The sequence below is a fragment of the Pinus tabuliformis genome, chromosome 7, assembly GCF_031772625.1.
Source record: "Pinus tabuliformis cultivar Carrire ecotype Pingquan chromosome 7, CPIR1, whole genome shotgun sequence".
NCBI classification, from domain to species: domain Eukaryota; kingdom Viridiplantae; phylum Streptophyta; class Pinopsida; order Pinales; family Pinaceae; genus Pinus; species Pinus tabuliformis.
In genome coordinates, this window is record NC_142293.1 from 1,940,098,143 (window position 1) to 1,940,170,231 (window position 72,089).

General features: G+C 36.4%; 1 pseudogene; it reads right to left on the minus strand.

Annotated features, from left to right (window-relative positions):
- Window positions 1-1,161, minus strand: part of LOC149256244 (beta-fructofuranosidase, insoluble isoenzyme 1-like) — a 1,997-nt pseudogene extending 836 nt beyond the window's left edge.
- Window positions 1,162-72,089: the final 70,928 nt, after the last annotated feature.

Genomic DNA, 72,089 nt, shown 5'->3' on the forward strand with positions numbered 1-72,089 from the left:
CTGACTTTACCTAAAGAGCGGACCAACCCTGTGTAATATCATTGGAGATGTTGTCTGATTCATTCACCCATCCCCACAGAATTCGCCGCTACTTATATTGATCAAAAAAGGACTTGGAGGCATAGAATTTTCCATAGTCATATCTCAACCCATTTTTATCGTCGTTGCTGGTGTTGTCGGGCACGTATCGATCCTGACCAGAAAAGTAAGTTCCCACTGTATAATAATCGATCATGTTATCGCCCAGACTCGCCTTCAAAACATGTTTGAGAGAGGGCCCAATTGCGGAAGTGTTTAGCCCTTTGGTCCCAGAAAGAGGAACAGGGTAAAAATCAGGACACTCCCACATTCCTGTCAAGTTCGACGAATGTAAAGGATGCTCGGCCTTCACCCAATTGACAAAATCCTCGCTTTCGTATAACAGAGCCACCCCGCTGCGATTACTCTTATTTCCAACTACAATCCTCCATTTGTCGTCCGTGTCCAGCCATCCAGTGGTGGGATCCCTAAAGAAAGTCCCATTAATTCCATCGCTTGGAATCAGAATAGGATTCTGAGGTATCTTCACCCATTCCCTCAAAAGAGGATCGGAGATATTCTTAGGAATGGCCACGTTTTGCACCTGTTGGGATGAATTGGCCCATCCAGTATAAAGAATTACAGGCTTGTCTCTGGGCAGTAACGTCGCCGAACCAGACCAGCAACCCTTTATATCATACCATTCACTCGAAACAATGGCAAGATCTAGTGAATGCCAGTTAATGAGATTCTTAGAAACAACATGCCCCCAAACAATATTTCCCCACACCACTCCTTGAGGATTATACTGGTAGAAGAGATGGTAAAACCCTTTGTAGAACATGGGCGCTGCAAAACGAACCCAGTTCGATTTCATCACAGAGAATTTTAAATCTGAGAACAATTGAATGAATGAATTGAAGAGGAAGGAAAAGGTCACCATTTGGGTCTGTTGGAGGTTAGCAACATAGTCATGCAGGCAAACACAAACATAAAAAAGCAGAGTTAGTAGATTGGCGGTAATGTCAAATACAGAGTTGTTATGAAAAATCTGGAATAATATGGACTGTACACACCATTCATCCAATTCTTTCGAGGCTGAAAATGGTAGGCCATGCGATATTGGATTTGAACGTTTATTCTAGTTGTGTTGACAGTACGTTCCAGATGAGAAACCCACATAACAACGCAGATGAAACAAATCCCTGCCAGAGCTATGAGATAGATCGGAACGCCTCTAACCCATGACCCCATTCTGTGACCAGAACCGAATACACTAAATGCTATACGTTCACATGCTCTTTTATTTTATAGCACCTTCCATTAGATTTGCAATCGAGTGAAGGATGATCGTTACTAATTAGTGCTTGCCAAAAGCGAGGGAAGAAGAACAGCAACAACAACTGGTAGGGAAAAAGCAATAAAAATATCTTCAAGAGTGACATAAAAGAATGGGAAAAAGCAATAAGGCAACTCAATTGATATTTGGAAAAAATAGTCACATTTCAAATCAACAGTTGAAAGTGTCTCACCTGGTCGAACGGAGGAGGGTAAAAGTGTTGACAATGGTTGATGCATAGGAAAGGCCTATCGGCCTAATTATAGTGTATTTAGCCATTAGCTCCCCTTTTGAGTTCACTCGATAAGGTCATCTGTTATAGAATCTGTAGCCACATCATTCAATTGAAATGTATGATTTTGGCCCTTATCCATTCTATACTCATTTTTCACTCAATAGACCCATTAAAAACTTTGCAAAGAAAACCTTTTAATGTCTCCACGGTCACTTCTTTCTCATACTAAGAGTTAGTACTCAATGTGTTCCCTCAAACCTATACGTATGAGTGTGTTCCCTCAAAACTAAATAAAAATATATAGAAATTTGAAAATTACGCATTAATTCAATAACTTACTAAATCCCATGAGAATGATCTCAACCATCTTGGAATGGGGTAAATGAGACCCAAATGGATGAGAATACACACAAGCCTTGTGATATTAGAGTTATCATCCATCCGAGAGTTGTGATAACTTTCATTCCCGTGTTGTTTTTATGACCATTATCTCTATAAGAAATGTCATTTTCAAATTTTTTCATCTCCCATTTCATGATATCTAAGGTATAAGAAAAAAAATTCCTCATTTTCCTTGTGCAAAGTAGAGCAATGGAGATGTAGTAGTTTTAAGTGGCATGTGGAAAAAGGAATAAGAACTGGTTTATGGAAAAAGGAATTTACATGGTGATTATAGCTCATGGAGAAAGGAATTTACATGGTGATTATGGATAATGCTAGAAGAAGAGTTAGGTGAACCTTTATTATATTACCATTCATTAAAACTATAATGGAGATCTCTCTTATTTCACTACCTTGGATACCAAGTTCTTGCATCTTTTTGTTATCTTTCAATTTCTCATGTTGTTTCTAACTCTTATGGTTGTAGTTAGTTTGGTTCATTATTTCATAATTTAGTTATCACTGCCAATTGTTTTTGATAAAGGTTATTTGTTATATGTGTGCAAGTCTATGAAATCACTAGAAAAATAGGAAGACAAAATCAAATGAGAGAAATTGGCAGTCCTCAGGTGAGGAGACCCTAAGGTTGCACACAATGCTGGCTTAATTCATTGAATTCACAAATCAATCAATACAATTTTATACAGTGATGTTTAGTTAAGGAGATGAAACAACCTACTAGAAAATAGGAACTACAATTACAAACACAACCTTAACTATTACGGTTTCTCCATTATTTTCTAAGTTCGACCCTTAATGGAGAAAGGGTTGATTTCCACACCTAACATCTCCCTAAACAATTCAAATTTTATCTTCCCAAAGGGCTTTGTGAAAATTTCAGCAAAAGTTTCACAAGTATTACAATATTCAATAAAAATTTCATAGGTTGTATCTTCTCTCTAATAAAATGAAACTGGGCATCAACGTGCTTTGTCCTTGCACGAAAGATTGGATTATTTGCTAACTTGATTGAGCTCTGGTTATCACACTTGATCACTGTAGCCTCCTTTTGTTCTTCTTCAACACATTGAAGAAGTCGCCTCAACCAAACAACTTCACAAGTTGTTGCACACAAAGCTTTAGACTCTACCTCTATAGATGACAAAGATATAGTAGGTTGCTTCTTACTGCTCCATGAAAAATCCCGGATCCAATACTAAATCCATAACCTGTTGTAGATCTTCTATCACCCATATTACCAGTCCAATCTAAATCTGAGTAACATGTCAACTCAACATCAAATGGATCAACATATTTAAGACCAAAATCAATTGTTCCTTTAAGATAACTGAGCACTCCTTTTGCTACTCTCCAATGGATTTCTAGAGGTCTCGCCATAAATTGACTTAACACACTAACAGAGTATGTTAAATCAGGTCTAATTATAGTAAGATAATTCAAGCTTCCCACCAGTTTTCTATACAATTTAGCATCTTCCTCCTTTGAGCCATCAGTAAAATGCAGTCTCACATTCTGCTGCATAAATCAGGTCTAATTATAGTAAGATAATTCAAGCTTCCCACCAGTTTTATATACAATTTGGCATCTACCTCCTTTGAGCCATCATTAAAATGTAGTTTCACATTCTGCTGCATTGGAACAGACAGAACTTTGCACTGATCCATATTAAACCTTTTGAGCACTTCTTTGACATACTTACCTTGAGTAACAAAAGTCTGGCCTGCATCTCTCCACACTTCAAGACCTAGATAGTAATGTAACTCACCAAGATCTTTCATTTCAAATACTTGTGACATCTACACCTTAATTTCATCAATTAGTTTGACTGAATTTCCTATAATAATTAATTCATCAACATATAAAGAAATTAGTACTACATGCCCCTTTGCATCAAATTTGGTATATAGATTTGGATCGCTTTGACTCGTCATAAAACCCTGTTGGAAAAAGAAAGAATCTATATTTTCATACCATGACCTAGGTGCCTGCTTTATCCCATACAAAGCTTTGTTTAATATGCAAACTAAATGTTCCTTCCCTTTTTTCACAAACCCTTCAGGTTGTGTCAAATACACCTTCTCCTTTAAATCACCATTTCAAAAAAATAGATTTTACATCTAACTGGTACAAATTCCAATGGTACTTTTTAGCTAATGCAATTGATAACCTAATATTATTTAGTTTAGCTACAGGTGCAAATTTTTCTGCATAATCAATACCCTCCTTTTGTGAGTACCCCTTTGCCACCAATATAGCTTTATATTTATCAATGTTTCCATCTGCTTTAAACTTGGGTTTGTATAACCATTTTAATCCTATGGGCTCTTTTCCTCTAGGAAATTCAGTGAATTCCTAGGCTTTATTTTTAATTATAGATTCATAATCTTGCTCTATATATTTTCACCACTCTTCATGTTCATTAACTTCATTAAAGCTCATAGGTTCTATGAAATTCACAACACTAGTCATGAGAGCATAGTCCTTGTACCTTTAAGGTAGTTGAATCTGCCGAGTAGATCTCCTTCGTGCCTCACTATTTTTACCTATGTTCTCTGAAAGTGCTTCTTCATTTCTGATTGGGCTCTTACTACTCATGATGTCCACATCGCTGGATTCTTCCCAACCTTTTGCTGCTCACTGTCTTATGCTTTTACTTCTGCTTAATTGTCTTCAACTTCAGGAATAATGTGCCATTTTTCATAGTTGTTATCCTTGTTTCCGTCATTTGTCTGTTCATGGAAAATTACATATCTACTCAAAAATACTCTAAGTAGATGGATTGAACATTTTATATACTTTAAATTATGAACACTATCCTGCAAAAATACATTTGATACCTTTATCATCAAGTTTCTTTCTATTCTCCTTTGGAATATGTGCAAAGGCCTTACACCCAAATATCCTCAAATGATGAACTATTGGTTTAAAACCATACAATACTTCGAATGGAGTCTTGAAATCAAGATACCTTGTTGGACTTATATTCTTTAAATAAACAACAGTACTAATGGATTATGCTCAAAAAGAATTTGAGAGGTTCTTACCTTTGATCATACTCCATGCACACTCCACCAATGTCATGTTTTTCCTTTCTGCAACACTGTTCTATTGTGGAGTGTAGGGTACTGTGAATTGCTGCACTATTCCATGATGATTGCAGTACTTGACGACACTCACCAATTTTCATTCTCCCACTTGATCTGAATGAAGGATCTTTATAAATTTCCATGTTTGTTCCTCTGCCATGTTTTTGAATTCTTTGAAATACTAAAAAACATCACTCTTTTTCCTTAGGAGGTATACCCAAGTGTACCTTATGAAATCATCAGTAAACAATATAAAATAATAGGCTCCTCTTAGGGATCTAGTCTGCATGGGTCCACAAACATCAGAATGCACAAGTTCTAATACATATCTTTTTCTCCTATCAGAATTAGATGGGAATTCATCTCTGTGAATTTTATCTAATGCACAGCCTTCACAATCAGCATATTTATTCTTTAACATAGGGAGTCCTCCAACCATACTTTGTTTCTCAAACAAAAATAAATCATGATAGTTGATGTGACCATACCTCTAATGCCAAATAATTTTCCTTAACATAGTTGTAAAATTCAGTTCTTGATGACTTTTGCTGGTAACATCAAGCTTATACATGCCTCCAACTTTGATTCTTGAAGAAACAAGTTTGTAGTGATCCAACAAATCTTTCACTATGCAACGTGTTTTCAAGAATTGAACCTTCAGGTTCTTATCTGTAATTGTAGACACAAAGATCAAGTTCTTCTTAATCTCAGGCACATACATAACATTACAAATGTGCTTGACATTTCCATTTGGCAATGTTACAAGAATATCCCCACATCCCTTAATTTGATATGGGCGATCATATCCAAAATAAATATTAGCACCATTGCATACCTCCTTAAAATTCTCATACTAGCTCCAGTTGCATGTCATATGATTGAAGCTCCAGAGTACACAAACCATGTATTAGCATCGTCCATTTCAGCATACAACGCAACATTAGACACAAATAGCTTGAGATTTTTTAGATCAGAATTTAAGGCTTCTCTTGCAAAATGTCATGACTGTCTTCTATGTTTATGTCTAGATTCATCATTTTTCTTCTTATAGTAGTCTATCGCAAGATGCCCACTTCTACCACAGTAAAATCATTTTATTCCAGATGACATACCTTGATTTATTTTCAGAAATGGCCTTTTCTGAGATGAGATTCCACCTTTGTTTTATCCTCCTTGTTTCCCTTTGAATAATTTCTTCTTCACCACAAGTGCCAAATCTGGATTCCGAGGTTTCAAGTTTCTGTGCCTCTCTTCTTCGTGCAACAAGACCCCTGTCAATTCCTCAAAGTTTGGCGTTTTCTCCCTTACTACAAGACATGTAATGAAAATCTAGTAGTCCTCTGACATTCCATTTAAAGTTATTGTGACAAGATTAATAGTGGGTATTGATTCTCCTATATCACCCATCTTATCTTTCAAATCTCTAATTCTAGAAATAAAGGTACTAACAGATTCATTATCTTCCATCTTAATATACATCAGCATACTCTTCAAAAACAGGACTCGATTTGTGTTCTTAGCTTCATACAACTCCTTTAATGCATTTCAAGTCACATTAGAGGTCTGACAATCACAAATGTAAGGAATTAAATTGTCTTTCACAGACATTCTTAATAATACGTTTGCTTTGTTTTCCCACTTCTCCCAGTCTTGAATTGATGTATATGTCGAGCCTGCAACCGGTTTTGCTTCTTCTCCCTTCGTGATGGTCCAACCACCATAACCTTTCAACAATGTTTGCAACTTGAATTTCTAATTGACGTAGTTCTTTCCATCCAATTTATTCGATTCGTTCAAGTATGTATCTGACAATGGATTCACTATCTCCTTCCAATGCTTTTCAAGAGAACTTCCAAAATCTTCAAATAAATTTAAATGGAAGCTAAAAAAGATTACACCGAGCTAAATTATCCAAAAATAAAAAATCATAGTGAGAAATCTACTAATAGAGTGGTCGCTTCCCTAGAAGGGTGTCTTGGTCCACCGGTCATAACTTTGTGTCATGGCTTGCTCTTCAAGCCACAATAACTCTACTAAATAAGGGCTAGCTTCTACTTTTTGAGGTCCTTTACCAAACCTTCAGATACAATGGTCAGATCAAAATTTTTGTCACCAAGAAACACTGAGCCAAATTCTCTTCTGATAGAGGGCACAATATCGTCTACTCGAAAGGTAACTTCCTTCCCAATACAAAGTTTCCGTAAAACTCTTTGCTTTCCTAGGCAAACGGTTCACCAATGCCCCCTAGAGACGAAACCGTAATTGTCTTTTCAGGTGGAAACTTTGTCTTTGCATTGCCTATGATGACTAGGTTGTTACCTGAAGGTACAACTTTAACTATTCCTCTCAACCATCCTGTGGTTGTTGCAGTTGATGCCATTTCCAAAAATTAATCAGACCAGATGAGGCCTGCCGATAGATTCAAGCCCGCAAGTCAGAGAGAGAATACAACATAAGACAATCGAAGGCATTGAAGCCGTATCTCTTTAGATCACGTGGTAATCAAAATAGCAGTGAGATATCTGGAGTCGCCACTGTAAAATTGATAGAAGGCTCCATTTCCTGCGCTTGAACTCATCTAGAAGGTCCTCGTCTTTGAAGGGATCATCCTCTTCTTCTTCCAGCCTCTCAAGCATTCCAGTGTGAGCCTTCCCAATTATGCCGAACTTGAGTTGTTCGGACCTCAATTGATCAGATCATCGTTTGATGCCTGCTCCATCGCCCTCAACCTTGATTTCCAGAGTAGGGGGATGAGGATCAATTAACCGACACCGCGTCTTAGCACGCATCACACATCAGCAGGTTACTGTTAATTTGAGGCAAAGCCCTGCCTGAACATTTGAGCACATCTCCGCTGTTATTCCTGCTCACTCGTTCGCTGCCAACAAATTCCCTGTTGTTGTTCTTTGCCACCAACGATTCCTCCTCTTTGTCTATGTATCACAGTCTGTCTTCATAGACCAGAGATCCTATCTGGACCAGACTCTCTGTCGATCTCATCTAACACTTGAGGTCTCATCTACGCCACATCCATTTCGCTTCTACTTATATGAACAAACAAAAAATTAAAAAAATACACATTTTACTCTCTCAAAACAAATGTATATACTCTATTCTGTTGGAACTACTACACACCTACATGCAGACTCTTAGTTAGAGCATGGGATTGCATGCAAGATTCCTTTTGCATGTTGGAACTACTACACACCTACATGCGGACTTTTAGTTAGAGCATGGGATTGCATGCAAGATTCCTTTTGCATGATTTACTCCTTGATTTGCTCCTTCTTTAACTCCGCAACTGACTAGTTATCTCTGGAACTTGTTGTAGGTGTTGAGTCTTCTCATTGATCACCACTATAGTGCATTACCTTCGGATCTTCACCCAGTGATGCTATATCATGAGCATTGTAACATATTTTCAAATGAATAATTCTTTTCTTCTTTCAATTTTCTTTTAGTGTTTTTGCTCTGCAAAGCTGTGTGTTCAACCTTTACTAGCTAGATTCATCTGTGCAGGTTTTCTAACACATTTACATGGTATCAGAGCCCACAGGTTGCTAGATAAAAGGCGCACCAGTACTTTATTTTGCAAGTATTACAGCTTGGAGATCGAAGATTGACATAAAAATGGAGTTTCCCAAAGCATCGATCCTAACACCGTACAACTATCATGAACGGAAGGACCAAATGGCTCGATACCTTCATCATAAAGGGTTGTATAGGATTACCATGGCTACAGAAATGGAACCCACTTTAGCCATAGAGAAATCCAAGTACCTCAACCATATGGATGAGGCCCACGGATCCATATGCATGTGCATCTCTCCAGAGTTGCAGTTTCATCTATCTGCCTGCAATACTCCCAATGAGATTTGGAAAAAGGTTGAAGATCTCTACAGGAAACAGGATGAGATGAAAGGACATCTGCTCGAAGTGGAGCTGCTATCATTGGATCCACGGAACTATGACAGAATTCAAGACTTCTTCACCAAATATAACGATCTATTGCTGCAACTCAAGGGTTGTGGAATTGACAAATCCAAGGAGGAGAGTCGCCAAGTTCTCTCTATTATGTCAAAGCTTGGACCGGAATACTCCGTCTTTGTGTCTACATTTCATTCAGTAAGGCTCACAACAGGTAAATCCTACACTATGCCTTCTCTCAAAGAATTTATGGAGTCCCTTATTTTTGAGCAAGATAAACTCATTGGCATGGGGAAAATCAAACCTCCAAAAGCACATGCACTCGCTGTGCATGATGGCAGCCACAATAAAAATCACAGATCTGATTCAAATCAAAAAAATCAGCAGCAAAAAGACAAATGAAAAGCACATTCCCATCCAAAGAAGGAAGGTTACACCAAGCCCTTCAATGACTCCTCCGGTTCGAGAAATGAGAAAGGGAAGAAAGGAAACAAATGCACCTACTGTCAAAGAGGATTCCATCCAGAATCCTCTTGCATGAAGAAACAAATTGACCAAATGGCAGAAATCCTTCAGAAGCACAACCTTGGGGACCACATCCCTCAGGGCGCCAAGAAGAAAACTGAGGATTTGCCACACAGGAAAGGTAACAATTTTCATGCTTTAGTTGCAATTAATTCTTCTCCTGATGCATGGATTATAGATTCTGGTGCATCACATCATATGGCTACTGCAAAGGAAGTCTATTCCTCTTTGGATGCATGCAAAGGACCTCCCATCCTCATGGGAGATGACTCACCTATTGAGGTCACCGGAAAAGGTAGAGTGGAACTTTTACACGGAAGCTTTGAATATGTGCTTCATGTTCCAAAACTTTCGGTAAACCTGCTTTCAGTTTATCAGATCACTCATTCTGGCACCAGAAAGAGAGTGGAATTCACTCCAGATGTAGTGAACATATATGATCTACATAGCAGCGCCAAAATTGCAACTGGTGAGGTAAACAATGGAGCCAGACTGTATACATTTTCTGAATTTATTGAATCTGAATCCTCCTTATTGCTTACACATGTTGATGATAGTAGTATGCTTTGGCACGAGAGGTTTGGTCACTTAAATTACAGGTATATGCAGCAGCTAAGAAAGAATGAGATGGTGGAAGGCTTGCCAAATATCAGTTTCTCCAAAGGAGTTTGTGAAGGGTGTGTTCTTGGCAAACATCCTAGAAAAAAGTTTGACACCGGCAAGACTCACAGAGCATCCTCTCCTCTAGATCTGATTCATAGTGATCTCATGGGGCCTTTTCCTCATCCTTCCATCAACAAAGCAAGGTATGTGCTTACTTTTATTGATGATTTCTCACGGTATACTTGGGTGTATCTTCTCAGGAACAAATCTGAAGTTTTTGAGCACTTTGAAGATTTCAAAGCACTAGTTGAGACACAGTCAGAGAGAAAGATCAAAGCCCTCCGTACAGACAATGGGGGGGAATATCTTAACACAGCACTTCGGAACCTTTGCTTTCAGTCCGGCATACAGTTGCAGTACACAGTTCCATACACTCCGCAGCAGAATGGAGTTGCTGAGAGAAAGAACCGATCTCTCAAAGAGATGGCTTCCTCCATGTTGCATGCCAAGTCACTGCCTCATAAGCTCTGGGCAGAAGCACTTAATTGTGCCAACTACATCCAGAACAGATCTCCTCATAGGTCTGTCAAGGATCATACCCCCTTTGAGGCTTGGAGCGGCACCAAAAGAAGAGGTCACTCACCTCGTGTTTTCGGCTCTCGAGCATGGGCCCGGATCCCCTCTGAAAAGAGGAAAGCTCTTGATCCACAGAGCATTGAGTGCATCTTTTTTGGATACCCTGATGGTGTGAAGGGATATCGACTCCTGATTCCCTCTACGGACAAGCTCATCATTGAGCGAAGTGTCAAATTTGAGGAAAGTCTCTTGCATGCACTTCAAGCGCCGCATGCAGACACTTTTTATCTACCTCATGTCCGAGATGATGACTCAGTGCACTCACATGCAGATACAGATCATGCAGATGCCGAGAAAGAGCATGCAGATGCAAAGACAGAGTCTTCAGATACAAATCTAGTGCATGCAAATGATGATCCACATCCAAGCCCAAATCGGGCTTCCAGCAGTGAATCATATTCCCCTGTCATAAATCAGAGAACAAGGAGCTTACGTGAGATATATGCACAAGACCAACCAGCTGCTAGAAATGGTCTTGTGGGGGATAATTCTGATCTGCAGAGGACTAGCTCAGAGTTTATTGAGACTCCTCTTGTCCTCACTGCCATTGAACCATCGCCCTCCTGGCATTGACATTTGGTTCAGTCTTCTGATCCACAGTCTTATGCTGAGGCTGCTGGGCATCCATCTTGGGAGTCTGCCATGGAGGAGGAGTATAACTCCCTCCTCGAGAACCAGACTTGGGATCTGGTCTCCCTTCCTTCAGGAAGGAAACTTGTCCGATGCAAATGGGTCTACAGGACCAAGAGTGCTGCAGATGGGCAAATCATCAGACAGAAAGCAAGGCTAGTAGCCAAAGGCTTCCAACAAGTGCATGGCATTGATTATGACGAGACCTTTGCTCCAGTAGCAAAGATGGATTCCATACGCCTTACACTTGCCATTGCAGCTGCCTAGTGGTGGGAAGTACATTAGATGGATGTGAAGAATGTCTTTCTTCACAGAGACATATCTGAGGAGATCTACATGGAGCAGCGACATGGTTTCATTCAGGATTCATATTTGGTCTGCAAACTGAAGAAATCTCTCTACGGCCTTAAGCAGGCCCCGAGAGCTTGGTATGCGAAGATGGATTCTTTTCTCTTATCACAAAACTTTGAAAGATGTAAGTCTGATCCGAATGTTTACATGCTTACGACACATGATTCTCTTCTTATCTTAGTTTTTTATATAGATGATCTCCTAATCACTGGTAGCTCGGCTTCATCCATTGCTACAGTCAAGAGGGCCTTGCATGATAGGTTCTTGATGACGGACATGGGTCCATTACACTTCTTTCTTGGTCTTGAGATCAGCTAGAATGCCACATGCATTAAACTCTCTCAGGCTAAGTATGCACGGGATCTCCTCGAGAGATTCGCATGACTGACTGCAAGCCAGCACTGACTCCTTTTTGTCTGGGGTCTGCCTTGAGGATGGAGGTGACACTCCATTAGTTGACAACACTCTCTACCGACAGCTAGTGGGGAGCTTATTGTACCTCACCCACTCCAGACTAGATCTCTCATATGCAATAGGGACAGTTTCCAGATACATGCAGGAGCCACATGAGCTACACTGGAATGCTGCCAAGCGCATCCTCTGATATGTGCAGGGCACCATCACCGTCGGGATTCACTATGCAGCAGGCACTGCATTGAATCTCCTTGGCTTCACAGATTCTGATTGGGCGGGAGACAACATTGATCGCAAGTCCACCTCCAGATATTCACTCAGTCTAGGATCTGGCCCTATCTGTTGGTCGAGCAAGAAGCAGGCTGCTATTGCTCTCTCTTCAGCTGAGGCTGAGTACCGAGGAGTAGTCAACATCACCATTCAGGCTCTGTGGCTACAACACTTCCTCACTAAGTTGGGCATCCAGTTTCACCAACCCATTGTCATCTGGTGTGACAACCAGAGCACTCTCAAATTTTTGCAGGGATCCAGTACAGCGACAGCGGACAAAGCACATAAAGATCCATATGCACTAAATCAGAGACTTAGTACATGATTGGGTCATTGATTTGCAGTTCTATCCTTCAACAGAACAGACTGCAGACATCTTCACCAAGACATTCACTGAGCAGAAGTTTCACTCTTTGCGCGATCTTCTTGGAGTGAAGGACACGATTGCTTAGCAACTGTATTTTTCTTCTTCTTTTCTTTTGATTACATTGTATTTTGAGGGGGGTTTTTTCCCACGAGGTTTTCCCTCTTTCCTCAATTTTCGTACAAGTTGCACTGTATTTTGGGTGGCCTTTGGCCTTAGTTGCCAGGGCCCATTTTCTATTTTTCCCCATAGTGGTGTTCAGGGGGGGTGTTGGAACTACTACACACCTACATGCAGACTCTTAGTTAGAGCATGGGAATGCATGCAAGATTCCTTTTGCATGTTGGAACTACTACACACCTACATGTGGACTCTTAGTTAGAGCATGGGATTGCATGCAAGATTCCTTTTGCATGATTTACTCCTTGATTTTCTCCTTGTTTAACTCCGCAACTGACTAGTTATCTCCGGAACTTGCTGTAGGTGTTGAGTCTTCTCATTGATCACCACTATAGTGCATTACCTTCGGATCTTCACCCAGTGATGCTATATCATGAGCATTGTAACATATTTTCGAATGAATCATTCTTTTCTTCTTTCGATTTTCTTTTAGCGTTTTTGCTCTGCAAAGCTGTGTGTTCAACCTTTACTAGCTAGATTCATCTGTGCAGGTTTTCTAACACATTTACATATTCCCCTCAGCCGAGGATGGGCCAAGCCGAGAAGGGGTCAGGTCATCATGGGATCTGAGACTATGTTAAAATTCCATAAAGGAATCTATATTTCATTAATCAAATAGGAAATTGCATATATATAGGAGTATTGTTTTAAGATAGGAAAACTATCTTGGACACACAATCTGTTGGTTGAGAGAATATCTTAACCACGCATCAAACTAGGGAAACCACTCCTATAGAATAAGAATAGACTCTTTACATAGAAAGTCACAACTGAGACAAGTAGGAATTAATATTCCAACAAATTCTACTAAAACAATGGCTCTTCTTCCCAAAGAATTTATTGATCCGAAACCATTCACGAGTTTTGGTAGATTTCCAAAATGTGAAAGAACTGCTCTCACGTTTTCCACAACATCCAAAAAAAAATCAAACCCAGTCAATGCCCAAACACACCTCCTCACAACACACAAGTTAAAATCCTGCTGTGATAGCAACTAGAAAAATAAGAAGACAAAATCAACTGAGAGAAACTAGTAATCCTCAAGTGAGGAGACCTTGAGGCTTCCCATAATGATGGCTCAATTCATTAAAATCATAAATCAGTCAATACAATGTTATATAGTGGTATTTAATTAAGGAGATGAAACAATGTACTAAAAAATAAGAATTACTTCTTTATTATAAACACAATTTTAACTATACAATTTCTCCATTATTTTCTAAGTCAAGAAAAAGCAAAAAAAAAAAATGGAATAAGGATAGTATTTTGGGAATAGTTAAACATTTTTCTTTGAGTTTTCTAATTTATTATACTTTAACCCTATAATATTTATTCCCAACACTTAATATAAAGTTTTTATTCTTAAACCATTCCCTAAAACCTCATAACCATGCCATATGTTCCAAAATTTGAAATGGATACCATATCCGTGTTTTAAATACTCTATATACATAAGTTATGTGATATATCATGCAAAAACCGTGAGCTCTAAAGAAAAATGAATTCATGTAAGGCTTTACATGTTAACCTAAAAGCTTTACATGAGACCCTATAACCATTCAACTATGTCAAACCTCAAAATAAAGGCCGCATCTTACTAGCATGTTAATAATTCCTTATGCACGACTTGCGTTGTTGTAAGGAGCCTTGGGCATGGCCTCAAAATAAAGGCCGCATCTTACTAGCATGTTAATAATTCCTTATGCATTGCTTGCAGGGTTGTACGGAGCCTATGGCCCTCTCATCCCCATAGGGCAACTATTATGCTTTGAAATCTTGGATGTCAACCTTGAACCATGGCTTTGACGTAAGATCAATAATTTTGTTTTTGGGTTAAATCATGGTTAAGTTCTCATTTTCAACTATGATAAATCTCATTTACTCTTCCAGATAAATAATAAACTATAACATTTTGTAGATTTATCTCATGGTATAAGGTTGACAGAAAAAATAAGAATTATTATTATTATTATATATGTTTATATTTTATTAAAGATAAAGAATAAAAAAGAGTATTTATGTTTTGAATTTTTTTAGAATTTTTAATTTTACAAAATAATAATATAATAAATATACTATATAAAAAAACAATATCAATAATTTTTTAAGAAATTAGTAACTTAGTTTAAATATAACTAATAAGATTTTATAAAAGCTTAATAAAATTATTATATTAAAAATGTAAATTTTAATAATCATTAAAATATCACAAATATTCTTTACCAAGAAATATCTTATATAAAAAGAAATTCAAAATTTTTTGTCATAAGTTTAAGTTTGCGTATCTTTGAATATATAGTCTATAGGGTTAGCGTAATTGGTGTGCCATCAAGTATTCAAAGTACAAATTTCTCGTTACCAAGTTCATTTGGTAATGGTTGTGGGGGTACAATATTTTGTATATCATAAAGTTTGAAGTTCAAATCTCCTTTTTTTTATATATAATTATAATATTTTTAATAAACTCAAATTAAATTAGAAATTTAATTACAATACATAAAACAAAAGAAAAATGTAACACTTTAAGCTTATTATATAATGATTATATATATATAAGTTGATTAGATTAATAAAGGGAAAATTTTTGGATGGAGTGTAGAAAATGTGTAGTCCCAAACATGAATGTCAATATGAGCAAATTTAAGTATAATAGATAAAGCAAAAGAAACATGTAACACCTTAAGCTTGTTATATAATGGTTTTATTAATTTATATATATATATAAGTTTATTAGATCCATAAGGGGAAAACTTTTGGAAAGAGTGTAGAGAATGTGTAGTCCCAAACATGATTGCTAATATGAACAATGAGGTTTATGGTTTTATAGTTGGTGGTGTTTATCATATTAATGGAAACTGTAATATATATAACACACCACAAAGGTATAGTAGAGGTCTTTGTATCAACTCCTTCTATCAATCTTGTGTCTGGGATGGCTGGGAGAATGTTTATTATTGGATTTGGGTTTGATGGAGTAGAGTGGGAGGTATATGAAAGATTGTTTATTATGATATATGCGCTCTTTATGTGGTTCTTGAGACTTCATTCTAGAGGTCAATAGCTACACTTTGTTGCTTATTTGCTTCCTACCTCATTATCTATACCCCTCTTTGTCCATTATTTGTGATTTTCTCTTTATGGTTTCAACTCTATGTAGATAGTAAAGCCATGTTTCATGGTAGCAGTTTACACTTTGGCCACAAAGAATGAGGTGGTTTAGTGAGTTCTTAGGGTGTGTGGAATTTGTTAATGTATTTTGGAAATAGGTTCTCCCATAAATTTGTGGACAGATAGAGATTGTGGAAAATGAAATCCAAAGGGACTGTGGTGCAATCCTTGATTGAGACATTGATGCCAAGCTAGGGTGTTGGGTCTTTGATATAAGAAGGGAGCTCTAGGAAGGGACACCAAATACTAGAAAACAATGGACTCCTATTGGTATATGAAGATTCTTGTGGGAAATATTTTAATGGGATATGAGGAGGTAGAAAAGTAAATATTGTTATTACAACCCCTAGCTCCCTTTAATCTATTAGATAAATTTTTTCACTTTGGTATATGAAGATGCTTGTGAGAAAGATTTTAATGGAATATGATTTGGAAGAAAAATAAATCGTGTTATTACATTCCCTAGCTACTTTTAGACTATTAGATATTTTTTTTTAGCATATCAACAATTTCATTATAAAATCTTTAAAGGCATATATAGTCAACCTCTTTGAATTTGAACCTATAACTTTTAAGGACAAAATACATACTCTTAATCATTAATCATTAAGTCCATCCACATTCTGTGTTAAACTTGCTCCATACTAAAATTAATATTTATTCAATTTTCAATTTATATTATTAAAATCAAAATAAGTTAATTCATTATCTTATCAAATTTTAAATAAATTTATTTAACAAATTAATTATAACAAATGAATGAGTGAAATATTGTGTTTCATAAAATCTACTAAAATAGTCACTTGATGGCAATGTGCTAGTCTTATTTTTTTGCACATTGCCACCACATGGCTTTTGTTTATTGTGCAAGAATGACATGGGCTTATATGTGAAAATAATATTCAATTTACTAAAAGAAAACTTGTTGTATAAGATTTATTTGTAGGATAATGTACTTACTTTTGAATCCATAACTTTTTATAAGAAAAACATGTTTTTAACCATTTAAACATTTCAATAATATCTTACATCCAGGAGAAATATATATATATATAGAGTCAATTTTTTAATCTATAAAATAAGAAAAAGAAATTTAATAAAGTAAGAAATTTTTATAATAACTCTCTCCTAAATTTTAAATAAAATTAATTAATACCTGGAATATACTAGGAAAGACTTGAAAATTTAAACGGCACCTTAAATTAACAAATACATATTCTCTTTTATTGAATTTCATTTAATTTATATGAAATATATATATAAATCATATCTGTTGGGTGTTGTTCATATGGTGGACCATCCCTCCTATCGAAAGATGTTGTCCATCAAATAAGAAATCACTATCCGGGCAAAACCCACCCACTTCCCTGACTGTTACTCCCTTCCTAGCGCGAATTCAACAAAAAATTCTGTCGAAGATCCTCTGTTTAGGTGCATTATAAGTAACGCATTATAAATAAGATCGAGTCACTTCAGTTCGTAGGGTGAGTTGGAGGTTCTAGGAAGAGTTCCATATCGTCGGAGTGGGAGGTCTCTCTGTCTGTCTACACCCCAGTATCCCAACCGATCCCGCCAGGATCCCAGACAACCAAATACCCCAGGCAAGCATTTACTTTTAAAGTGGGTTTTTAATTAAACACTAATTTATATATGGAAAAATTATCTAAAATACAAACTCCTTTAAAATTTACAAGTATGAAGAACACTTACTGAGTTGAACTCAAAAAATATAAAAGGGCAATTCATTCAGAAATTTAATTTGAGCCAAATTCAATATTTACAATACAACTAGCTTCGGAAACATATCAAAATAATCTAAATGTCTTTTTTCTTTTAATATATTTTTCTTATTTTTATTTAAAATTATGTGGAAATTTATATAAATTATAAATTTGAATTATAAAATCTTAATATTTTATTTATTTTTCAAAACCTTTAATTTATTTAAGTAATTAAAAATTATTTTAAATAATAATAAAAAATTATTTTCTTCAAAAATATAACTTTTTTTTTGTAAGTTGCGGTGTTGCTCTTCTTTTTCTATTACTTTAAATCAAAACAAAACAGTACACATTTGGTTGACTTCAACTCGCCCTCTTGGGGAAACCGAGTTTTTCAGCCACCTAAAGTTCTTAATAGCCGACCAAAAATAAAAGTTCCAGATTCTGATAATCCATGCTAAATAAACTAAACAGCCTTGCATATTTCTATTTCTACTTATATGCATATATCGATTTTCCTCATCTAATACTTTAAGCAAACTATAATTATCTATTCTATGCAGCTTCATAAAAAATAATACATATCTATACTCAAACAGCTTCTGCCACTGGTCGCTGGTTTGTCTCCCTGTTGGCACCCTGTTGTCCTTCCCTTATCATTTGCTGAATTTCCTCAAACTTCTTTTCTTGCATCTCCAATGTAATCTGAATAATCCTCAGCTCCCTCCTTAGGTTGGGGACTCCTTGCGCCAATTCTGCCATCTCTGTTGCAGCTTGTTCCAAGGCTTTAGCCAATAATCTCTTCATCACCCAGTAGATATGCAGGGACTGCTTAAATAGGGACATTCTGCCTATAGTATTGCTAGGGTCATGGAGTAAAAATTCCCAATCTTCCATCTCTGAGTCAGACTGAGCATGAAGCGAATCTTCTTCCATTATCTAGATGATCCTCCTGATTCTTGGGTTAGTGTTCTGACTGTAAGCCCTTTCTCCTTGTTGGATTTTCTTATCTAACGATCTACTTGTTCTTTTAACAGGCTTCCCTCTCTGTCCCTGTCTTCCTCCCCTTTCTCCTATGTTTCTGTGCGGTCCTCTGCCTCTCCTACTACCCGAGCCTCTGTCTCCCCTCTGTCTGCCGCGTTTCCTTACCTTTTCCTCCCGCTGTCCTTGCTGCTCTTCACTGGTTTGTTGGGTATCCCAGCCTCCTACGGTTCCACCTCGTTCCTTGCTTCGCATGCCTTGTTCTTGCAGGTCTTCCTCTTCCTCAGAATCATCATAAATTTCGTATATCTCTTCCACTGTTTCCTCCTTCGCTAACGCCTTGCCCTTTCTGTCCCTGTCTTTGCGTTCCGTGGCTTCCAATTCCTCTACAGCCCTTGCTCTCTTCCTGGTTTCCATAGTATCCTTAGTAAGGTTTCGGCACAATTTCTCCCTGGGGTGAAAATATAACATTTAAATTACATTTAAATTACGTGTTTTTCATAATTTGAAATAGAGTTGTTTTCATTGTGATTGTTTGAAAACTTTTATTATAGGTTTTTTTGCTCTAATTTCTCTAAAATTTGGCTGGAATTTATTGAAATCCCAAGTTTGATGGGTAATCCTCTGCAATAAAAGTGCCCTAGGGGTTTTCCAGAGTGTTGAATCCATATATACAGTCAAAAAAACCTAGTTTAAATAACACAAATCAAAATTTCACCTCAAAATTTTCCACAGGATTCCAGCACCGAAAAGTCCTAAAAATAGCACTAAAAACAATACCATTTGAAATTAAAAAATAAAAAAACAAAAATATTTAACATGATAAAATTCAAATAGTGGAGAATTGATTTATAATAAAAAAAATGCCTAAATTTTTGTTAGAGAACCAAAAAAGTTGGCCGGACAAAAGGAATGCATGGAGGGTTAGCAATGGTGTTATGCACTGCGTTCTTATACTAACAATCTTTTGTGATAACGACTTGGCTAGATAAATGATACTTTTCCAAAAACATTGTTATTGATTTGCATTGTATATTTAAACTTATAATTAAGAATGTAAAGTAAGAAATAGATATAAAATAAGTATTCATGATAATTTTGCTTAACAGAAATAAGATTTTTTTTATGTTTGTTTTAATGAAAACAAATAAAAAAAATGCGATTTAATCAGAAAAATTAATAACGTACTAAATATGATACATATACATATACATAATTATTTAATGAGAAATTAAATTAATAATAAAAATGTATAACCAAATATGATACATGCAAATTTCTTAATGTGTTATGGTTTGACTGTTTGACCACTTCTTATATCTGAAACATGAAATTCATTCATTGTTACTTGAGTAGCCACATGTCCCCTCTCATTCATGCAAACATGTATTTTTTGGGTAGTCTTTTTTACTGTAAGCTTTCATTATTCAAATTTATTTGGTAAGTAGTAGTTGAATCTTTCTTTCCATGTGTTATTCAAATAATGGGTTGCATAGAAAATTTTAGAGGCGAATGTTGGCCCTTTGGCGAAATTAAGGGGTTTTAAATTTTTAGTGGGCGAATATTTTGTATCATACTACATTTTTACAGATCACCTCAAATAGCCCACCTTATTTTAAGAGAGAGAGTAAAAAAGGTAAATTTAGCCCTTGAAATTAGGAGTTACAACCTTCCATTCGCCCATTTTCAAGAATAGGTTTTATTTAAGTGAATCCATTCGCCCATTTTCAAGAATAGGTTTTATTCAAGTGAATCCTATGGGCCAAAGGCTCAAATACCATATTTATAAAAGAGGTATGGTAAATTAATAAAAATATAAATAAATGAGAGGTATGGTAAATAAATAAAACATTTTTTATATTTAGTCGATAAGTCACCTTATATACATGCAAGGGTGTAAACAAATAAAAATATAAGTAAAGTGGAGGTATGGAAAATAAATAAAACGTCTTTTTATACTTACTCAAAAGGTATGGTAAATAAGTAAAAATATAAATAAACTAGACGCATGGTAAATAAATAGAACCTCTTTTTATATTTAGTTCATAACCCTCGTTCTATTTATGAAGGCTCAAGAAAGATGTTTTATTTAAGTGAATCCTATGGGCCAAATACCCTATTTGTAAAAGAGGTATGGTAAATTAATAAAAATATAATTAAACCAGAGGTATGGTAAAAAAATAAAACATTTTTTTATATTTACTCCATAAATCACAACACTCAAAAAATGCATTATATTTAGATGAAACCTATGGGAAAAATACTATGGGACAAATACCATGGACTAGATTGTTATTAATACCATGCAAAGAAACATTATTAACCCTAATATCAGTATTAATAAAAATAAAAATGGCACATGGTATTCACCAAAATGGCACATGGTATTGACCCATGGTATTCACCTGGAATGTAGCTTATTTAAATGGGGGAATTAAACCATCATAGATCCATCTTTACTCTCGATCTACTAACCCCCGAGAGGTATCAAATATCGTGATATGCAAACTAGCATAGAGTGAAGAAATATTTGATTCGATCAAGAGTAAAAATGGATGTTGTAATTTAATGTATGTTAAACATTTTAGCTTGGTTAAAATAAAAAATAAAATAAAAATCAACTATTAATTTTATTAATTTTTATAAATTACTAATAGTAATTTTTAAGCTCCAGATTTATGATAACCCATGGTATTGACCCATTGTAATGCCATGGTATTCATGTAAGCATAGACTATTTAAAGGAGAAATTCTATCATCTTAGATCCATCTTAATTCTGGGTCTACAAAGTGCTCAGAGGGATAAATAGATTTCATCCCCCTAAGAGTGGTAGATGTGGAGTTAAGATGGATATAGGTTGGTTTTTTTGATAATGACGATATTAAATAGACTTAGGAAATTATATTGTAAAACATCTTAAGGTGAATGGTTAAAACATAGACATTGGACAAGTATATTTGTATACTTCTGTTTTAAACTAAAACAAATCCAGGGGTAAAAGGAATGGATTGATTGCACTATTCATCCTTCTAAAACTTTCCAACATATGCTGGAGTAAACAGATTGTAATTCTATAACTTTCCAACATATGCTGGAGTAAACAGATTGTAATTCTATAACTTTCCAACATATGCTGGAGTAAACAGATTGTAAGTTGGGTAATCTTTCTAATTGAAAATAGGAACATACTTCTGTATTGGCAGGGTGGTTACGAGGTCCTTAGAAGTGATGAATTTGAATTTTTCTTGGTTTTATATATAGTATTAGGTTTTTTCTCATGCTTTCTGTGAATGGCACGGGTGAATTTTATCCTACACCCACTAGGTTATCGATATGTAATTTTGGTAATTTTGATTTCAAAAGATATTTTAAGAAATGCAATGATTTCATTTGTGTATTCAATAAACACAAGATTTTATAGTTGAGTAAAATATTTGTCATGCCTCGTGAGAGATTCGCCAAAAAATTATATATACATATCATATTATTGATAAAATCGCCTTCCATTTTTCCTATATACCATGGAGATTCACCCATTTATTATACATGTAAATTTAGGGGGGATTTTTAAAATTTTCCTTAACGGGTTGCATGAAATCATTAATGGAGAGTAAAGAGTTAACCTGTATCTGAATTAATATCTAGATCTAATTTGCAAGCCACAACATTTTTATTATTGATCAATGGAGGAAGATCCACAAATTGAATACTTTTCGTGATTGCTCAAACAATGGAGTCTGAGTAAAATATCAAAACATACATAAAATTCACACAGAAAATACAATCCAAAGTCAGAACAATTCATTTAAAACTCAAAAATATTTACAATAAGAAATATTGGCCTAATAATTGGCCAGTCACTCCTCACTTTCATTCCTACACACTTCACTCCTCTCATGCCTTATTGATTTATACAAATAGATCTGAACCGAAAGTTGGTTCTAGATCCTAAAGAAACTCCTACAATTTCTCTTTAGATCATCTCATGACCCATAAAACTCTCACCTAATCCCTTATCCCTAGATGAGATCTAATTAAATCTGAAATCTCTAAATATTCTCGAACTTTCTCTTATTCACAATAATTCTTATTCTCTCCTAAACCATAGGAAAATACATTAAATAATTAACTCATAACTTAGAAAACCAACTCCCTTGGTAAACATGTTACCTTAGGTTAGATGATCCTACATCTCAATCCTAGGTAAAATAAATTCATGGTCTCTCGACCGTATGTCTTAATAAACTGATCAAAATTCCTCTCAGATCCCATATTTTAGTCTGTAACTGATCATCCGTTATTTTTTGTTCTACATCAACTACTATTACATTTAATTCCTTGGGTTTCCAAAAAAAAATTTGCATCCTTCCATTGATTTTTTTGATATACACTTGAGAAGTCAAATGTATCCTGTTGTTTTCCTTCCGCTCCATCTTGCAATATCTTGGTTTATGTACTTTTTCCATTAGTTTACCTAATTCTTCAATTTCAATATCTAATCTAGTTTTGAGTTGAAATTTACTGTTACTAGCTTGGAATATCAATTCATCTTCTTTAACATTAATTTGAAAAATACATTTTATCTCAAGTTACACATTTTCAGTGCTTGAACATTTTTCTTCTTTATTCGCAACTTGCTTAGATTCAAGTTCCATCACTATCTTTTCTAGCAATTGTAGTTATCATGAGCATTTTACGTTCACTTTCAAAAATCATTTCAACAATCTGGTCTTTATCCCTGCATGAAACAAAATTAGTGTGTTGTACATCATTGACAACACATCCTGGATCCACACACCAATTATCATATTTAAACACATAAGGATTTATAATCTCGACATGTGATTTTTTCCTAAAGTCTTTATGTTGATCTTCCAAACAATTTTGTTTCTTGTCATATTCATTGCTTAAGATCGATCCTTGTTTAGACTTACTAATGCATATTTCTTTCTCATAATCCTCATCAAGAATTGGTACTTGCTCTGGTTCACAACTGCATACATTTATCTCGGTTATTTGGCATCTTTCTACTTCCATTAACAAAACTTTCAACTTGTGTTTTTGTCTCCTTGCAATCAATTGCTTACTAGGTTATTTCGTTGTCCTCTTCATTACCCATCAATGTTTTTTATTATATAGCAACTCCATCAACAAATTAAGTCATGCCTTCAACACAACAATTTCTTTTTCAAATTCTTCATCACTTATGCCAACTACTATGGCATTGTTGTGGCTTTTCTTAGCAAATGAATATCCATATCATGTTCATCTCCTTCTTCCTTTGCATAAGCTACAAACTGCTATAATATCCCTTCAAATTGTCTTTATAATAAATTAACCAAACTCTGGGTGTCAATCTCTACCGATCGTGCATCCAATTATAATTAACTAATCAAACTTAAATATATTTTTCATTCTCATTTTCCTTTTGACACCAGAATTCTAATTTAAGATCAACAACTTTTTATTTAGATATAAAATACAAACAGTAATACACCATTTTTATTATAACACACACATTTCTTTACTTCCACTTAAATTCTACCAAAACTTCATTATATTGAACCCTCTTCTACAGTTTACAAAAACGTTATGACTTTCGACTTATACATAAAGCCGACATGAATAGCAACTTAGATTTAGACTTTGTCTTTACATTAAATTCCATTACCATTATATAGAATCTATGATGGTGAATCCCTTCCAGCTTGGTGCTTATGTCTTCTCCTTTTCGAAATTATAAAAAGTCATGTGTTATATAATATTTTAATCTTTATGTTTTTCTTAATGTGATAAGAAATGAACCACTATACTTTCATTTTTCTTTGAAAGATGTTGACTCTTAATTACGAGTTTGAATATGAGATAGTTCGGAAGAGACTTCCATGTCCACTCTTGCAAACTGCAATTTGACCAGACGATTTCCAGCCAACCATCCAACATTAAAATTTGTATTCAGTTTCTCTTACGACTCTCCACTTACATGAATTCACTTTTCCTTTAACTTGATTTTAAAAATAACGAGTGAAACTTTATCCAAGTGAACGTTATTTAAAAGTAATAAGTAGAGAAATAATGTGATAAACGAAATATGGTGAAGGATTGGCCTGCAAAAGGAAATTCATATAAGGTAAAATAAATTTAGACTTTGCTCACGCGGATCTCCAAGGAAGAGTGCATGTCCCAACTTGTTTAATACGATCTGCTTAATACTATTCCACGCTAACCCAACGTAGCTTCCACCACGGGCTCCAACGCAAAATTCAGCAGGCAAACTTGCATTTCTTTTACCTTACGAACTCTGGTTCAAAAGTCACCAGATCCACGCTCAATAACCAACGCTTCACACTTCCCACGCTCAAGCTCCCAGTTGTCTTCGTGCACGAATTATGTTTTATTTGAATGAGTGTATTAAAGAATAACATGCAGTGTAGCAAACTAATAAAATTCATATACTTTGCGTGATCTGCCCTGTCTGACACGGAGATCCAACCTTGCAATTTGCAGAAATGAAGGAACAATGCTTCCTTTCCAGGGGCATTCCTGCGGATAGTAACACTGTCAACTCGTGGCGTTCCTTCAATTTTATAATTGATTAAATTAAGCTCTTATAACCTATCTTTAAATTTCTGGGCTCTGATACCAAAAAATGATAGTCAAAGACAATGTAACCAGTAAAATATCAACCGATACATAAATTTCGCACAACAAATACAATTCAAACATTGAACAATTCATTTAAAATAATTGATTAAATTAAGCTCTTATAACCTATCTTTAAATTTATGGGCTTTGATACCAAAAAAGATAGTCTCTGGGCTCTGATACCAAAAAATATAGTTGCAGACAATGTAACCTGAGTAAAATATGAACCCATACATAAAATTCACACAACAAATACAATTCAAACATAGAGCAATTCTTTATATATATATATATATATATATATATATTTACAATAAGAAATATTGGTCAGTCATTCTTCACTTTGCTGTACATGTAACTCTTTTTTTGCCTTATTGATTTATACAAATAGATCTAAATCCAAAGTTGGTTTTAAATTTTAAATAATTTTTTACAATTTTTCTCTACATCATTTCATGATCCATAAACTCTCACCTAATCCCTTATCTCTAGATGACATCTAAGTAATTCTCAAATCTTTGTAAATATTTTTTAACTTTCTCTTATTTACAATAATTCTCATTCTCTCCTAAAACCATAGGAAAATACATTAAATAATTAAATACCCTACTTTAAATGCTCCTGCATCATTTGGTCAACTTTTTGGAACCACAATCCAGGCACATCATCAAAACTTAAAAAAATATGAAGAGAATAAAATATACAAATAGTATTAGGTTCTAACCTTAATAATCGACCAAAAAATAAATAATAAGATTAATATTTAATAATGATATTAATTTTGTGATAGTATATAGTTAGTAATAAATAATATAATATATAAATAATAGCCTAAATATAATATGTAATAAACTGTAGTATATATCTCTCTCTATATATATGGGGTATTATATACTATGTGGTACTATATGGTATAAAGTAAATAATAATAGTGTATAGAATGCATTATAACATGTGTGATTAATATAACTAAATTGTAAGTAACAAAGCAAGATCTAAACAAGGGAATAAATGAGACATTGTGACAAAAACCCAAAGGAAGAATCGATAATAATTGAGAGGGAAAAGTAGAGAGAAAGAGAGAAGAGAAGGTGAAAAAAAGGAAAGGATATAATAGGTAGAGAAGGAAGAACCAAAAAAGTAAAAGGAAAAGAAAAGCATGAGAAGGGAACAAGATAAAGTTGAAAAGGATGAGTGAACATTTTTAGCAATTAAATATGGAATATAATAATTGTGATCCTCAAGTGTCTTGTAAGTGTTCACCATTTTAGCAACAAAAAGTATTTTTCCGCATTAATTTAACTATTAAACTCACATAATTTCAATAATTCATACAACCATGGGAAATAATACAACTTCAACAATGTTAAACACCAATTTTTATATTAAAAAAGATAAAACTATAGCTACATAATTATTTTCACTATCACCCGCACAATTCCATTTACAGTAATAGTCATAATAGTGATGAAAATTTTCTTTTAAACTTACAAAATTGTGTATTATCAAAATTTACTTTGTGTGGGGTCTTCATTTCTTTCAGTCCTGTGTTTTCGCATGGGAACCTAGCTGCTGATCTTGCTCTTCATCGTGTGATCCTCGCTATGGATCATGGAAGCGGCTCACTCCCGCCTTCTGATCTCGATGCCTTCAGATCACTTGTCGCTGCTGCAGATAAACGGCCGACATCTGCCTCTCAGCAAAAGTTTGTTAAAAAACTGGAAAATATCCCTACGGTGTCTCTGTCGGTGGAAGAAACTTGCAGAACTGCGTTAAACCTAGCCGAAAGAGGCCTCATCGGTCAGTTCACAGGGTTATGGCCATCTCCGAAAGCAGTAGAAGACTGGGTCAAACGAAACTGGATACCACTGGTTAAGGAAGGAATAAAAAGCCACTTTGTAGGCAAAGGGTTCTTCGTTTTCGTGTTTGATAGCATAGACGACAGAAGCCTGATCTTCAGAAATGGGCCATATTTCATGGGTCCCCAAGGGCTATACTTGAATAAATGGTCCCCAGACTTTGATCCAGCACAAGATGTGCCCACGGCTGTACCTGTTTGGGTGCGTCTCCCGCACCTTCCCCTCCATTGCTGGAGTCAGAACTCGCTGCAATCCATTGGCAATGCCCTAGGAAGATACATAGATCAGGCACCGAGGAAGGATCAATACTCCTGCGCCCGCATCTGTGTAGAGGTCGATCTGGAAGTCGGGCTACCTGAAGCAATCAAACTCTCGGTGGCAGACTGGACACACATCCAAGAGCTCGACTATGAACAACTACCCTTTAAGTGTCGACACTGCCACGAATACGGGCATTTTGCAAGATACTGCAAAAAAAATGAGGAGACATCAGAGAAAGAAAAAGGCGAACAATGGAAACAAGCAAAGAAAACAGCAAGTAGCAGGCAAAATAAGAAAAGTAAAGCCAAAGAGACAGGGAATAAAGCAGGGCAAGAAAGTGCAAGTAATCAAAACACTGGAAGCAGGGAAACCATTAGCATCGTGGATGACAAAAATCCCTTTGAATCCCTCAAATCACCCTTAGATCCTCCAGAAGCAGAGCAAGAAGATCTTTCTCAGCTAAACAATACCGACACTTTAGAGCCATGTAACACTCCAAATCCGACCCCAAGTAACACTTATTCTCCTACATATGTTGTTATAATCAAACAAAATAAGAAGAACACAGAAAACACGGGCTCATCAGATGATGAGACCTTCGAAAGGCCATCAAAAAGAGTTGGAAGGAGATCAAACAAGGAAACTAGGGAAGAAGAGTCAGAAAGACAAAAAACCCTTGGCAGTCAAGCCACCATTGAGATGACCCTCAGGAGGAATACCAAACCAAGGGTCCCCAAGGGAGGAGGGCCTACCCCAACAAGTGGTAAATGATGTAGCTGGTCTCTTAGAACTGCAGGGGTTTGGGTAATCCCACTAAGGCGGAGCCCATTAAAGATTTATTGAAAATGGAATCCACAGACATTCTCATGCTCCAAGAGACAAAAATAGAAGGGGAGATCCTTCTAAATACTAGTAATACAAAATGAAAATTTGACTCTGGAAAGGTTGTCAGTGCTAGAGGCTCAGCTGGAGGAATAGGTACATTCTGGTAAAAAAACTCCTTTTCTTTAGAGAGATCCTTTCAGACCCAACATTGGATATACACTGAATTGTGTCACATTGCAAGCAACCTCATCCTAGCTTTGTTCAACATGTATGTCCCTGTACACTATGATGAAAAGAAAGAGTGCTGGAAGACACTCTCGGACTTTTTAGAGCATCTTAATCCTATGAATATAGTTATAGGAGGCGACCTGAACATAATTCTAGATCCCAAAGAGAAGAGAGGAGGGACCTTCTCAAGAGATCCTTTTCTCTCCACAGTGGAAAATATGATTCTACAGTGGGATCTAGTAGACTTCAAGCCAGTGAAAGGAGAATATACCTGGACCAACAACAGAACAGGAGAAAACCACATATCAGCAAGGTTGGACATATTCCTCATCAACAGCTCTATAATGATGGACAAAAGAATAGTTTTCACCAAGATTCTTCCAAAACTTACCTCGGACCACAAACCAATTCTTATTTGCCTGAAAGAAGATGAAGATTTAGGTCCTCTCCCCTTTCGCTTCAGTCCTCTATGGGCAGGAAGAGAAGGGTTCTTTGAAACAGTTCAATAAGCTTGGAGAATAGATGTTTCAGGCTCCCCAAGCTTTGTGTGGGAGAAAAAAATGAAAAATGAAAAGAAGGCCCTAAAAGAATGGATAAAGAAATCTATGAATACTCCCACCAGTCAGAGGAAAGAGGCAGTCCTTCAGCGGGAAGAAATCCAATTTGAATTGGAAGAGAAAGATATTTCTCCCATGGACTTAGACAAAGAAAAATCTGCACAAAGGAAAACATATTGCTCCTTCAGAAGCGAGGAAGAGTATTGGCGCTTAAAGTCTCGTAGTCTGTGGCTTAAAGCTGGGGATAGAAACACCACATATTTTCATAGACAGTATAGCGCCTTTCCCGAAACCATATGGCAGAAATCACCACATCTAATGGACAGGTATGTAAATGATTTTCCCAAATCAAGGAAGCTACAGTGAAGCATTTTCAGAATCTTCTTAGTGCAGAAAGGGATGGGAGTGAGGAGGACATATCAGAGTTCCTCATAAACATACCAAAGCTAGTTAGCATAGAAGATAATGAAAATATTATGAGCCCAGTCACAGAAGAAGAGATTTCTAATATTGTATGGTCCATGGAGCCAGACAAAGCACCAGGACCTGATGGATTTTCAATCCACTTTTACAGAATTTGTTGGGAGCTAATCAAATCTGATCTCCTCAGAATGATACGTGGTTTTATGAGAAAAGCAAAGGTTGGAGGCGAAATAAATTCCACCTTCCTCGCTCTAATCCCCAAGGAAGCAAACCCAGGTTCATTTGATAGTTACAGGCCGATCTCACTCTGCAATTCGTCCTACAAGATAGTGGCCAAACTTCTGGCGAACAGAATCAAGCCTCTCCTGCAAAAGCTCATTTCTCCAGCCCAAGGGGGATTTGTGAAAGGAAGACATATCCTAGACAACGTCATCCAAGTTCAAGAAGCCCTGCATTCGAGCCATTCATGCAAAGAACAAGGTATGCTTATAAAACTGGATATGTGTAATTCTTTTGATAGAGTTAATCGTTCTTTCCTGTACAGGGTTATCTCATCCTTCGGATTTAATCAGGACTTCATAAACCTAATCAAAGCTTGTCTAGAGAAGATCTGGATAGCCCCAATGGTAAATGGGAGACCGGCAAACTTCTTTTTAGCCACCAGGGGATTGAGGCAGGGTTGTCCTCTTTCACCATTTCTATACATTCTGATGGCAGACTCTCTGAGCAGAAAGCTGACCTTGGAAAAACAAAATGGCAACATTCCTAGGATCAGAATTGTGAAAGGAATTGCCCCAGTGAATCACGCGCTTTTCGCTGATGACTCACTTTTGCTCGGGGGTGCCTCTCCAAGAATAGCTAACTCCTTCAGAACCATTCTTCAAAAATTTTGCAGCATCTCTGGAGTGTTAATCAGTGAAAGGAAAAGCGTTGTTTATGGATGGAACACAGAGCAACATGCAATTGATAGAATAGCCAGCGATTTGGGATTTAATGGACATGCAAATTGGGATAAAATAAAATATCTGGGCCTTCCAATAACTATGGGATCCAACAGAAACCATTTGTGGGAGGAGGTGATCTTGAAATTCAAAAAAAAGATTGCTGCGTGGGGTGGCTTTTAGCTCACCATAGGAGGCAAACTCATGCTCATCAGATCAGTCCTTTCGGCACTGCCAACATTCCAGGCTTCCTTAATGATGGCTCCAAAATAAATCTCAGATTAAATCTCCAGTCTCATTCACAATTTTCTGTGTAATGGAGGACGTGGAAATAGCAACAGATTTCACTTAATAAACTAGGAAATAACGAAATGACCATTAGAGGAAGGCGGCCTTCAATTCCGAGATCCCCTGCAAGCAAACTTAGCTTTAGGCTGCAAATTACTGTGGCAACTTTTTGCTAAGCCTAATCACCCAATCAGTTAGATATTAAAGCTTAACTACCTCAAAAACCAGTCAATTAAATCTTTCATTCCGGAGAAAGTCCCAAAAGGAACGCAGGCTTGGAAGCTGTGCAGCAAAGGCATCGAATTTTTCAGATCTCACCTGTATAGAATCCCCGGGAATGGCAAAAATACACTGCTATGGAGAGACAGAGTCATGGGTCATCCCCCTCTAACAAAAAACAATGAAATCTCAGAGCTAAGAGTTTGGTTACACACAAAAGGAATTCGGAAAATTGAGGATATTTCAGGTTGGGATAGTAAAGGAAATTGGCAGCGCTGGAATTTTCCTAAAGTACCAGCGCATCTAAATCCCCAGTTAAATGCCCTTATAGATGCAATTTCAGATTTTTCTCCAGTACATAAAGACGATGAAGATTCCTGGGGATGGGGTAAGATGGGGGTGTACACAGCAAGACAAGGATATTTACAGATGCAAAGCAAAAAGGATTCGCCACATCCGAAATCAGTGTGGAAACAGGTCTGGGACAACTTCAGCATCCCTAAGATCAATTTCTTCTTTTGGACTCTGTTTCATAACAAAATCCTGACTGGAGAAAACTTGTGCAGAAGGAACATAGCAGGTCCTCACCGATGTGCTCTTTGCAAAAACGCATTGGAAACCTCAGAACACATGTTTATTGATTGTGAGTATGCGAAGAAGGCCTGGTCTATCTTCCTGACCGGATTGAATGTGAGACCCCCAACACAATGTTCGATTGCAGATATGTTCTCCACTTGGAAAGCCAGTTATCCTCATAATATTGCTGGCAAATCTCTATGGCACAAGGTGTGGATTGTTGCCCCTAAATATGTATGCTGGAAGTTATGGCTAGCCTGGAATGAAATCATCTTCAACCACAATGAAACACCTGCAGAAAAAGTGGTAGACTAGGCAAAGAAACTCCTTTTAGAAACTCTGAACCATTCTTCAGTCAAAGATGATAACTCCCTCCGAAGAGAAGAAAGGGCGTGGCTGGATGCCTTCTCCTGCAAGACCAGACCTCTAGCAATCACATGGCCATTTCATAAGGAAAGATGGCAAATTCGAGATCCTGTGGACAGATTTCAGTAGTGGTGGAAATCCCAGGGCAAGTGCACGATCTTCTTCGATGGTGCCTCAAAAGGCAATCCAGGTAGGTCAGGAGAAGGAGGGGTGATATTCTATCCGAACGGGGAAAAAGATGACTTCAGCTGGGGACTTGGACTGAAAACCAACAACCAGGCTGAAGCTCTCAGCCTTTTAAAAGCTTGTCAATTGGCCAGAAAAGAAAATCCAAGCGAAATCCTAATCTTTGGAGATTCAGAATTGTTAATAAAGTCAATAATAAGCAAGAAAGGGCTCAAGGATCTAGCGCTAAACAAACAACTCTCAAGAGTGAGTAGAATTCTAAAGGACTTCTCCTCGGTTCAAATTTTCCACATACTGAGAGAATTAAACAAGGAAGCAGACAGATTGGCAAATATAGGATGTACTCTACAAAATGGAACAATCAACATAAATGCAGGTGCTTTGAATATGGCAATTATTCCCTAACCGGAAAAGGTGCCCATGTAAAATCTATGAATTGTAATGGTTGATTAGGCTTCACCCAACCTGAATTTTATCAATAAAACATAACCGCTCCAGTTAAAAAAAAAAATTACTTCGTGTGCATTCATTTCTTTTCATCTCATATAGTATATAAAAATAATTTAATATAAAATTTAGCATAAAATAAATTTCCCATCAAATTTATATATGATATAGATAAAATTCTTGAAATTCTTGACCTCAGATGGTCAAGTATTCTGATGTCAAAAAATATTTACCATACACATTTTCACAATAAAATATTTATATATTCCCTTACCATGCAAATCTACTAAATACAAAAGGAAAAATGGACACACAACCAAAAAGACACTATATATGAATTAAATATAGCTTTTCAACCTAACATATTACTAACAAAAGAAAGATAATGAACATTTTTTTGTCGAATTATTTGACAGATTGATTATAATGATCCTTGAGGTCGAGAAGTATCCCATCTACTCAAAACAAACCGAGAATTTATTGACAAACATTCAGTTGATCATAGATAATTTTAACTTTACCATTTATCTAATCTTCTTAATAATTTCAACGATAGCATAATCTTACCAGTCATCTAATTGTAATTAGCCAAAGGGTCCCCTAATTCACCCTCAGGTGGATTTGTTGTAGTTGATTTTTTTTTTAATTATAATGGATGGTGGGAATGGCTATAGAGGGAATATTTTTCTAAAAGTGTTTGTCTAATAGGGGATCGAGGTTTAGATTGCACCTCGCATTGTATGGAGCCTTACAAATTTAATTTAATTAAGTTGTGTTTTATGTCAATTGAGGAAATTAGACCGATCAATCGATTCACTTGGATTGATTGGAAAGGTTAGTGTTTCGGTTTCTCAAAGATCTACAACAATCTTCACTGCGACCCAGCATTTTCATTCAATACAACCAGCTATGGATCAGTGCCAACATGCTTACACTTGACTTTGAAAAGGGGTAATTTGAGAATAGGGAAGAAACAAAAAAATTATGGACTTTTTACATGTATGTAAATAGGTCTTTATGGTAAGAGGTAAGCATTGGTAAGAGAGAAATGTAGGGTTTATTAGGGGAATTTTGAGGTCTAAAATGGGCCTCTTAAGAAAACTATAAAATAATAGTGAAAATAATAAAATAAAATTAAATTACATCATCAAATTTTAATGGGAAAAAAGAAAAAAACTATTTTTTACTTTGTATTTTCAACGTATCTGCCTATGGGTTTACTCAGATTTCAAGCAGAAACACTCATTGGATGCATAATTTGATTCTTCATACAAAGAATGCCCATGTTTCATACTTTCGATACACGAAAAATGAGAAATACATTAAAAACGTGATTTCAATCACATGTTTTCATGTGTTTCTCATTTTTCGTGTATGAGGATCGATCAAAAGTATTCAACATGGATACTCCTTGGATGATGAATTAAATTTTTCATCCAACGACTACCCTTGCTTGAAATTTGAGTAAAACTTTTTTGAGATAAGTTGAAAATTCAAGTTCAAAAAGTTATTTTATTATTTTATTATTTTTTTTACTTTCTTACTCTAAAAATGATGAATCATCTCCATGGTTGACATCAACATCTTAAATCTTACTCGTTCTTATAAATTTTATTTTGGTTGAACATTTTTCTTAAGAGGTCCAGTTTAAACTTCAAAATTTTCCTATTGTAAAAAAATCTATTGACATAGAATTTCTTTGACATTTCAATCAAGATATCTCCGTAATATAGAACAAGAGCCATTTGCACTTGCTTACTATTATTATTATATACCGTTGCGTTGTCCTCCTTCCTGTTTATATTACAATTTGAAAGAAAATTCCAAAGAAATGCGATCCTTCATTTCGTGCAAATTTGCATGGTTAATTTCTTTTGTTTATGTAAATAATTCTTTTGTCCAATAAATGTTAGGTAATGACAATTTCCGTTGAAGGTCAAAATAAACGATTAAATATTAAAGTAATTTTAATATCTTTATGAGCGATAGAACTATGTTTTTCTAAGACAAAATTAGTAAAATTAGGGAAGATCTTTAGGTGTGTTATATATTTAACAATGATTTTGTTCCTTGTCTGCATCTTCGTTTTATGTCTCTTATAAGAAAATTCTTGTTATATTGTATAATTAACAGTGATTCCATTCCTTCACTGTTATATATATTTAACAAAATTTATTTTATTTTTAAAATAAAAATATATATCATATTAATATAAATTTGAATTATCTTATTCATTACTGATAAATAAAATTAATTTAAATATATTTTTAAATCAAAATTTAATAAATTCAATATTCAAAAATAATAATTTTTATTTATTAAATTCATGAATTTGAGTGAGTTATGAATTGAGGGTTTCATATTTATTTTTAAATTCATACTAAATAAAAAATAATTTAAATGATCAAAAATTAATAAAATGATATAATAAGTTAAAGCGCTATATATATTTTAATTTATATATATAAAACTTGTGATAAAAAGATATTAGTGTTGCAAAGATGACAAATTCTTAAAACCTATGATGTTTTAGAAATACATTAACGCTCTGTTTCATTAAGGAACTCTTAATCTAATAATGTAATAATACTAATATAATTGCTAATGTTATAGACAAGCTAAAGACCATATTAATGTATGAGAACCCTATGATACATACATAATCTTGGAAATAATTTTGAAGTGGTAGAAATGAATAGTCGCTCGATAAATCTATAATTTCTTATAAAATATAAAATGAATAGCCACTTCCTTGTATATATACACCTTTTACCAAATAAGATAATAATCGAAGTATTAAGTTATTTCCCAATTTTATAGCTTTTAGCAAATAAGATAATCCTCAGAGTATTGATTATTCATAAATTTGACATGATATCAAAGTTAAACATTTTCCAAGAGCACAACTTTTGCTGTTTCACTCATGCTATGTTATGCCATGAAAATCTCCTTTTTATCGATTACCATTCATTCAGTTTATCTAATACATTGGGTTTATAATATAAATTATTTGGGTTTATTAATCTAAGGCTTCATATTCCTCAGGTTTAATTTACTTTCCTTCAGTTTATAATCATGGTCAACCATGGTCCAATATCACATTGTGACAAAGATGTCCCAATATGAATATCAACAATGTTCAATCGTTTTCAACCAACATCAACCATGGGCATTCATGGCCAACCATAGTTAAATGTCACATTATGACAAATACTATCTCAATATGAAAATAAATCATGGTCAATCATAGTCAATATGAAAATCAGCCATGGTCAATTATGGTCAACCATGGTCCAACATCACATTGTGATAAAGATTGCCTCAATGTAAAAATCAACCATGGTCAACCATCATCAAACATGGTTAATCATTGTCAACCATGGTAAACTATAGTCCAACATTACATTGTGACAAAGATTGCCTCAATATGAAAATCAATCATGGTCAACCATTAACAATCATTGTTAATGATCGTTAATAACCATGGTCACATTAAGAAAAAGATTGTCTGAATTTTCAATGTCACATTGTGACAAAGATTCTCAATATGAAAATAAACCATGGTCCAACATCGCATTATGACAAAGATTCTCTCAATATGAAAACCAATCATGGTCAACCACAGTCTAATGTCACATTGTGACAAAGATTGTTTTAGTATGAAAATCAACCATGCTCAGCCATGGTCAATCATGGTTAGTCATGGTCAACCATTGTCCAACGTTGCATTGTGACAATGATTGTCTTAATATGAAAATCAACCATGGTCAACAATAATATCAATATCTAAGGTTTATAATAACAATCTCTTGAGTTTATTAATTTAAGGTTTCATATCCCTAGGGTATAATATTATTGATAGGTTTATATTATTAATCATTGGGTTTAATATAAATTGCTTGGGTTTATAATCCATTGGATTTATAATATTAACCATAGAGTTTATATTCTTAGGTTTATTATCCAGCCTAGCATTTACAATATTAATCCCTTGCATTTATTAATTTTAGGTTTTCTATTCCTAGGGTTTAATATTCGACCATGGCGAACCATGCTCCAATGTCGCATTATGACAAAGACTCTCTTAATATGAAAATAAATCATGGTCAACTATGGGAAACCATCGTATTGTGACAAATGTTGTCTCAATACAAAAATCAACCATGGTCAACCATGTTTGTTTTAGGGTTTATAATATTTATCTAACAGTTTATATGCCTTGAGTTTACAATATTAATTGTTTGGGTTTTTGGGTTTTTAGTATTAATCCGTTGCATTTATTAGTGTCTTGGGTTTATAATATCAATCCTTTGAGTTCATTAATCTAAGGTTTCATATTCCTAGGGTATAATGTTATTCATAAGGTTTATAATTAATCCTAGTGTTTAATATAAATCTTCTGGGTTTATAATCCATTAGGTTTATAATATAAATTCATTGGTTTTATAATATTAATCATAGGATTTATATCTCTATGGTTTAATATTAAGTTTAGGGTTTACAATATTAAACTGTTAGGCTTATTAATTTTCGGGTTTATATTCTTAGGGTTTAATATTTATCCTAGGGTTTAGTCTTATTCACTTGGGTTTTTAATACTAATCCCTTGGGTTCACATTATGACAAATACTATCTCAATATGAAAATCGACCATGGTCCAACGTTGTATTGTGACAAAGATTGTCTCAATATGAAAATCAATCATGGTCAACCATTGCCAATCATGGTCAATGATCGTTAATAACCATGGTCACATTATGACAAATATTATCTGATAGTTCAATGTCACGTTATGTCAACCATTGTCCAACATCGCATTGTAACAAAGATTCTCAATATGAAAATCAACTATGGTCAACCATGGTCCAACATCGCATTATGACAAAGATTATCTCAATATGAAAATCACTCATGGTCAACCATGGTCCAATGTCCCATTGTGACAAAGATTGTCTCACTATGAAAATCAACCATGCTCAACCATGGTCCAATCATGGTCAACCATCCTCCAATGTCGCATTGTGACAATGATTGTCTCAATATAAATATCAACCATGGTCAACCATAATATCAATAATATCAATCCCTAGGGTTTATAATATCAATCCATTGGATTTATTAATCTAAGGTTTCATATCGCTAGAGTATAGAATTATTGATAGGATTATATAATTTGTTGAATATGGAGCATGATTGTTTAGAGGTCTTTGTTTCAGCCGGATGTATGCCCTAGGAAGTTTGTACACCCCTCCACGCGGGGGGGGACTTGTCCCCCCCGGGGGTTCGAGGGGGTCGATCCCCCCCTGGCTAGGGGGTCTGTGGGCCAGTGGTCCCTCAGTGGGGGTTTCGGGGGTAGCGCCCCCGAAGCCAAAAATAGATGTAAAATTGCCTTGTAAAAGTATAGTAATTTCTAGTCAATCTGGGCTGCTCATTAGGTGGATGATCTGACGGTAGAACTTATGTTTAGTTTAGGGATTTTTGCCCTCGAAGGCAACCCCTCTCTTTGCATGAGGGCATTGTATTTGAGGCTGTGTAATAGATGTGTATTCTCCGAGCGAGAAGCAGAAAGGTGAGGATGTGAGAGAAAATAGAGGATATTACAACGGATCTGTTGTAGGTTGTGTCTCTTCATTTTGCTGGATAATAGAAAGGAAGGATTGGTTGTTTGGGGTGGACGTAGCCCAAACTAGGTGAACCATGTATATCTGTGTCTCTCTTGTTTTATGCGTTTTCTGTGTTTATATTTCTGCAATATTTTATGTGTTCCATTGCTCTGTAATATATACTTTTCTAACACAATTAATCTTTGGGTTTAATATAAATCAATTGGGTTTATAATATAAATTCCTTGGTTTATAATATTAATCATAGAGTTTATATTCCTAGGTTTATTATTCAGCCTAGGGTTTACAATATTAATCCCTTGCATTTATTAATTTTAGGGTTTAATATTCAACCATTGTCAACCATGTTCAACCATCGCATTGTGACAAAGATTGTCTCAACATGAAAATCAACCATGGTCAACCATGTTTGTTTTAGGGTTTATAATATTTATCTAACAGTTTATATGCCTTGGGTTTACGATATTGATCCTTTGGGTTTTTGGGTTTTTAGTATTAATCCCTTGCATTTATTAGTGTCTTGGGTTTATAATATCAATCCTTTCGGTTTATTAATCTAAGGTTTCATATTCATAGGGTATAATTGGGTTCATAGGGTTTATAATTAATCCTATGGTTTAATATAAATCTTTTAGGTTTATAATCCATTAGGTTTATAATATAAATTCGTTGGGTTTATAATATTAATCATAAGGTTTACAATATTAATTCGTTGAGTTTATTAATTTTAGGGTTTATATTATTAGGGTTTAATATTTATCCTAGGGTTTATCTCAAATCAACCATGGTCCAATGTCATATTGTGACAAACATTGTCATCATATAAAATTAATCATGGTCAACCATGGTTGAACGTCACATTGTGACAAAGATTGCGTCAATATGAAAATCAACCATGGTCAACCATGTTTATTTTAGGGTTTATAATATTTATCTTATGGTTTTTATATCTTAGGTTTATAATATTAACTCCTTAGGTTTAATATTATTCCATTGGGTTTATAATCCCTTGGGTTTTTAGTATTAATCCCTTATGTTTATTAGTGCCTTGGGTCCATAATATCAATCATTTAGGTTTATTAATATAAGGGTTCATATTCATAGGGTTTAATATAATTTCATTGAGTTTATAATCATGGTCAACCATGGTCCAACGTCACATTGTGACAAAGATTGTCCCAATATGAAAATCAACAATGTTCGACCATCATCAACCATGGTCATTCATTGTCAACCATGGTCAACCATGGTTAAATGTCACGTTGTGACAAATATTGTCTCAATATGAAAATCAATCATGGTCAATCATGGTCAACCATGGTCAATCATGTTCAATATGAAAATCAAACATGGTCAATTATGGTCAACCATGGTCCAGTGTCACATTGTGACAAAGATTTTCTCAATGTAAAAATCAACCATGGTCAACCTTCATCAACCATGGTCAACGATTGTCAATCATGGTTAATGATCATTAATAACCATGGTCACATTATGACAAAGATTGTCTGATTGTTCAACGACACATTATGTCAACCATGGTCCAACGTCTCATTGTGACAAAGATTGTCATTATGAAAATCAACCAAAGGGATTAATACTAAAAAACCCAAGGGATTATAACCCCAAGGGAATAATATTAAACCCAAGGGAATTTAATGGTTAAGTGGGCCTAATGGTTAAGAGCATGTGTTTCCTCCTAAGAGGTCACATGTTCAAAACCAGAGGAGGGTAGAGTATGTATGCCTTTGTAGACTTAGTAGTGAAATTGATGTGTAGAGATAGGTCTCTTGTCCCACAAACAAGGGGTTCTCATACACCAATTTGATGTGTGGCTTGGCCATGACCTTAAAATTGGATAATAATAATAATAATGTACCCAAGGGATTAAATTATTATTATTATAAAGAAATAATTATTATATAGAAATATTATTATTAATTATAATGATAATAATAATAATATTTTTATTGCAAAATTTTTTATTATTATTATTTTTATTGTTACATTTTTGTCAATAATAAATACAAATGAAGCCTTCCACTATATCAAACACATTATATTTTTAATGTGATTATGTTAATGATAAATTAAATTTTTAATGTGATTGTGTTAGAGATAAGTTGAATGATAACAAAACTTTACCAGTGATCCAATCTTATCAATAAGTTAAATGATAACTTAACCTTACCCATCAATATAAAACTTGGTTGCCAATTTTTTTTCCAAATGTCATCCAATGCTCATGCTTATTTGACATTTATAAGAAGTCATCATAGTCAACATAATTGTATATTCTATTGTAGATGTTGCGTGATCCTTAGCTCAAATGCATTATAGTAAGTTGTGCTAGTGGTTTACAAGAAAAGAAACAAATAACGTTCATCAGTATTGATACGAATTTGTTGGAGCAAAAGGAGAAACATGATCTACATGCAATAATTGTGCAATCTCCTCCACAGGGTAACCCTATCTGGGCAAGGTGCGGACTATGACAGCATCAAAACCAAAAGTAGTTTTTCGGACCCCAAAACAACTCTGCTTCACCCCCCTAAAGTGGTTTTCAAGTTTGAGGTCTGACTTGCACTTTTAATCATGGTCATTCATCTTATCCATAAGTTGTTTGTATGAAACCACTGAATGTGTAACCCGAGCCCCTAGGGTTAATCCTTCTCAATGTCGTAGGATGTGGATGTGGAATATTTTAGTCATTGATATGTGGTCAAGATCATGTGGGTTATTAGGGTTTTACTGACGTGAGCACATCGCCTTATCTACATTAATGAGGCACACAAAAAGCCATAAATTAAGAAAAAATTAGTTGCAAATTAGGGATTCGTAACCTTAATCATAACGAGCAGAGAAAAATTGCAATTTCAGTTTGTGTGAATCAAGGAGCCAACACCGCTTTCAATTTTTTATTTTTAACAAGCTAATTTAATAAGTTGTTATTTTTAAAAAGAAAACTTCCGACCACTTCAAAGCTTGTGAAAAATTTGGTGGTAAATATTTATGATAAATATTTAACTTTGCAAAGGACCACTTTACATAAAATATTAATCGATAACAATGTTTATAGATGAATCACATTAGTTGGTTCGAAACATTGACCAAATCTTAACAATGTGATTAATCCAAAAGACTTGTATCTACATAATGCTCATAGAGTTATATCAATCAAGACATTGCCGATGACGTCTCATATAAAACTACAAAAAATGACAATGTTATACGAATTTTAATATTTGCTCTTTTTTTTGTTAGTAGTCATTGCCACATGATTCCAAACCAATTTATATAACTAATCATGTTATTCTTTCATGCAAAATTCTAAGGTCTCTCCTACTTCACTCTGAGCACATTTTAGATACCGAGTAGAGAGGAAAATAGAAACTATAATTTCATTTGTTGTGAATCTAGGAGCCAACACCGCTTTCATTTTTTTTTTTTTTAATCCTACATACGCATTACAAATGATTTTTTTTTTCAAAAGAATATAATTTTAATTAAAGGTATTTTCTCGCTGTATTAGAGATATGGTTACCACGTTGAAACCACTTTTTCTTGTCCATAAATGTTTTAAGGTTGTCTTTCCATTTTTTCCTCACATGATATGATGTGATGGATATCCGCTGCAATTGGGGAATGGGGCCAGGTTATGTGCATCATCTCTTCTCCACGTTCAAGTCTCCCCTTAAATCTATGGCTTTCCATATTTGTGGAGCTATAGCTCCATTAATGCACTGGGGTAGTATATGCCAGCCTTTGGATTTAACCAAGTACAAAATCCAATGGATGGCATCTACTGCCCCACTGCATTAATGAATATATAGTTCCACAAATATCGATTTCCCAAACCCATCATATATGATTTGGATTTTCTTCGATTTGAAGACCTTTATCAGAACTTTGTTAAGGTTGAAGCCTTCCATATCATATATGACCTCGTATTCTCGAAACTTTATTAACATCCAATCCTTCGAGATCATATATGACCTCGTGTGTGTGTGTGTGTGTGTGTGTGTGTATGTATATATATATATATATATATATATATATATATATATATGAAAAAATTAGAGGGATGGAAGAGTAGAGAGGCTAACATATTCCTTTGCCTTTGCACCCATGGTGGTGGCAGCTGGAATACGTCAGCCAAATATTTTGGTACAAATGATTTAAATCTCATGTTTAACATTGGAAAACCATAAAAAAAATGAAAATTTTTCTCTATGAAAAAAACATCATTATATGTGACTTGGCATTGGTATAATAATCATGTTGATATAATTATGAATTTGAGAAGTATACACAGCACACATATTACACACAAAATAATTCATATATATTATATTGCATAGCTACATTCAGTTAAAATACAAGTATATAGTTAAACTTAGATCTAGCTACTTCTAACCTTAGAGATAGGATTTGATAAAATCTCTCAACTAACTCCTACAAATCTCAAAACCAATTCCAAAATCAGCATGGAAGCCACGAAGGCATGATTTCCAAGTCCCTCCTTTAATGCTTACATGGTAAGCCTTGAAAAATTCACATTACAACAACAAGAATGATTTTTGCCTGACTAGTCATCATCAACACTCACATCCACTCTGGAATCTCGCAAACACCGTTCTTTCTTCATCACCACATCTTTGAGTTGTCACTTGACCTCCATTTAAAACGTAACTTCCTCTGACCATCATTGATGAACTTTGCAAGATCAATAAATATTGAAATATTGGCTCGTCAGAGCTTCCGTGATAAACAATCTCAAGTAATGAACCATCCTATGGACCAACCATCATCTGTAAAATATTTCACTTTCGGTTATCCATCTGTTGCTAGGATGGAGGTTTGGATACTGAATGTGTTCAAAAAGTGATCAAACAACTTGACCTTACTAACACACAAGAATTGATGTTCCTAGTACCAAGGCTTCCAATTTAAGAACCACCAATCCTTTTTAAAACCTTAATAAAAAAGAAATGTAAAATGACTTAACAAAGATCTCTCACAACAATAAACTCAATAATTGTGAAACTATTACTTATCATCCTGGCATAGACAAGTCACCCATCCCTCCTTGGCACAAGTCAAGGGCTTTTCATGTGGTTCAATTTTTATCTTGGAGTTTCTCTTCTTCACGAGGCTGAATTTTTAGAGTGGTTAATTTTAACAGGCTCACAATCCCATATTAAGTTGAGCAAACTTAATATGTTGTTATAAAAAATCCAAATAATTATAAATCGAAACATGCCACTTATTTCCATAGAGATTATGAACATCCAGAATTTGGTCCTCTTCCTCTTCACTAAAAAACTTATTCTACGGTCCAACTAGTTAAACCACCACAACCTATAACTTTTGGGAAGAAGAAACTTCAAATGGGAGCGTAAAGGGATCAATGAATAAAAAAAAAAATTTACCCTGCTAACTCAACTGGGCATGGAGATATGGCTGTGTTCTAATTCATGGCATCGAACTGTAGTTGGAAGATCCACATCTCCTCCAAATAGAATCTCACAGGTTCCTTCAATATTATTCCATTAACATTTTGTTCAAGCTTGCAATTACTGAATTTTTCTAACCATGAAGAAAATCCTCTCATCATAATTCTAAGGGATATGCTTTAAAGCATTGAGTTCCATCCATGACGAGTACTGAATCTCGCAATAGAGGGATAATATGACACTCAATAGCTCATTCCACCACTAAAAAATTAGACACATGCATCCCATCTGAAACAAAACCATTTGGTAGGCAATTTGAGACTATTGTAGATTCTTATGCTGAGATAAAGGACCTAGAGGAAAGGCGGTCTGCTTTCCTCAAGAGCCATCATTATTTCCTCTATTTGAGCATTAGAGAGTTGAGTCATGTTGCCAAACAAATCATATGTAACACCCTCCTCCCACACTTATCAAAGTTTACTGATGAGCCCCAGAAATGGGTAACTATATGGGCTCATTCTGCCCATTATTTTCATTTAATCCACCATTCTCCATAGTTTTTTGCATGTTTTTGAATATATTTATGTCAATAGAGTGAATGGGGATAATCTCTTTGCCACATAGTCTAATGAGTGTTTATTGCAGATTTTTGGACAAAGACCAGGCATTTATGAGCAGATTGGTAGCCAAACTCGAGGAAACAGGGCTGAGGACTTACAGGAGGGGTGTCTCCTTCATTAATGACCCCTTCCTCAAGTTCTCCATTAGCAGCCCGGAGTACAAAGGCCCACAATGATGATTGCAAGGGGCAGCCGAGAAAGTCTAGTAAAGTTGTTGTTGTCTTCAGTTTTAGGCAGCAGAGTTCCTTAAGTTTAGGAGGACTATTGGGAGTCCCCACTTGTATAAATAAGAAGGCTTCAAGCCTTAGTAGGTTAGCCATTTCATAGTAGATTTTCACGCTTTTGTGCAGCCTTGTACTCAGCTCATTTTCGAGCTCTTTTTGAAGACAATTTTGTGATGTAATTGCTATTTTCTAATAAATGAAGATGAATCTAGTTTTGAACCAGCACTGATCTTTCCTAGAGGGCTGAGACTCTTGGGTTAGGGCCCAACCCAAGTTTTCCAGCACCTCCTTTGTGTATTTATATGCTTTTTCTTGCATTCATGAGATAATTTTTGTTGTTTAGGTTAAATCTTGCTTTGTTAATTAGGTTGCTTTTGATGGTTAGAATAATTGTTCTCACTTTAGGTTGATTAGGTAGGTTTCTGCAGTAATAGAAAAAGATCCAAAAAGGCTACCAGTAGGTCTTGACCTCCTTTCTCCCTCCTTGGGACCATGATTTGTGATCAAGGCACTATTGCTGCCACCAAAAACACTATTTTTTCTTCCCAATGCAATTGATAGTGTGATATTTCGAGTTGGAGAAGTTGATATCAGTTGGATTCACATGCTTAGATCCTTTCTTGTTCATTTACCATGGTGGATTCACATGCTTAGATCCTTTCTTGTTCATTTACCATGGCTTTCTCGCATAATTTTCTGTCCATAAAGTTATGTTTAGCATTTCTCTGGTTTTAGGTCAGATTTTAGGTCAAAATATGAAAAACTCTGTTTTTTGGTTCTTGCTTGGGTTAGTTTTGAAAAGTAAGTGTGCAGCTCACTCATAGAACACTCCAGCTTATCATTCCTCCATAACATAGCATGTACCAATTCATCTCTTAATATTTCCCCACTCATTCGCCACACTTTGCCCATCTACCCTAATTCCTGTATTTTTCCACAAAGTTGCTTTCTTGACCTTTGAATAAATCCAACCATCTCCTTCATTCCTGATCTTCATTAACAGAGTCCTAGACCCCTCAACACCTCCATACAACCTTCATTCTCCTTTTCCCATCAATTTTCCACCTTCAAACCTCCAAAAACCACTTTCGGCCTCCTCCTGTAGATCCCCTGCAACCTCCTGTAGAAGTTCATGCGAGCGATTTTTCGAAGTCTGATCACAACAGAAGTCTCCAAAAGGGTACTAGGGACTTCTTAGGACCTATCCACACCTTCCTCACCTCTTGCAAAAGCTAAATCCATCTGTCTTTGCCACCAAACCTCTGCACAGTCACAACTAGTTAAAACACAAGCATAATAATTCCACATAAAATTGTTCAAAAGTACAAAAAGATGAATTCTTCTCGTTTCTCTTTAGAAGTAGCTTGAATACATGCATTTTACCTTTTCAGTAGTCAATGGCATCCATCTCAGTAGTTTCCATCTCTTTTCTCACAAAAATAGGGTTAGTAGGTAAAACTAGGGTTTGCTAGGTTTTGTGTTTCATTTCAGTTTTCATTCTCTTTCTGCAATCAGAATAGCCTCTTTCGAGTTAGCTTTCTTTCATCACAATTAAAAGATTCTTTTGAGAACTCATAGAAGTTGGCTTAAGCTACTAGCGAACTTGTGCCAGCTGATCAAGTGACAGCCTGCAGTAAGAGCTAGTACTTGTGCATACAACACTCTCGCTTCTAAGTTTGTTACGAACTACCGGGTTGATAAAAGTAAAGTAGGGAGCCCCAGGAGTCATAGCATTATTGTTGCAATACTGGATCTCACCATCTTTTTGGTGCCGTTGTCGGGGAAGCATCAGAATACTTTGTGATTACTGCTTTCTTCTATATTTTATTGCAACATTCTGCTATGTAGTTTATTTCATTTCAATTTTGCAATTTTCATTTCAGCAAGCCTAGATTAGACATTTCCTGCTTTCATTTCAAATTCTGTAATTTTCATTTCAGCAAGCCTAGATTAGACATTTCATGCTTTCATTTCAAATTCTGCAATTTTCATTTCAGCAAGCATAAATTAGTCATTTCCTTCTTTCATTTCAATTCTGCAATTTCATTTCAACAAGTTCATTTCAGTTAGTTGCAATTTGTTGTTCAATCAATTTCAGTTTTGCAAGTACAAGAAGAAAAAAGCAAAAATCAACCAAAAAGATTTCCTTTCATGCCTCGTAGGAATAGAGACAATTCAGGAAAATTCCTACCCAACACCCCCACCACATCACCCTTCTCTCTTCTTTAGTGGCAGTGATCCAGAAGAACCTATAGGTGAACCTCCAGAGATATATGAAGATCCTATAATAGAAGAAGAGCAAGAAACCATTCCTCCTTAGAGGAAATGGTGAAATAATAGAAGGTGCCTTTCCTATCGGAGAGACCAATGGGGACACAAAAATGAAAAACATAAGTCCTTCAGCCTTACCTCACTTCCATGGATTGACTACTGAAGACCCTGATACCTTTTTGTTTGAGTTTTCTCTTCTTTATCGAACCTATGACTATGCAGAAGACGAGCAGAATTTGAAACTGTTTCCTTCTACCCTCAAGGATGCAGCATTGTGTTGGTTCACGGGGTTACCTGGAAAAAGTATCACAACTTGGGCTCAGATGCAACAAGCCTTTAACAAAAAATACCAGGACTATTGTAGGTCAAAGGATACCAAAGAAGAAATCTTCCGAATGACCATGGGAAGTGATGAATCTTTAGAAGATTATGAAGAGAGGTTTCAACTCAGTTATAAAAGGGCCAAGTGCACACTTGACCCTGAATCTCTGAAGTTGGTTCTGCTCAGAGGAGTCCTTGAAGACCTTCTAGATACCCCCCATTTGCTCGCTGGGGGAGACATCTACCAACTACCTTATGATGACATAAAGATTGTGTTTAGAAACCATTCTAGGGCAACCAGAAAGAGAGGTAGAAGAAGTCAACCTTTATCGAGTACCCCCTTATCCAGTTCATCCCTTAAAAATGAACTTGAGAATTAGATGGAAGATTTCAAGAGTGAGATGAGGCAAACTCTTGCCATGCAAATGGACACCTTGCGGATCCAAAGGAAGCAAGAGGAAGCTGAGAGGGCTTTGGCCATATTTTGTCCCAGGTGCACTAGAAAGAATCCTAGGAACGAATGTCCATTGCACTCCGTAGAAGTGTGTTTTGTCTGTGAAGAAGACCATCCTACAAATCAGTGCCCTTCCTTACCTAGATTTAAAGCTATGTATGAAGGGGATGAACGAGCCACTGAACCACTCTATTTCATGAACCAAAGGAGGCCATATGGACCCAGACCTTACTAGCAGGGAATGCAAGGGACATCCCAGACTCATTATAATCCCAATCAAGCCACTTCCATGCCTTCGTGGGGTCCCCCTGCTCATCTTTCCTGGTCCACACCCTCTCCTTGGTCGTATCCATCTCAATATCATACTCAACTAGTTGCTCATTCGTTTCACTCCTATGCTCAGCCACAACCTCAGTGGAATGCACCTCATCAGGGGTGGAGGCCCCAATACAACTCTCCTCCCACTCTTTTGCCTGCACCACCTACTCAACCACAACCATTACCTCCTGCTCCTCCAATACAACCCCAAATACCTGCTCAACTAAACCCGAACCCCAATAATAGACAGGCCTAGCAGGTATATACTGGAGAAACAACATGCCCTACCTATGCTGTGGAGATTCAGGAGATCAACCTACAATCTAGGAAGGTTCTCCCAGATAGCCAAACTCCTCCTAAGGAGGATGAGGAAGAAAAACAGGAAAGTGAACCAAAAGTGATTCCACCCTTTCCTGAGATACTAACTAGAACCACACAACTGACCCTAGAAGAAACTGAACTTCTGGGAGAATTGAAATAGTTATGTGTAAAGATATCGCTTCTCCAAGCCATAAAGGATGTGCCTATATACAATAATATGATCAAGGAGAAGTTCTTCAGGCACCCAGGCAGGCCCAAGAGAGATGCCACAACTATCATTGTCATAGGACAACTATCCGACCCGATGTTGGGGCAGGTGATCTGTCTGAAATATCTAGACCCTGGGAGTCGTGTAGTCGATGTCCACACCAATGGCACCATAATCCCCCATACCTTGATTTATCTAGGGGCTGCCATTAATGTGATGACCAGGGACACTATGCTCAAACTCAACCTTCAGGGTTCCCTAAGAAAGACCTCAACAGTAGTGCAGTTAGCAAACCACTCCACCGTGACCCCTGAGGGTATTGTGGAAGTTGTAATGGTCTCTATTGATTCCTGGGAGTACCCTGCTGATTTCCTGGTTCTCCAACCAAAGGAAAAGCTCACTGGGTATCCTCTCATCCTGGGAAGACCTTGGTTGGCTACTGCAGATGCTTACATCAGTTGTCGAGCCGGGAACATGACAATCAAGAATGGGCATATGTCCAAGAAGCTAGTCCTATATCCTCCTGCCCAACCTCTACTAGAACATGATTTACCTCTCTGGTTGGAAGAGGAAGATGAGGATGAAGTCTATTCTGCACCATTGTATACAGTGGAAGCTACCATGGGGGGTCCACAAACCGAGGATGATATCATTGAAAACTTGATCCAGAATTCACCCTCCAGTGTGTTGCCATTAGAAGAGTTGGTGGAAGAAACCCAAGCCAATGCTATAGTTGATCTCTGTGTGGCTGATCCAACCTCTCTTCAAGTTAAGAATGTTTAATTCGGCCCAGAAAGAACCTTGAAGATCAACTCATCCCTATCCACCTCTCAGGAGGAGGAACTGTGTAGCTTATTGAAAAACCACTTGGATGCCTTTGCTTGGAGCTATAAGGAGATGAAGGGAGTCCACCCTTCAATTTGTACTCATCACATTACATCAAAGAATATTGTAAACCAATAAGGTAGCCTCAAAGGAGGATGAATCCAGCCCTTAAGGACATTGTCAAAGAAGAACTGCAAAATTTGCTGGATGCAGGATTCATCTACCCCATCTCTGACAGTGAATGGGTTTCTCCTTTGGTGCTAGTGCCAAAGAAAAATGGGAAGTGGAGAATCTGTGTAGATTATCGGGAACTAAGCAAGGCCACCAAGAAGGACCATTTCCCTTTGCCTTTCATAGATCAAGTGTTAGATGGCCTGGCATGGAAGAAGTTCTTTTCCTTCATAGATGTGTTTAGCAAGTACAACCAGATCCAAATAAGCCCGGAAGACCAAGATAAGACCACTTTCACTTGTCATTGGGGTATGTTTTCCTACCGGGTCCTTCCCTTTGGGTTATTCAATGCTCCTGCCACTTTCCAGAGAGTAGTACTGAGCATATTTGTTGAACTAGTTCATGAATCAGTCGAAATCTATATGGATGACTTTACCCCTTATGGTTCTAACTTCCAGGAAGCTCTGACTAACTTGGGAAAAGTTTTGGCCAAGTGTATTGAAATGAACCTGTCCCTCAGTCCTAAAAAATGTGAATTCCTTATGAGTGAAGGGACCGTGCTAGGTCATGCAATTTCTCAGCAAGGATTACAGGTGGATCCCAACAATATTGCTATCATCCAAAGGGTCCCACCTCCTCAAAAGGTAAGAGATGTTCAGAGTTTTCTAGGCTTAGCAGGGTATTATGGATGACTCATTAAGGATTTTAGTAAGCTAGCCTCTCCATTGTTTGGTGTTTTAGGAAAAGATACTGAGTTCATATGGATTGACAATTGTCAAGAGGCTCTAGATGCCTTGAAAGGTAAGCTGGTAACTACCCCAATCTTGAGAGGCCCAAACTGGGCTCTACCTTTCCAAATTCACACAGATGCATCGAACAAAGCTATAGGAGCAGCCTTAGGGCAAGTTGAAGAGAAGCTGCCTTAGGCCATATATTTTGTTAGTAAAAACCTGTCCAAGGCAGAATTAAACTACATTGTAACCGAAAAGGAGTTCCTAGTTGTAGTCCATTCCCTAAACAAGTTCAGACACTACATAAACGGCTATCAAACATTCATACACACTAAACATGCTACAATTAGGTATTTGATGAATAAACTAGATGTAAATGCTCGTATCATTAGATGGTTACTTTTATTGCAACAATTTGATTTGACCATTGTTGATAAGCTAGGTAAGGAAAATGTTGTCGTTGATTTTCTATCTAGACTAGAGCTGCCTGCAGGTGAAGAAGGAATGGTGGATGATCAAATGTCAGATGAACACCTATTCTCTATTTCAGTACTCTCTCCATGGTGTGCTAATATAGCAAATTATTTGGTTTCAGCACAGTTTCCACCACACCTGTCATCAAAAGAGAAGAGCAAGATCGTGATGAAAAGTGCCCCATTCACTTAGATTGGGGGAAATATTTTTAAACTTGGACCATATCAGATTTTGAGGTGATGTGTCAGGGAGGAGGAAGTTTTTGACATCCTCCTAACTGGTCATGATGGACCCTGTGGGGGCCACTTTGCAGCAAGGAGGACTACCTTCAAAATTCTGCAGGCAGCTTACTATTGGCCCACTCTTCATCAAGATGTCAGGAGATACATCATCCAATGTGACCGGCATCAAAGGATGGGGAAACCTACTCCAAGGGATGAGATGCCCCTGTAACCTCAAGTGACTTTCAAGCCATTTGAGAAGTGGGGCATGGAATTTGTGGGTCCTGTCAACCCTCCTTCAAAACAGAAATCTTACATCATTGTTTGTACGAATTACTTGACAAAATGGGCAGAAACAAAGGTGATCAAGGTAGCAATGAAAGAAAAAGTAGTTGGTTTTTTGAGGGAAAATATCTTCTACAAGTTTGGCTATCCAAGAGAATTAGTCACATATCAAGGAAGTTAGTTTACCTCCAATCTGATTGAAGACCTACTCACACATCACAAGATTAAGCATAGAACTTCCACCCCTTATCATCCACAAGCAAATGGATAGGTGGAAGTCACTAATAGAGCTTTTGAATGGATTTTGACTAAGGTAGTGTGCAGCAGCAGAAAATATTGGGCAGATCGATTGGTTGAGGCCACCTAGGTCTATAACACCACCTGGAAAACCACCACAGGGTTTACACCTTATGAGCTAGTCTATGGGAAGAAGGCTCTGCTGTCAATAGAATTTGAATATAACACATTAAGGATGGAAACTCAGCTGGACCTAGATCTCAGCCATGCACAAAAGGAAATATTGCTTCAGTTGAATGGATTGGATGAACAGAGATTGTAGGCCTTTCTCCACTCAGAGGTAGTCCAACTTCATCGGAAAATATGGCATGACAGACACCTCAAAGAAAAATAGTTCCAGCAAGGAGATTAGGCGCTGCTGTATGATTCGAATATAAAGATTTCAAGGGAAAACTGAGGACAAGATGGCTGGGAACATACACAGTATAAAAATGCAATGAGTATGGTTCAATCCTTATCTGGACCATTGATGAAGAAGCCATCACCATGCTCACCAATGGGCATAGATTGAAGATCTACAGGAAGCCTCTTTCCAAGCAAGAGTTCATTAAGAATCTGGGTAAAATAGTTTTGGTAGTGGAGCAGGTCCCTGTCTCCACTCCACCCACATCCTGAAAAAAAAAAGAAGAGAAAAAACAAAAACAAAAAAGAATAGAAAAGGAATAAAATATCCATGGGTGAAAACCTCTTGGAGGGGCCCAGGGTAGGCAATAAGGGTGAAAACCTCCTGTAGGCACCCCAACTGTCTCAAAAAAAAATAGAGAGAAAAAAAGAAGAAAAAATCCTAACTTCTTTTGAATAAATTGCAGGTTGGAGGAGAGTCACACAAGAGAAAAAGACATGGGCAGGCTGCATACAACCTTCATAGTCCATCCCTCCATTTCCATTCTCCTTTCCCAAGCATTGGTCTCATTTGTTCTGAAAAATTTCACATCTACAAGAAACCCTGTGTATTCTACAGGAGGCTCCTGTAGAAATCACATAGAGGCCAAAATCAAGTTCAGAAAAGAACCCGAGGGCTAAAAATTTGTCTAGAAGGCCTGTGAACCTCCCTGCCACCATCCATCCTCCTATTTCTCCATTCCATCCCTACACACCCACATTTCCACTCGTTTTTCATTTCCCTGCATAGACAAATAAAGAAATTCTGTTTCTTTAATTCTGTAGACACAAGAAAAGGGTGACAAACAAAGTAGCAACATTATTTGCTTATTTTTACTTGATACCCTCCAGTTGCTATTTATTTTCATTCGATACCTTCTTCAGAAGTCTTTTTAGCCCCTGCTCAAGCATTATCTTGAAATTTTAGGAGAAGAAGCAGCTACAGGAAATCCCACAGGATCCTTGTAGCAGCTGAACCCTTTGAAAAACAAACTCCAGAGACAGGGTCAGCGCAGCAGGATGTATGAAGCATGCAAGGAGCAGAGTTTGATCGAGAAATCATCAGCATAAGACAAGGGCCAAGCATGTAGAGCATCAGCAACAACAATAATGAGGAAATGAAGTGCCAAAGTCCAGAGCATGCATAGCACAGCAACGACTATGCAGGTAAGTGTCTAAACCTATTCCTCAATTGCGTGAATATTAAGGAATTTAGACTTCTGTGATCCATAACATTGTTTAGATAATCTTCGGCGAAATCACATAATTAATCTTTTGTCGACGCGTTTCGAACCAACAAGTGTGGTTCATCGTCAGGACAAGTTGAAGAACTGATCTGGCTTAGCTTGATTAAATAGAGTGTGCAGAGACTCCAACGGCTCTATTGCAACGGCTAATTTTAACCAGAGGATCAAAGTCAAACCCCTGATTTTATTATTAATATAAGTTAATTGAATAAATCTATTGTTTTTAAATATAATGGTCAATACATCTTCATATTTATTAAATAACCTATATTTAAAATTATTTAAAACCAAGTAAATGGTATTAAATTACTATTATCCTTAGAATTTAGTTACAATAGGTAACTGCGTATTTATTTAATAATAATTGTTTAAATCAAAGGGTCCAATGTTTCATTAGATATTAATAAATTAGGGTAAACTAAATAATGGTAAACTACATAAATCATAACAATATTTATTATTATTCCTAAATATAATAAATAGTATTAAGTCACTATTATTCTTATAGTTACAATAGGTAACTATGTAATTATTTAATAATAATTATTAAAATTAATGGACCAAAGGTAAAATAAATCATTTTTATTAATTATTTAAATGTGAAGGCCCATTCGAAATTAAATTAATAAGTTCATATAATAATTTAAGTTTATTAGATAATCTATATTCACTTATTAATTTATAATTATAATATTGTAAATATCATAATTCAAGTGCATGTTAATAAAAGTCTATCCATTAACTCAATATCATCTATTTCCAATCATAACCTCTTATAATGAATATAGTAATTCATATCCATTAATCAATCTCTAACATTATTATTAAATTCAACTATGTTATTACATATAAGGTTTAAAAAAGGGGGGTCTTTATTAATTCAATATAATGAAATCAGTTAAAGGAAATAACAAGGGGTTGAAGAATTAAAATTTTTTATTAATGCAAAGAATCTAATCTAATATTAATTAACCCCTGGGATAAGGATAATAACAAAATCAGCCTGAAATAACAAATTACTAACTCTTGTACTCCATGACAAACCCGTCAAAAACAGAGTACGAGGAGAGGGAAGACAGAAACCCTAAGACCTAACAAAAGGGGGATGAGGAGGCTAGGAAGATAAGGCTGGGACCCAGCAACTGCTAATCTTCCAGCCATCATCCCTATTAAGATTGATCGGCCTTTTCTCAATCTCCAGGGCCTCTCTAAATTTACGATGGTGAAACTGTGCAACTTTGGCAATGACTTGAGCATCTTCTATACAGACATGGTGCCTAGTCTTCCCCGCATGCTCAGCCAGGGCTGAGGACTTGGTCCTACCATGTCTTAAGTCTGCCGCATGCTCGCTAATCCGTTGATTGATAGAGCGACCAGTCTCACCAATATAAGGGGTCCCACAGGAACAGGGAATGACATAGACGCCTTTCATGTCCTTAGGGTCAATAGGGTCTTTCACAGACCTGAGGGAGCTACGGATAGTGCGGAGAGGTCTAAAAGTTGCGGGCACATCGTACTTTCTCAGAACCCTCGCAATCCTATCTGTGGTCCCTTGGATGTAAGGAAGGTTCACACCTATGATATGGTCTTTAGGGACTCTCCGGATTGAAGGCTCCTTCTTGGCCCTGAGGAAGGCTTTTCGACCTAGGTGCCTATTGTAACCATTCTTCTCAAAGACATCTAGGAGATGAGCTTTCTCCGCTTCCAGGCTCTCCTCATCCGAAATTCTTACAGCACGAGTGGCAAGCGTGCTAAGAACCCCTAACTTCTGAGCGGGGAAATGATGCGACGACGCATGCAAGTATTGTTCAGTATGCGTCTTCTTTCTAAATACCTGATGAGAAAAGGAACCATCCACCTTCTTAGAGATGAGAACATCCAAGAACGGAAGACAACCATTATCTTCTTTTTCCATCGTGAATTTAATGGCGGCGGACTGGTTATTGAGGTGACTGAAGAAACGGTCCAGCTCGACAGGACCATGAGACCAGACAACACCAGTGTCATCAACGAATCTTCTCCAAAGCTTCGGTAAGAGACGAGAGGAGGCCAAAGCCTTAGACTCAAACTCCTCCATGAAGAGATTAGCGACGACAGGGGACAAGGGGGAGCCCATGGCAACTCCGCAAGTCTGCTCATAGATTTCTCCCTCGAAGCTGAAAAAGGTGGAGGTAAGGCAAAGCTCAACTAACTTAGCCGTATCAGGGTCAGTTAGCTTATTGATTACCTGCATGGCCTCACTGATAGGAATACAAGTATAAAGAGAGACCACGTCGAAACTTACCAAAATGTCCTCGGGCTCAAGTTTAATTCTCTTAAGATCCTCAATAAAAGAAGCTGAGTCTTTGACAAAGGACTCAGTTTGCCCAACCAAGGGTCTCAACTTTGCAGCGAGGAACTTGGCCAGGAGGTAAGTCAGACCACCAATGGTATTGACAATGGGTCTCAGGGGGACTATTGAATGGTCACGATTAAACGGAATCAGTGGCCAACTAAATGGCCACCCTAGTTCAGTTCACACACTCTCGTGGAGTTCAAATGAGCCTTGTCCAAATTCAAACCACAGATCAAATATGCAGTCAGCACGTGTGACCCATCAACTTGGGAAGAAAGAGCTCATAACCGATAGTGGTGCGACGTATAACAGGACTGAGGGAGGTGATGGTGGTCAGTCAACACGAAGAACCATAATGACACTGGTGTGGGATCAACAATCTGGATGGGGATAACATACCCATCCAGCCACCTCACCTCCTCATCGTGGCTTATGCCAATAGTTAAGTACAGTGTAGTCTAAGCCTCCACCACCCTTTGTTTCATTTTCATTTATGAAGTTCTCGGCTGCAGTACTCACCTACCACCTCCAGAACAGTGAACCAGTCTTTTTCTGCCAGTTTTTTCCAGTCTTGCAAAACCCTCCCGCCTATCAGGCTCTACGGGAACACTACTGCATTCTACATGAGCCAAAACACCTTCTACAGGAGGTTTTCTACATGAAAGGCAGAGAACAACTCTACAGAAGGAAAATCTTATATTTTTGTCAAATTCGAGCTTGAAAAGAGGTAGGCTCGAGAAACTGCTCTGCATATGATAAATTTATAAAAGGTGGTGGATTAGAAACACAGCATTGGGTTGAAAAAAGAAAGTGAAGCTTAAAATTCTGCCTGTATTTTTTCTGATTTCTACGCAGTCTCCCTATTTTCTTCTCTGCATTCAAAGACTGTCTTTTTTTTCCTTCCTCACATTCTTCTGTAAAGAAAAAAAGGATGCAACAATGGAAACCAACCTACGAAAAAACCGAATTTTCAAGCCTATCTACTCTCTGAAGAAAAAACATTGTGTTATTTATTCTCTGTTCTGTCAAAAAATTTGATTTTTTTCCAAAAACCAAGAATCAAATTTAGGTTAAAAAAACAAAACACAATTTGAAAAGGAGGGATTGCAAATTGGGGTTGTGAAGAAGAAGCACACAGGGAATTCCTTTCACAGTTCAAAAGAAAAGAAAAAAAACAAAACTCAGTTATCTCTCTGTTTCTGGTTTTGGAAGTTATTGCCTTCCTCCTCACCTAGCATTTTCAGAAACCATTAAACACCATGCCAGGAGGTTTTATGAGAAAGGAGCGTTTGAACTCCAACAAATTGAATGAGCACCCCGAGGTGGTGGCCCTCTTCACGAGGGAAAACTGGATGTCTTTCTTTGAAAGTATCCATGGACATGATGATGAGGTGACTAAAGAATTTTTAATGTCCTTAAGACCCCATTCAAAAACACATGCTACAGTCAGTTTCAGGGGTCTGACCCTAGAGCTTACACCAGATTTTATCAGCAGAATCACAGGTCTTCCACTTGGGCTCCCTTGGAGAAAAGAGGAAAAACCATTGGGGCAGGTTGCTAAAAAGACATTTTTTCAGCCTGATGAGCATCCTGTAGAGGATAAAAATGGGGTCAGAAGGACAGGCTTACCTCCTCCATGGAGTGAATTCAGCTACCAAATCATGAAATACATCACTTGTGAAGGAAGGTTCAGTATCGTTTATGGATATCACTTCAGGTTATTGCATGAACTGAGATATGGGATGGATCTACCAGCAGCTAGAAAACTCAGTCTCCCATACTTCCTCCTCTAGTCTTTGATAGAATGTGGAACCAAGTTGAATGAAGGGGTCCCAGACCAGCTGGCCCACCATGGCCTCATAAAATTACTGGTGGAAGATGCCTTACACACCTACACCATCCCCATAGATTAGGAAATTTTTAGGAATATGTATAGAGGAGATGACATCAAAAATTTGACTGAGGACATTAGCCCATCTGGAAGTGAGGAAGAGGAGTAGAAAGAGGAAATTGAGAAGGAAATTCCTGAGGAGACACAAGATATTCAAACATAAAGAAAAGTAGAGGAGAAACAAAAAGAAGTGGAGGAACTTGAAGAAACCACAGTTCAACCTAAGGCAGAAAAGAAAACAGCACCAAAGGCAGAGAAGAGGAAGTGGACAGAAAAGCAGGTTTTCATGACAGGGAAGAAGACATCACATCAGAGGCTTGGGATGTTAGGGAAGCTGTTAAAGCTATTAAAGATGAAGAACTGGATTAGTTGCTCAAAGGATGAGCAACCCATTTAGCAGGGGGGTGATGATGAGCCCCAGAAATGGGTAACTATATGGGCTCATTCTGCACATTATTTTCATTTAATCCACCATTCTCCATAGTTTTGTGCATGTTTTTGAATATATTTATGTCAATAGAGTGAATGGGGATAGTCACTTTGCCACATAGTCGAATGAGTGTTTATGCAGATTTTTGGACATTTTTGGATAAAGACCAGGCATTTATAAGCAGATTGGCAGCCAAACTCGAGGAAACAGGGCTGAGGACTTATAGGAGGGGTGTCTTCTTCATTAATGACCCCTTCCTCGAGTTCTCCATCAGCAGCTCGGAGTACAAAGGCCCACAATGATGATTCGAAGGGGCAGACAAGTAAGTCTAGTAAAGTTGCTGTTATCTTCAGTTTTAGGCAGCCGAGTTCCTTAAGTTTAGGAGGAATATTGGGAGTCCCCACTTGTATAAATAAGAAGGCTTCAAGCCTCAGTAGGTTATTCATTTCATAGTAGATTTTCACACTTTTGTGCAGCCTTGTACTCAGCTCATTTTTGAGCTCTTTTTGAAGACAATTTTGTGATGTAACTGCTATTTTCTGATAAATGAAGATGAATCTAGTTTTGAACCAGCACTGATCTTTCCTAGAGGACTGAAGCTCTTGGGTTAGGGCCCAACCCAAGTTTCCCAGTACCTCCTTTGAGTATTTATATGCTTTTTCTTGCATTCATGAGATAATTTCTGTTGTTTAGGTTAAATCTTGCTTTGTTAATTAGGTTGCTTTTGATGGTTAGAATAATTGTTCTCACTTTAGGTTGATTAGGTAGGTTGCTGTAGTAATAGAAAAAGATCCAAAAAGGCTACTAGCAGGTCTTGACCTCCTTTCTCCCTCCTTGGGACCATGATTTGAGATTAAGGCATTGTTGCCACCACCAAAAACACTGTTTTTACTTCCCAATGCAATTGCTAGTGTGAGGTTTTGAGTTGGAGAAGTTGATATCAGTTGGATTCACATGCTTAGATCCTTTCTTGTTCATTTACCATGGCTTTCTCGCATAATTTTCTGTCCATAAAGTTCTGTTCAACATTTCTATAGTTTTAGGTCAGATTTTAGGTCAAAATATGCAAAATTCTGTTTTTCGGTTCTTACTTGGGTCAGTTTTGAAAAGTAAGTATGTAGCTCACTCATAGAACACTCCAGCTTATCATTCCTCCATAAAACAAACTATACCAGTTCATCTCTTAAGATTTCTCTACTCATTCGCCACATTTTGCCCATCTACCCTAATTCTTGTATTTTCCCACAAAGTTGCTTTCTTGAAATTTGAATAAATCCAACCATCTCCTTCATTCCTGATCTTCATTGATAGAGTCCTAGGCCCCTCAACACCTCCATCTAGCCTTCATTCTCCTTTTCCCATCAATTTTCCACCTTCAAACCTCCAAAAACCACTTTCATCCTCCTCCTGTAGAACCTCTTGTAGATCCCCCGCAGCCTCTTGTAGAAGTTTATGCGAGTGATTTTTCGAAGTTTGTTCAGAACGGAAGTCTCCAAAAGGGTACTAGGGACTTCTTAGGACTTCTCCAAACCTTCCTCACCTCCTGCAAAAGTTAAATCCATCTCTCTTTGCCACCAAATCTCTGCACAGTCACAACTAGTTAAAACACAAGCATAATAATTCCACATAAAATTGCTCAAAAGTAAAAAAACACGAATTCTTCTCATTTATCTTCAGAAGTAGCTTGAACACATGCATTTTACCTTTTCAGCAATCAATGGCATCCATCTCAGTAGTTTCCATCTCTTTTCTCGCAAAAGTAGGGTTAGTAGGTAAAACTAGGGTTCGCTAGGGTTTGCGTTTCATTTCAATTTTCATTCTCTTTCTGCAAGTGTTGAGTCTTGAAAATGTCATTCATTTGCATTACACTTTCGCTATTATGTCCATTATATCACCTCCATTTCACCTCCATTTCACTACTATGTCACCACATTCATCCCACTTTCATTATCATTGGGCTACCTTTATGTTTTTCCAATATTTATTATTTCTAAGCCTTTTAAGTGAATTTGTGGTTAAACATTAGAAAATAATGTGCATATGCTTATACCTAACAAATGGGTTGAGTTTGTTGACATGTGTAGGTTGAAAGGAGGCTTCTAGAAGACCCTTATGTGGCACTTTAAGGCCAAATTCGAATTTGGTTGAAAAGAATCATGGGATCATGAGGATATGTGTCACATCTCCTAATTGTATTGTAACTCTAAAAGACATGTGTCTTATCAGTTCCTATTTTGATTAGGACTCTAGAGGTAGAGGGAGATATTCATAGATTATCATTAATGAGATGGCTCTCATCTTTTTGTATAAATAGGAGATCTCTCTCCTTCATTAGTTAGTCTCTCTTTAGTCTTTCCTTTAGTCTTTTCTTAGTCCTTTTAGCTTGTTAGTCTCACGGCTTTTGAAAGCTTTTGTACTTTGCACTTTTGAAGAAATTGAATAAAGCTTTGATGTTCTCAACATGGAAGGAGATGTGAAGTAGATGTCATGGAGCATATTAGGATGTAAGTAGATTAGATTTCATTTTGTAAATATTGCTTTGTAGAATGTAAGGTAGATTAGATTTTCATTCATGCAATTTTAAGTATGCTTTGATTTCATAGGTAGAAGGGGGCCCCTGCCTTGTACAGTTTGAATTATTGCGTTTTATTTTCTCCCGGGATTTGTTTTTATGTTCATGTATTTGCTTTACAAACTAATGGTATTTGAAGTTGACAGGTTCAAGCTGTTGCCTTTGTTTTTATAGCTGATTTTTAGTCTTATTTCTCAAAGTTCTGCTAACACATGAATGATCTTTTATCATGAACTGTTATCTTTTAAGGATCAGAATACCACTAACTTGCAGTTGGCTTTGAGTGTTTTTTAGACTAATTTTTCACTACTTTCTAATCATACTTTGCATAGTACATATGGCTGAAGTAGAGAGTTAGAAAGAGCAAAACGTTATCACTAGTCTTTAAAGTAGATTTTTCTCATTTTTAATCACTTTTCTAATTCAACTTGAGCTACTTCCTAATCATACTTTGCATAGTACATATGGCAGAAGTAGAGAATTAGGGAGAGATAATCATTATCTTTGATTTTAAAAGTGACTTTCTTTTCTTTTATTTGCAGCAGCATGAATGGTGTCTAGTGCCATTGGAAGTGGTCATTTACTTTCAAGTCATTTCAAGTTCTTTGCTTTCAGTTTCATTTCAAGTTATTTCTTTCAAGCTCTTTCTTTGCAAGTTTAAAGTTTGATTACTTTCTAGAATTATTTCTAACTACTTCCTAATCGTGCTTTACACAACACATGTGTTTGAAGCAGAGTTTTAGGAAGAGTTGAACATTATAACTGGTCTTTAAAGTGGTTTTTCTTACTTGTCACCTTAGAGCTTGACTACTTTTTGGACTTATTTCTGACTACTTCTTAATCGTGCTTTACACAGCACATGTGTTTGAAGCAGAGTTTTAAGAAGAGTTGAACATAAACTATAAAACAACGAAGTAAGAGAAAGGTTAACTAAGCACATATAGTGCACCACACTTCATCAGTTTACGATACCCGGATTGATAATTTATGTAGAGCAATTTAAGACGTTAAATTGACTAAACATTTTGGCGCCGTTGCCGGGGAAGTGTAATTAGGAGACCTTATTTCTTACATCTGGAAAAAAATTAATAATTCTTGAGTATGCTCTCCTCTTGCACTTTGTGTGATCTGGAGGATCAGAAAAAGGATTGTTAAGTAAAAAAGACAAAACAATAATTCTTGAGTATGCTCTCCTCCTGCACTTTGTGTGATCTGGAGGATCAGAAAAAGAATTGTTACAAAAAAAAAAAATAGGAGACAAAATAAACTTCATCACTTCAATTGATTCAATAAAAAAAAAAAAAAAAAAAAAATGAAAAAAAAATGAAAAAAAATAAAACTCAGGTGCTTTGATAGGTTCAAATTGTCCAAAATTGTCTGGTTATGCTTTGTAGTGGTCTTCAAAACACTGTATCTTGTTCAAATAAGGTTTTGCAACTTAGTTGCAGAAACTGCCCTGATCCCGCAGCTATCTGACAATCCCGCAGCTGTTTCAAGGTTTAACAAGTTACAGGCATCTAATAAAAAAACCGACCACATGGGCATCTCCAGAATTGTCCCGACATGGATCCTATCCTAGTCACCCAGCTCAGATCGATGAAAAACCAGCCTAGGACCTTAGTCAAAGTCTTGTTTTTAACATGTTTTTCTTGAAGTATTTGCTGCCTGAAATTGAAAATCATTAATCCTTTTTATAAAAATTTTACAATTTCAGAGAAGAGAAAAAAAAAAGAGAGAGAAAAACAATCTAGGGCTATCTCCATTCTTAGTTTTCACTGTGGCTTCAATAAAAAAAAAAAAAAAAAAAAATATGCCTCCCTGTTCAAGCTTTGACCTGTTGATTCCTGTAGGAGGCATTCATCATTTAGTGGCAGATTTCTGAGTTGATTTCACCTTTGGATAGCTACCTTATCAATTAGAAGCAGAGAATTGAACTTACTAATGATGGAAGCACCATTTGCATAAAGGAAGTGAAGGACCTTACTGTTGCCAGGGAAAATCCAGATGTTTCCAGCAATGACTTGTTGAATAAGATTCAGAAAATTGGAAGGTCTCTTGCTCAGAAAGACATGGCTGATCCCCCTAAGTGTTTAGAGCACCCATCTAGTGAGGATTCAGAGGATTTAAACTCTTCTCTAGATGGCACTGGCAAGGGTCCTGTTTGTCCACGCACGCCCTCTGAACAAAAAAAAAAAAATTGCTGGAAAGAGGAAAGGTCTACCCTCCAATCAAGAGGTGGAACACTGTACAGAAAATAGCTCTGATCCAGTTCGGAAATTGGGTGAAGTGGTCAAAGAGATGGTTTCTGATGCACCAACAGAAATGGTTTGTGTTTCAGGAAAGAGCACAGAAGATGGACTAAATGCATCCAAGATGAGTAAAGATGATGATGAGGAACAAGTTCAAACACATGTGAAAACCTGTACTTTTGAAGATGGTAAGTTGGCTGGTGATATTGGAATGGACAGAGATATTAAAGATAATAGTGCAGATGATCAATTGATAGTTGTGGAGAATTGTGCAGGTGCTAAGACCCCTGATAAAACATTGGAGGTTGCATCCACAATGTGGAAAGAAGTTGAGCAAGAAGTGGTTGGAGATGGAAAATCAGTTCTCAGCACGACTTCATTTAATGATGCTCTCCATAACAGTGCAGCATATAACCTCAGAAACGACCAAGAAAGAGATAGTGACCTGGCAGATGACAAACACCTGCAAAACAATAGATCAGATAAGAAAAACGAATGCAAAAAGTGCAGAACAGAAAAAATTAACTCAGAGAAAAAACGCAAACAGCAGAAAAACGTCAAACTTTACATGCTCGATTTGCCCAAATGGTAGCGAATTTCAAAAAAATAAAACATGGGTTTTGTTGCCAGGTGGGTTAATTAGATAACCCAGAAACCGTTTGGGAAAATTCGTGGTGGCCTGGGAGAAATGTTCGGTTCTTTGGAGTCCCTTTTTGGCTGCCGCGCGTAAAAAAATCAGTTTTTTTTTAACAATTGTGACTACATTTCGTTTTTCCTGAGAAATCTGCTCAGATCCGGTTTTCTTGGCAGCCAAGTCATACACGGTGCGCTTTGATTGTTTTAGTACGTCTTCTGCCCTTGCAAATCATTAATACATGTGTTGAACAGTCCGAATCGAAGACGGCTCTGTTTGATTTGGTTGGATACGGCTCTTTCACCTTCACCACATTTCCGTTCTCCACCACGTCACTTGTACCACGTCACCTGTACCACGTCTCTTGCCCTCCAATTCAACTCATAGTATCATTTTTTCAAAGTGCGTACTTATGGCTGAAGGAAGATATAGAGAATGTAGTAGTTGTTCTTCCAAGCCAAATTCACTATGTAAAATATTTTGAACGAGTTCTCACATATTCCAATGATGAAGTTCAACCTGGTAGGAGATGTATACTTCGGGGATTCCATCTTCATAAATGCCTTACTGGGTTCGACCATCTATTACAGTATCTGATCATAATGGAGTTCTCTTTTCAACAAAGAAGCATCCGAGGATAAAGGATATGATAGTTGCTTGCTTCCCCTTTGATGACCATAATGTTTTAAACCCCGCAGCTCTGTTTCAAACTCCACAGTTCCATTTTTCAGCTGAAGTTTGAGATGGAGAAATTTCTTAGTTTGTTCGCACACAGCCACTCCATTTCACAGTATTTTTTTTACACTCTGCAATCCCGCAGCCATTTAGCGATCCCGCAGCCATTTAGTGATCCCGCAGCTGTTTTGTTAAACTCTAGGTTGTAGGTGTCATCAGGCAAAACAGATCACATGGGTAGCTAGGGAAATGTCAGTACATGGATGGTGTCCTATTCATTCGGTCAAATTTGCTGAAAAAGACCCCGGTCAAAGGGAAGTCAAATTGGGTGTTATAACAAAGACGCCACACTGAGTCGCCACACTAAGTCGCTGCATGTCAAGAAAAAATAATAATTTTGAATCAATGAAATGAACAAGTTATTTTCTCACTTTTCTGAAGGTATTGATTAATTTTGGACTGATAATGAAATTGAATGGATAACTTTTTATTCAAGATTTTTAGCTACAGAGCTGTTCCTCAATTCCGCAGCCAGAAAAACCTCATTGTTCAAATCAGCCTATCTTTCTCATACAAAATCAGATTTTGATGATTTAAGTACCATTGGAAAGATCTCAACAAGATCTATACAATGAGAAATATATCATTAGAGTTTGAAATGGCAAATAATGAAATAAATTGCTGAAAAGAAGCAACATCAACTTGAGGCACTAATTCCAAAGCAGGTATAAATTCTTTTGATTTTTCCTTTGAGAACTTGTTTCATTAATACAAATTCCTAGTTTTGTGTGTAAATATCATAACTAGAGAGATTGGCCACCTCTCTCCTTTGATAATCTTACATTCCATTGCAGAAGAAGTATTAGTTTTTTTGCAGGTTCCAGGAGGAAGGACAAATGACTACAAGGGAATGATGTCTCTCTAAGAGACCAATTTGTTTCATAAGAGGATGATCAGCAACAAAGAGGAAATATGCTGATGCAAAATCAGATCCAAACACTTGAAAAACTTTCAGATACTATTGTCTCCATCACATCCATCCATCACATCCATACTTCATAATAAACCATTCACCTCATTCCACTCCATATTTTCCATTTTCATTCACATACACTTTCCATTTCTTTTTGTCCATTCATAACCCACCAATAAAAGCAAAAGGCTCATTCACATGCTTATTGCCATTGTCATTTCTGTTCTCCATTGCCATTTTCCATGTTCACTTTCCATTCCTTGTCATTTTCATTCCGCAAATAAGCCCTGCTTCAATGCAAATTATTGAGTCCATAGTCCTTTGAGTCTAAGTTCTTTGTAAAAACACCTTGAGACTTGCATGCCTTAATGGCAAGTCCTCATGCTGACAAACAATGGGAATACATTAATGTCCCTTGTTCGTTAGATCTTCTAGGTGACTCGACATCAGCAAATTCATTCGTACCTAGCAAGATGTGTTTGGGCATCTTGACTCTCATTGTCATCAATGGTGAGAGTTCTCGTGTTGACTAGTGGCATCCATTAATGGCCACTAAGCCAACAATTTCCTACTATGTTCGACATCAGAACATCTTTTCACATAGTAGGAATTGTGCCAATGAGTTTTGAAGACATGAAGACTATTATTTTCAGCATTTTGGAGCAGATTCAACAAGTTTTAGTAGAAGCAATAAAAAGCCATCTTATCTCTCTATCCATGACTCCTCTTGTTCAGCCACTTGAAGAAGAATGTGATTAGAAGTTTTCAGCCACCACACACATACAACTCATCCATTCAAAAGGGTAAGTGAAGGTACGACATTTTCTAACTTTTAACCATAAAATTCCATAAAAAGTTAGAATGATACTTGTTGGAAAAACATTTCTCTTCCTCATTTCATAAAATTGCCAATACTATCAGTTGGGGGGGGAATACATTCATATTCATATCTTTCCATGTCCATAACATATTCAAGAGCTCACATACTTCCAACATATATTAATTATTACATTGCTATTATGAGCATACAATGGCTTTTGAAAAAATGCTTAAAGGATAAATTGGATACAAACAAAATCATGGTTGTCACACAAGAACCAACCATCATGCAATCCAATAAAGATATACTTTGCAACAATAATCAAAATATCATTATGCAAAGTTCAAAGATCAAAATAGAAGGCAACAAAAAAAAAAAAAATGGTTGTAACACAAGAACCAACCATGTTGCAATTCAAGTAAAACACTTTGCAGAAATATGAAGTTATCAAATGATATCATGCAAAGTTAAGCCAAAGCTCAAGGATCAAAAGAGTCAATGTAATATATGTTGCATGAGGACATGCAATAGCTTCAGTTGGGGGGTATGTTGAGTCTTGAAAATGTCATTCATTTGCATTACACTTTCGCTATTATGTCCATTATATCACCTCCATTTCACCTCCATTTCACTACTATGTCACCACATTCATCCCACTTTCATTATCATTGGGCTACCTTTATGTTTTTCCAATATTTATTATTTCTAAGCCTTTTAAGTGAATTTGTGGTTAAACATTAGAAAATAATGTGCATATGCTTATACCTAACAAATGGGTTGAGTTTGTTGACATGTGTAGGTTGAAAGGAGGCTTCTAGAAGACCCTTATGTGGCACTCTAAGGCCAAATTCGAATTTGGTTGAAAAGAATCATGGGATCATGAGGATATGTGTCACATCTCCTAATTGTATTGTAACTCTAAAAGACATGTGTCTTATCAGTTCCTATTTTGATTAGGACTCTAGAGGTAGAGGGAGATATTCATGGATTATCATTAATGAGATGGCTCTCATCTTTTTGTATAAATAGGAGATCTCTCTCCTTCATTAGTTAGTCTCTCTTTAGTCTTTCCTTTAGTCTTTTCTTATTCCTTTTAGCTTGTTAGTCTCATGGCTTTTGAAAGCTTTTGTACTTTGCACTTTTGAAGAAATTGAATAAAGCTTTGATGTTCTCAACATGGAAGGAGATGTGAAGTAGATGTCATGGAGCATATTAGGATGTAAGTAGATTAGATTTCATTTTGTAAATATTGCTTTGTAGAATGTAAGGTAGATTAGATTTTCATTCATGCAATTTTAAGTATGCTTTGATTTCATAGGTAGAAGGGGGCCCCTGCCTTGTACAGTTTGAATTATTGCATTTTATTTTCTCCCGGGATTTGTTTTTATGTTCATGTATTTGCTTTACAAACTAATGGTATTTGAAGTTGACAGGTTCAAGCTGCTGCCTTTGTTTTTATAGCTGATTTTTAGTCTTATTTCTCAAAGTTCTGCTAACACATGAATGATCTTTTATCATGAACTATTATCTTTTAAGGATCAGAATACCACTAACTTGCAGTTGGCTTTGAGTGCTTTTTAGACTAATCTTTCATTACTTTCTAATCATACTTTGCATAGTACATATCGCTGAAGTAGAGAGTTAGAAAGAGCAAAACGTTATCACTAGTCTTTAAAGTAGATTTTTCTCATTTTTAATCACTTTTCTAATTCAACTTGAGCTACTTCCTAATCATACTTTGCATAGTACATATGGCAGAAGTAGAGAATTAGGGAGAGATAATCATTATCTTTGGTTTTAAAAGTGACTTTCTTTTCTTTTATTTGCAGCAGCATGAATGGTGTCTAGTGCCATTGGAAGTGGTCATTTACTTTCAAGTCATTTCAAGTTCTTTGCTTTCAGTTTCATTTCAAGTTATTTCTTTCAAGCTCTTTCTTTGCAAGTTTAAAGTTTGATTACTTTCTAGACTTATTTCTAACTACTTCCTAATCGTGCTTTACACAGCACATGTGTTTGAAGCAGAGTTTTAGGAAGAGTTGAACATTATAACTGGTCTTTAAAGTGGTTTTTCTTACTTGTCACCTTAGAGCTTGACTACTTTTTGGACTTATTTCTGACTACTTCTTAATCGTGCTTTACACAGCACATGTGTTTGAAGCAGAGTTTTAGGAAGAGTTGAACATAAACTATAAAACAACGAAGAAAGAGAAAGGTTAACTAAGCACATATAGTGCACCACACTTCATCAGTTTACGATACCCGGATTGATAATTTATGTAGAGCAATTTAAGACGTTAAATTGACTAAACAGCAAGCAGAATAGCCTCTTTCGAGTTAGCTTTCTTTCATCATAGTTAAAATATTCTTCTGAGAACTCATAGAAGTTGGCTTAAGCTCCTAGCGAACTTGTGGCAGTTGATCAATTGACAACTTGCAATAAGATCTAGTACTTGTGCATACAACACTGTCGCTTCCAAGTTCATTACGAACTATTGGGTTGATAAAAGTAAAGTAGGGAGCCCAGGAGTCGCACCATTATTGTTGCAATACTGGAACTTACAATTTACCAATCTATTGGGGTAAATATGTGATGAAGAGTTACTATGATATGATTCAACCTCCTAGATCACCTTTAGAAAGTGGAATTGAATAAACAAAATCTTACTCACCTTCCTCAGGTGTTATAGGACCCCCATGGGCTAAACTGCCCTTCCAGGTGTCCAAACCCTGAGTTAACTTTCCTTTTTACTGATGTTGACTCGCAATCACATACAAGCTTACATCCAAGTAACTGTAGGCCTCTAGTCATATGCATAACCACTATAAGGGTGAAACTGCAATATATTTTAGCCTGTTCTATGTGTGAGACAACGAAATCGATGCCACCATTTCATGGCTAGACTCCAAGTTACTATGTAGAACTTGATGAAACTTTCTAAAACAATAAATGACACAACAAAAATGCTTATAACACAAAACTTGATCAATGACTTGGCCCAACCAAGCCTAACGATGACATACATTTCGTCAAACACATGGAAAACATGTAATCTAAAGGTCATGAATGCATATATGAACATAGGGGTTTGAAACTTATCTAAGAATTGTCAAGAAAGTTTGATGACCTCTCATAATAGTTTCAATAACATCTACTAGCTCATGCATTCATCAAACTTTCATATATTCATCAAACATGTCAAGATCCATAAACAATATACAACATATAACAAGAATATAAACTAGCAATAACCAACATATAAACCATGGAAACTCAACAATAATGTCACCATCATAATCAACACATATGCTCATAGATCACAATAGAAAATACCTCTTATTAACCAATGAAAAATCCAACCAAGTCAGGGACTTCCACGTATGACTTGACCATAGATTGGGATGAAACAAATATTTCTTTCAACCAATCACCTCCATTGCATATTCCAAACATTTATGTGGGATCTTGTGGAATAAACCAAGAAAACCAAACCAGGGCTTCGGGTATCCAAACCACCTCAACCTTCAACTAGTGATTCCACCTCACTATCGAACATCACTAACCATCACCAGATTAGTCTCCATCCAAGCTATCTAGGGCTCCAGAGTGTTTGTTCGAACCCAAATTCCAGGAATAGTAACTCAACCCATAGTTGTCGCCAACCTCTAGAATGTTTGTATCACCAAGGCTTCCAAGAATAGTAACTCAACCCAAGCTGTTACTGGGCTTCCATAGTGTTTGTCCAACAAGGGCTCTAGGAACTAGTAAGTCAACCCATAAGCATATGGAACATGAGAACCAATCAGAAAACAAATGGGATAACCAACAACACCATGGCTACCCAAGAAATGGCAAGGCTAGGAAAAACTACTGTCAATCTAGGAAATCCTCCATGCTAATGACAGATCATAACCAAGAAAGCACATGCATGGACCATGCATTCAAAAGCTATAAAGGAAACCATGGATGAAACTTGATTCCTTCAAAGTAATCTAGCTATAGCCATTGATCTTGATGTTCCCTTGCACTTTCTTTCTTTCATTTACCTTCTTGATCCAAATCCCAAGTAACCCATACTCCTCCAAGAGTTCTCTAAGAAAAATCTAAGTGTTCGAATGTATGATAGAGAGAGCTCCACCATAGAACTATTGAAAGCCAAGAAAAAGCAATGAATTGATGCTAAAAAACCTTTTTATCATTGAGGTCTCTAATTTCTTCATTTTCCTTCAATTTTCCCCTCATGCAAATCTATGACCTTTCACCTTTTTTTTCCTCCTATTTTCCATTATTGTCATAAATAAAATATCAATTAATGCCTCTTTTCCTTTTCAAAGCCTTTGTTAATTTCCCCTAGCCATAATAAACTGAAAGCAACACCCACTATGATGTTTTGCCCAACATTTAGCTTGGAATATGTGTCTGTGACCTTGGTCTTATATTTTTTTGCCTGAATTTGTAACCAAGGTTGTTACAACATGTATAACTAAACCATTTGGCTTTGATTCCAACCATGTCGAAGGATTTATTTTTGTCTAAATGTGTGTTCCAGCTCTCATGTCCTCACCATAAATTTTACTCTTGAAATAACTCGATGGAAGTTGTGAAGCAACAAGAAAAACCACATGTTCTTAACTGACTGCGTTCATGACCCACTTGTTGAACTTGTCAAAAGAGTTACAAAGAACCCATTTTGATTTGTCACATGGCCGAACTAACTTAAGTAGAAAATCAAGAGCACACAGTGATTTGATGTCTCACACTTGAAAGAAAAATGGAATATCTATGGAATATAAAGTTGGGACTCTACCAATATAACAATCAAAATATTTTCTTCAGTGTCAGATCCTTCATAAAGCAACTGATGGTGAGCTTCCAACAAAAGTGCATGTAGTGGGTTGTCTCCAAAATGAAATTATTTGAATTTCCTTGTCATATCAAGTGACCATAAGAGTAACAATATGTTGGCTAACCATCCAGTATTTCACACATGTGATAAAGAGCTAGTTGCACTTGGATCACCACTGCAAAACTGAGTTTTTTTTCCAATTGATTGTGATTGAAGCTTTCCATTGTAGATAAGGAAACTTGCTTCAAAACATCTGGTGGGCTCGAGTATTGCAGAAATGATGTTGCAACTCATGGGACTCCCTTATTTACTTTTATCAACCCGGTCATTCTTAACAAACTTGGAAGCGACGGTGCTATTTTGATTCATTCTGATAATATTGTTGATCATATTAAACATTTGAAGAAATTTTTACGCAGGATCAAAGATATGGGCATAGTATTATCAGAATCCAAAATGCAGTTATTCAAACCTATGATCGAATTTTTGGGTTACAACCTACATCATGGATCTTACTTTGTAATCCAAAGAATTCTCAATTTTGTTGATCATTTCTCGGATGAAATTAGAGATAAAACTCAGTTGCAGAGGTTCTTGGGAATTTTGAATTATATCTCCAAATTTTTGAAGCATTGTGCACAAGAGCGGAAACTCCTGAACCAAAGACTCCAGAAGATTCCAATACCATGGAATGAAGACTGTACCCAAGCAGTCAAGAAGATAAAAGAAAAGGTAAGGAATATACAGCCTCTCTCACCAATAAGGGAAGAATGGGAAAAAATAATCATGACAGATGCCAGTCATGAAGGATGGGGTGCAGTTTTGTGTTAGAAGAATCCCAGCAGCAAAACAGAGGTTGAAATCTGCCAATATGCATCTGGTCTTTGGGCTAAAAATCAAATGAACTGGTCTAGCCTCAAGAAAGAACTCAGATCCGTTTGTTTGGGTATAGCCAAATTTAGAGATTTTTTTTATTTATACCCATTTTACTATTAAGACAGATTGTCAGGATTTAAAGTATGCAATTCACAAATGTGAATTTGAAGACGTAGCTACGGTGAGATGGATTATGCAGCTCAGCCAGTATAACTTTGAGCACAAGTACTAGCTCTTGCCGCATGCTGTCACTTGATTAGCTAGCACAAGTCCGCTAGGATCTTAAGCCAACTTCTATGAGATATTAGAAGAAGATTTTAACTATGATGGACGAAAGCTAACTCAAAGGAGGCTAGTCTAATTGCAGAAAGAAGCTGAAAGCTGAAAAGAAATGCAAACCCTAGTAAACCCTAGTTTTACCGACTAACCCTACTAATGCAAGAAAAGTGATGAAAGCAGTGGAAATGGATGCCATTGACTCTTGTAAAGGTAAAATTCATGTAACTAAGCTACTTCTGAAGTAAAATCTGGAAAAAGCATATTTTTGTATTTTTGAGTAATTTTGCAGAATTATTATGCATGTGCTTTAACAATTTTTGATTGTGCAGAGGTTGATTGGTGAAAGGAAATGGAGTAGGTGCTTGCAGGAGATTGGGAAGGTGAGAAGAG